The sequence below is a fragment of the Lynx canadensis genome, chromosome X (assembly GCF_007474595.2).
Source record: "Lynx canadensis isolate LIC74 chromosome X, mLynCan4.pri.v2, whole genome shotgun sequence".
Classification (NCBI taxonomy): domain Eukaryota; kingdom Metazoa; phylum Chordata; class Mammalia; order Carnivora; family Felidae; genus Lynx; species Lynx canadensis.
Window position 1 is genome coordinate 19,614,223 of NC_044321.2, and position 72,089 is coordinate 19,686,311.

The 72,089-nt window shown below is 41.4% G+C and overlaps 2 protein-coding genes across 3 annotated transcripts in view; one reads left to right on the top strand and one right to left on the bottom strand.

Annotated features, from left to right (window-relative positions):
• Positions 1-1,603: 1,603 nt before the first annotated feature.
• Positions 1,604-59,276, bottom strand: APOO (apolipoprotein O). 2 transcript variants are annotated; one of them, XM_030305455.1, is made up of 9 exons: positions 59,046-59,274; positions 37,017-37,124; positions 35,268-35,387; positions 31,977-32,031; positions 28,671-28,766; positions 21,581-21,672; positions 17,409-17,489; positions 6,298-6,364; positions 1,604-1,862 (listed from the first exon to the last, which is right to left on the bottom strand). In XM_030305455.1, exons 1-8 carry the CDS (start codon positions 59,052-59,054, stop codon positions 6,329-6,331), a joined length of 597 nt encoding a protein of 198 aa, XP_030161315.1. In that variant the 5' UTR covers positions 59,055-59,274; the 3' UTR covers positions 1,604-1,862; positions 6,298-6,328. The 2 variants fall into 2 exon arrangements, with proteins under 2 accessions (XP_030161315.1, XP_030161316.1); XM_030305456.1 differs by lacking the exons at positions 1,604-1,862; positions 6,298-6,364 and adding an exon at positions 16,325-16,809 and having other exon boundaries at positions 59,046-59,276.
• A 3,193-nt stretch (positions 59,277-62,469) lies between these two features.
• The window catches only part of CXHXorf58 (chromosome X CXorf58 homolog), a 21,104-nt gene continuing 11,484 nt past the window's right edge, over positions 62,470-72,089 (top strand). Inside the window, exons 1-4 of the mRNA XM_032592168.1 lie at positions 62,470-62,607; positions 63,879-63,978; positions 66,019-66,113; positions 66,474-66,585. Of these exons, the coding sequence (XP_032448059.1) occupies positions 62,483-62,607; positions 63,879-63,978; positions 66,019-66,113; positions 66,474-66,585 (432 nt within the window). The 5' untranslated portion in view covers positions 62,470-62,482. The remainder of the gene's footprint in view (positions 62,608-63,878; positions 63,979-66,018; positions 66,114-66,473; positions 66,586-72,089) is intronic.

Genomic DNA, 72,089 nt, shown 5'->3' on the forward strand with positions numbered 1-72,089 from the left:
GATCATAGCATAAAGGGCAACTGAGTTACCCTGGTTGGAAAGTCATGAGCTTGCTGTCGTAAATGCAGGCTACAAACTACTCGGAGCCGGCGCTGTGACCCCCCACGTCCATCTCCCATCTTGCAAGAGTTAAGAGGTTTCAAAGCAGTGTTTCAATATCAACTAAAGTGTTCAAAATCGGAAGTAATACCTTACAGTTAGGAGGCACTCAAATACCTTTTGATTAATGATCTGTAGAGCATGCTGTGTTGTGAGCCATTTCTTCATCTTCTCTAGATCAAGCAATCCTAAGAATGAGGAAACTTGTGGAGTCTCTGCTTTCTGGGGGTGATATAAGAAGCCAAGCCAATGGGAAAAGCCTGAAATAATAATGGTATATTTATGAGTTATTAAATTTAGGCACAGCTTTAATATATTTGGATGGCTGGCACAGTAACACAAAAGTATTTCGGCAAAAAAAGGAAATAAAGATTTCTGGGTCACTACAGGGATTATTCTAGGGACAAATATGCTTCAGCTCATTAGTCCGGTAACAATGCTGGCAACATTCCTGCCATTTTGGCTCCATCAAATGTATTTAATATTAACATGAGCACGTTTTGTTTCTGTAGTGCTATCTTACCAAATGCTGTCAAATTTGGACGGTCACCAATTAGGAATTAAATTGACACTACAAGAATACAAAGACAACTTTTCATTTCCAATCTGACTGAAATTTGGAAATTGTCAATTCTCTTTCACATGCTCTTCCCCTGCTGTCCCATCAGCACTGAAAATAGAGTTCAGTGAGCTGCGCAGGCAGGGGCTCCAAAAGTGAGTACAAGGCCTATATACACAGAACCCACACACGCAACCACATACCATTCCTCCACCGACAGAGGACAGAGCCCACTTCATCACGCCTCTTGCGCTGACATTCAAGAAGTGGAAGATCTGGATAAGCTGGGAGGCAAAGGAACACAACAAGGGGTCACGGTTACTGTTTCCTTTGTATGTGTTCTAATTACTGTCATGCCAACTATTACTTACAGGTTTTGTTCTCATACTGGCCATCGGAGCATCGTCTCTCAGCTCTAGAGCCACCCTGCTCGACTCGACAGTTGCGGGGCTTGGACCGTGAAGATTGCCAGCTGGTACTGCTCTGAGAGGAATTAATGGTTTCCTTTTTTTTTTTTAATTAAAAAAAAATTTTTTAATGTTTATTTATTTTTGAGAGAGAGAGAGAGAGAGAGAGAAAGAGAGAGAGAGAGAGTGAGTGTATGAGTTGGGGAGGGGCTGAGAGACAGGGAGACACAGAATCTGAAGCAGGCTCCAGCCTCTGAACTGTCAGGACAGGGCCCGATGCAGGGCTTGAACTCGGGAACAGTGAGATCATGACCTAGGCCAAAGTCAGACCCTTAACTGACTGAGCCACCCAGGCACCCAAGTTAATGGTTTTCTTAAACACACACACACACAGACCCCCATGTGCACACACACATGTATACTCAGAGAGACACGACACAACATGCATATACACCAATATACACCACGCATACCACACACATGGGCACCAGATAGGCTTGAACTGTCAATCAATAATATAAAAAAAACCACAGAACAATTTTTTTAACTTGGAATTTTAATTATGTATATAAATAGCAACATGAGAGTGACGAGCTCTAAGGCTGGACATTATCTCTAGGTGAAAAGATTTCCAATTAGTCCACTTGGAGTATGGTATCACCCAAGATAACAAAGAAGTCTCGTTTAGTTTTTCCTGAAGAAGAAAGCCAATTTACTACATTCAGTACTGACTTCTCTGCCATTTTTTCTGTAGAAATACTGGTTTACCGCATGGAGTTTCCAATGTTTACCTATAACTAAAAGAAAAAGAATACCATAAGTAAACTGCTAAAAAAAAGAGAGAAACTCTAAAACTTTGCTTTTTGAAAATTCATTAGGTTTAAATTGAGAAGCCATATCAAATATTTACATTACTCATTACCATCATATGACCGCGAGGATCATAATGAGCCAGAGAAAACTATAATTATTTCCATTTTACAGATGCATAAGCTACAAATCAGAAAGGTTTTGTGTTTCTTCCAAACTACATTCAGATTCTCCACTGGCTGTGTACCTGAGCACAATGAAACAGATGGATGGATAAATGAATAAAGATTAAATGCCTAAGTGGTACAGCACACACATCTCTCCCCTTCTGAAAAACCAAACGATTACATTTCCACCCACGTGATGAAGGAGAGCATGATTCTATCACTGCTGGTCTGACGTATACCTTTCTTTACATCACCCCATTGTTCTCTTCTGGAGTGGAAGATACATCCTCCAAAGACACACCAAAGACCAAGCCAATTCTTCTCCAGATTGCTTCTTTTCCTAATATGTAATGAATCTACTTAGCAATTTTGGGTTTATAAATATTTTAGAGATATAAATATATCTTTTAGATATAAATATATCTTTTAATATAAAACCAAAAATTCTTAAGTTAAACATGTAACCCTCTAGCTTACCTTTTCTATCTCAGTTTATTGATGTGTTTTGGACTTGTCTAAGAATTCAATACATTTACTGCACTGTCAGAACTACAAACTGAGGTGCCTGGATGGCTCAGTCGGTTAAGCATCCGACTTCGACTCAGGTCATGATCTCAGTTTGTGAGTTTGAGAGCCCTGCGTCAGGCTTGGACTCTGGAGTAGGCTTTGGATTCTGTGTCTCCCTCTCTCTCAGGCCCTCCCCTGCTCGTGCTCTGTCTCTGTCTCTCTCTCTCTCTCAAAATTAGATAAACATTTTAAAAAATTAAAAAAAAAAGAACTACAAACTGGAAACAACCTATATTGATAAGGATTCAATAGGCCATGGTAGTCCATACTAGGAAATTAGTAAGCAGCTAAGAGGAGGAATGAGAAAGAAAGATCTCTAAGTACTAAGAAAAATATGTACATAATATATTAAGCGAAACAAGGCAAGTTATCTCATTTGTTCAACACAGCTAAACACAGCACTGTCTATGAAGTATTCTTACCAAAAGTCAATGTAAATCTGATTAAGCCTTCAGATCTATCGTTTTATGGGAAATGCAGAGAAGAGCAGAACCAACAGATAAACAGAACGACACTAAATGGATGCACTCAGCCACAGCCAGGATGTGGGATTCTCTAAAGGATAAATAGGTCTGTTTCTCAAAAAATTAATGGCAAGGGGAAAATGAAGGAGAAGGAACTATTATAGTTTAAAGGGGACTTCAGGGACCTATCAGTCAAATGTAATGGGGAAATGTTGTTTGGATCCTGATTCAAACCAAACAAATGCAAAAAGATAATCGGAGAGATCTGCATACTACCTGAATATGAGATGATATTAACAAATTAGTGTTAATTTCTTTAGGTGTGATGATAAAATTGTGATGTGTTCCCTCATGGAGGTTTCAGTGTACTCGCAAAACAGTACAAGGAATATAAGCGCATTGTGTCAAAAAACCAAAAGCAGGTATGGATGTGCACACATCTACACACAGAGAAAAAAGTCTGGAATGGTATGCCAAACTATTAACAGAAATTATCTCTGGGAAAGGAACAGAGGTCAAGACAAAGTTTAAAAATATTTATCTAATTTCTTTACAACAAATATGCACCACTTTTATAATTGAAAACACCATCTCCAATAGAGATGTAAAAAAATAAAGAATGAAATCAAGGTTGTATGTGCAGTAAGCTGAACTATGGCCCAGAATATTTGGGAAAGATGAAATAGATATTTAGGTAGTTTCCCGGTATTTCAAGTCTCATTGTCCCTGCAGAGAAACATAATTGTATTCAATGTAAAGTCTCTGGAGGGCATAGGTGGCTTCCTGGCCATTCACACTCCAGTCTCTCTTCCAACGGCAGGTCCATCCGATGCACCTTCAGGGCCGCTCCCCAGAGAGGCTGATTCTAGGGTGGGGTGGGGCCTAGGCCTCTGCCTTTTAACAAGCTCCTGCAGTCATTTGTTCGTATAACAAAATTTGAGAAGTACGGCTTGGGGTTACTATATGAAGGACTGAGATGTGAAAGAGGATCTGGGTTTGTTCTTTGTGACCCCTAAGGCAGAATCAGGACCATTGCATAAGAGTTACAAAAGGACATATTTTTGCTTAGTATAACAAACAGCTTCCTAAAAATCAGAACTGTCCAAAGATGGCTGCCCTGAGGGATGAGCTGCCTATCAGTGGAGATGAAAAGTTAGAACACGCAGGGCTACAGGGTATTTATGCTTGAGGCTGGCTGGGGGGCCAGATGACTTCTCTCAAATTCTAAGATCTTATGACTCTCTGTGTCTCCAAAACTATGCAGACAGCTTGAGAAACAAAAACCTCAGGCTGAGGGCTTTTGTGGATTGTAAATAGCAGCCATGATTTATAATCAATGTAGCAGTGATTTTTTAAAAAAGATATAAAAGAAAATTCATATTCACTGCAGCCAGTTTTAAAATACAGAAAGTCAGGGGCACCTGGATGGCTCAGTTGGTTAAGTGCCGACTTTGGCTCAGGTCATAATCTCACGGTTTGTGGGTACTAGCCCAGCGTTGGGCTCTGTGCTGACAGCTCAGCAGATTCTGCGTCTCCCTCTCTGCTCCTCCCCAGCTTGTGCTCTGTCTCTCCCTCTCAAAAATAAATAAAAACATTAAAAAAATTTTTAAATATAGCAAGTTATATAGAAGAAAATCTACAGGGGCGCCTGGGTGGCTCAGTCAGTTGAGAGTCCAATTCTTTTTTTTTTTTAACGTTTATTTATTTTTGAGACAGAGAGAGACAGAGCATGAACGGGGGAGGGTCAGAGAGAGGGAGACACAGAATCCGAAACAGGCTCCAGGCTCTGAGCTGTCAGCACAGAGCCCGACACGGGGCTCGAACTCACGGACCGCGAGATCATGACCTGAGCCGAAGTCGGCTGCTTAACCGACTGAGCCACCCAGGTGCCCCAAGAGTCCAATTCTTGATACTGGCTCAGGTTGTGATCACTGATCTAGCAGTTGTGAGATGAGGCCCTGCCTTGGGCACCTTACTGAGCGTGGAGCCTGCTTGGGATTCTCTATTTCCCTCTCTCTCTCTCTGCCCCTTCCCTGCTCACACACTCTGTCTCAAAATAAATAAACTTAAAAAAAAAAAGAAGAAAAGGTATAAAAAACATCCACAATTCTACTATCCCAAGATATATACTTAATTTTTTTGTTGTATTTCCTGGTCTTTATCCTTTCTAAAAGTGTATTATGCTATTTTTTTTCCATTTAACAAGTTTCCATGCAATTAAATATTACTGAAACATAACATTCCTCTTTATGGATATACCAGAATGAAGTCCCTTTTGTTTTTTAAAAAAATTTTTTTAACGTTTATTTATTTTTGAGAGAGAGAGAGACAGAGTGTGAGCAGGGGAGGGGCAGAGAGAGAGGGAGACACAGAATCCAAAGCAGGCTCCAGGCTCTGAGCTGTCAGCACAGAGCCCAACACGGGGCTTGAACTCACAAACTGCGAGATCATGACCTGAGCCGAAGTCGGATGCTTAACTGACTGAGCCACCCAGGCATCCCTGAAGTCACTTTTTATAGCTGAGTATTTAGACTATCTGCAAACTCAGTATGATCTTATCAGGAGATTGCAAGTGCTATCATATAATTTTTAATACATAAAAAAGTAATATTAATATAACTAATGTTCTGTACTTAGCTGGTACTCATGAGTAAATGCTGACCAAATGAATGAAAATAAACAGCGAATTGAGTATAAGACCAGAAGAAATCACACTGATTTTTCTGGCTTCATTTGGCATCCTAATTTTCTCCAGCTTCAGGTTACTCAATCTTTAAAGAAAAAATAATTATACCTATGATTTCCCAATGGCACTTATAATATCTCTATATAATCTTGAGTTTCTCTACAACCGTCATGCATTCAACAAATGTTTATTTAATGACTATTATATGAATACAAGGGTGCCTACCATAGTAAAGTGTTATTTGAGAAAACATAAAGCTAAGAAATAATGGCACTTTTCAACTGTTTGAAATAGTTTTGTAGCTAAATACCAACTGTCAAGTTCTAGCTTGCCCAAAAACCCAGATACTTCTCAGGAATGAACACATAAGTGAAGGCACCAAAACCCACAATTAAAGACAGAAGAAAACAACACGCTGACCTTTATGTACCTATATGAAGTTGAAACCGCTATAATTGATTACATTAAATTATGGACAAGTCATTTCAGCTGGTGCTAACAATGCTGAAAAGAACTACAGAGTTCCCTTGTTCTTTACCTGATTAAAATGGGCAGAGCCATGGAGCAGTCTACTTATTCCCAGGTGAATTCTTCACATTTCCTGGCTTATGAAACAAAAAATAAGAATATTAATACAGTTTAAAAAGAAACAATGAAACATTTAAAACAAGAGTGGAATGTCTCAAAGTGCTCATCTTCAGTATCTGGCTGAATACAACATGAAATATTATTATAAGGCAACATGACCCATTTCTGAGTTAACTGAAGGAATTGCTAGGGCTCCCTGAGGGCCCTGCTGTAATAAATCGCTATTAATCCTCAGCACAGAGAGTCAGCCAAACGCCTGATTCTATAAAATATCAAATCAAGAGTGAAACGAGTTCTTTACTACTTCATGCCACCATCATTGTTAAAGAATAAAATAAAATAAAATAAAATAAAATAAAATAAAATAAAATAAAATAAAGAATAAAGCTATTCTTCTCTGTGTATCATCCACCATAGGGGTCAAATCACACAACATGTTTACTGAGAAAGAGGTTATAATTGGACCACACCCATTCTGCCTGGCCACCATCTGGGAACGTATAATTAGGTCACGTCAACCACCAGAAGTGATGGAGGAAAGTTTCTAGTAGGAAATGTTCATGTGCTAAATGTTTAAGGCTTTCCTTTCTTTCCTATATGTTTTCAACACTCTAACTGTGAAAACATGTTAATAAGAACTGATGTCCATCAAGGAGCAGAGCTCTCTTGAGATGGCAACCTGAAGACAGCAGGCTACAGGTGAGGAGGCGATGGGGCTGGGGTTCTGTGGTCTAGACTTGGTGCAGATTCTGATGGTAGCCTTCTTGTAGTTAGCCAGGAGAAAGGAGGAACACAGACCTAACCCCGTCATTTCAGAGCATGGATTCTAGGCAACTCCAGGCTTACTGGAGTGGTTGAAAACTGGTGTCTAAGCACGGTGATCATACATCCTGGCTTGCCCAAGTCATACTAGTTTATACCCACTGTCCCAGCATAATTAACGGTACCCCCTTTCACTCTCAAGTGTATGATCCTGACTTGGATGATAAATTACACAGTTACCCTATATACAAATCACATCCACTTGACAATGGAGTTGTGGGAAACAAGGCCCTATGTATTGCTTGGTGGATCATCATACAAAAACCATGTCTACTTGTTGCTCCAAACAGAGCTCTATAGGACTCAGTACTGTGTACCTTACTCTATTCCTCAAGAGGCACGCTAACACACACACACACACACACACACACACACACACAGACCCAGAGGCCTTCTTGCTGTTGCTCTTCCAATCTGCAAAGCTCTCTCCCAGGATGAGAACTTCATAAATGTATCCCTTGACCTAGACTGGTCTATCCCAATTTCTGCCTGGCTAAATGCTATTCATCCTTCAGATCAAGGCTTTCCCTTGTCACCTACCCTTCCATTTAGATGAGAACCTTTTATTCACATTCATAGCACCCATGTGCTTCCTAATTTGTATAATTCTTTCATTCATGTTTGAATCATTCACTAATATATAAGCTTCGTGGGGTCACAACATCCCTAGGACCTCCTAGCACACAGTATTCAAACATCTGTTGAATAAACAAATGAAATGCAGTAGAACCTAGCGATCTGATGAGGGTAAAAAAAAAAAAAGTTTGGGTATGTAATTAATGAAGAACAAAAAGAGACTTAAAAAAAAGAGGCTTATGAAGCTAAGTACGATAACCATGTCCAGCAATTGGGTCTGTCATAAAAACCAAAGAGTTCTCTACCTAGTTAAATATATTTTAGGTCTGAATTACCTTAACCTAATGCTCGCCAAGTACTTGTAGTGATAGTTTTATACATTCTACTATCTATATTCACCAACATCTCAATCTCAAAAATCTAAGATGCTAAATACATAAGCTTTTTTATCTTTTGGACATTAAGAAAAGGAGCACATAAAATATTCTTCTAGTTGAGGAAAACAACTCTGTTGCTAGGAAATTTTTCTTGTTTGGTTACGTATCACTTACAGTGTAACAAAACATGACTAAAGAAATATTGAGGCCTTCCACCCTATCACAAATCAGACCTCTCTTGGCAGTAACTGCCATGATCTCAGAAAAAAACAACATGCTGACTTCAAAAGACAGATTGTGATTTAGCACAAGCCAGAAATTAAATTTGTTTTTGCATTTTCAGACAGCTGTATTTGAAATATTTTATAACTCATTCTCCTTATGAGTTAATTTTAATACCTATCAGGTTTCAATATTTTTTAAAGTAATTAATACATTTTATTTAACACAACATATCTAAAATACTATCATTTCATCATATAATCAACACAAAAATGAGATAGTTTACGATCTTTTTATTTGTACCATGTCTTCTAAATTTGCTGTGAATTTCTATTCACAGCACACGCCTCAATTCAGACCAGCTATATTTCAAGTACTCAATAGCTAGTGGCTGCCATATTGGACAATATAGGGCTAGAGGAATAAACTAAATAGCACTGTGATGGTTAGTTTTATGTGTCAACTTGGCTAGGCTACAGAAGAAAATTTTCTTACCACATCCATGAACATGGATGTTAATTTCTATTAGCAAAATCAAAACATTTATTTTAATCAAAACATGCATTGCTAATTAGTATGCACTGCCATGTGAAAAGAGATTTCCAGATAAACCTCGAGGGTACAGCAGCCCACTGAAATGTCTGAGCCCCTTGTCAGTTGATTATTCTGATCAATTACTTAACTTCCCCAAATGCAGTTTCCTCATTTGTAAAATGGGGATAGTAACAGAACCTGCCTCACAGACTCTTTGTGCACAAAGAGTTTAGTACCCAGGGCCAAGCTCACAGCAAGTGCTCAATAATCATTACCTATCCTATGTAAAAGGTCACTTAGAGGAAATAAAAGGTAAGGATAAATGACGTGTTAAAGACTCCAGTGACATTCCAGTTCACTGGATGTGGTACAGGCAAAATCATGCCTCCCCCAAACATGTCTGCATCCTAATCCTAGAAACTATGACTGCTACTTTCCACAGCAAAGGAGAATTAACATGGCATTGGGATTCAGGCTGCTAATCAGCTGACCTTTCAACGGGGAGATTATTTTGGATTATCACATGGGTTCCTATAGTCAAAGAAGGAGGCAGGAGACAGGGTCAGAGAAATGGAACGTGAAAAGGACTCAACTTGCAGTTGGTTGGCTTTGAAAATGGAGGAGGAGGGCTGTGAGCCACAGAAAGCTGCAGCCTCTAGAAGCTAGGAACAGCCCTCAGTTGGCAGCCAGCAAAACAGATCTTGATCCTACAACCCCAAGGAACTGAAGTGAATTCTGTCAACAATCTGAATGAAGGAGGAGATGGATTCTCCCCTGGAGCCGCCAGACTTCTGACCTATGGAGTCTAAGACAATGTAAATTTGTATTACTTTGAGAGCCAATTTGTGGTCATTGGTTGTGGCAGGAATAGGAAACCAAAACACTGGTGGGGGGGGGGGGTCCTCTTGGCTAATGCACATAAGCCCAATGGTTCCATTTTCCATCAAGAGATACTATCTTCTCAAGCAGAAGCAAAAATGTGCAGTGTCACATGACATCTATCATGGCTAGCATGTGCTAGAGTTATTTGATGGGTTTCTGACATGGATAAATTCATTTAGTCCTCAAAATGGCACCATGAAATACTACTCCCATTTCCCAGAGTGCCGCAGCTATTTCCCAAGGTTCCAAGGGAACCTTGTAAGAGGCAGGGCGGGGCGGGGTGGGGCGGAGCCTGGAGCGCCTACTCCAGAGTCCACTCTCTTGGCCATCAGGCTATGCTGCATTCTGCCTTGTCCACCTTTCTGATACCAAAGTGTTACGCCTTTCAATAAAAGGAGATGCTCCCCACCACCCAGTATTTCCATCTTTTTATTTTGCTAAGTAATGAAGCTTAAAAAAAAAAAAAGAAAAATCAGTGCCTGGTACTTTTGTTTCTTAGAATTTTTAATAGCAAAAGCTAAAGAAGGCACAAAATCAGAACAAATTTAGCTTTATGGAAAACCCACCATATTGCCCTTATTTTTATTTGTATTTTATTGTGTTGAGGACACTTAACATGAGATTTACTCTCCTGACAAATTTTTAAGTGTCTGATACAGTACTGTTGACTATAAGCACTATGTTGTAGAGCAGATCCCTAGAACATATTCATCGTGGGTGACTGAGACGTTATAGCCGTTGAAGAGTAACCCCCCCATTTCCCTTCCCCCCCGGCCCCTGGCAACCACCATTCTGCTCTCTGGTCCTACGAGTCTATTTTAGATATTTCATATAAGTTGAATCATGCAGTATTTCTCCGTTAGTGATAGAAATATCCAAGAGGATCATTTTGAAACCACGTAACTTACTCAGAGCAAGACTTGAGTGTGCTTAGCAAGCTGAGGAATTTGGAATGGAGGAAGAGAAAGCAGGGCATATTTACTCAGGGTGGTGGCTGCTGCTTCCCTTTCATTTTCCTGCTGAGCCAGCAGGGGACTGAACACAACTATTAAAAGCCCAGCTTCAGAAGTTCTGCTCAGTTTTCACATTAGTAACAGGTTTATATTTCTTCATGTATTTTCCTGCCCTTTAACGAATTATGAAGATTTTACTTTTTAGTTATTGTTGGCCTTTAACAGTGATTCTACAATTCCTTCATAGTAACTTGTTACATCTTTTTAGAAACCTAGTGAAAACTAAACATGCCATTTGCCGAGACACACTGCTGTGTTTGACTAATTAGAGAAGAACTCCAAAAGGGCCATCTGTGGGCCTGGGGCCTTGCACCCACGACTGGCTTCCATCTCGGACACTCAGATGTTGGGTTGATACCAATCTGAAAGGGTTTCATATTAGCAATGGACAATCAGTAAATAGTTGCAGGCTTTTATTAAGCTCCTAGATTCAAAGAGTGAAAACCACAATGGAAAAAAAGTCAATAAAACCAACTATATTAAGAACTTCTGATGCTCAAAAGACACCTGAACTGAAAAGACAAGCCTCAAACTAGGAGAAGACATCTGCAAACATGTGACCAAAAACATTAGCATCTAGGAAAAAAATAAAGAACCCTTATAAATCATTAAGAAAGGAACAAATCAGTCATACAATAAATGGCCAAAAGACATGAGTAGGTGTTTCAAGAAGAAGAAACCAATAAACGTGAAAAGATGCTCAACCTCATTAGTGATCAAGGAAATGTACATTAAAACTACAATCAGAAATTCTGAGGAGTGCCTGGGTGGCTCAGTCAGCTAAGCGTCTGACTCCTGATTTCAGGTCAAGTCATGATCTCACGGTTCGGTTCATGAGTTCTAGCCTTGCGCCAGGCGCTGTGCTGACAGTGCAGCCTGTTTGGGATTCTCGGTCTCACGGTCTCTGTGCCCCTCCTGCACTCACTCTCTCTCAAAAATAAACAAACAATGGGCTAAATGGGAGATGGGTATCAAGAAGGGCACTTGTTGGGATGAGCACTGGGTGTTATATGTAAGTGATGAATCACTAAATTCTATCCCTGAAATCATTATTATGCTATACGTTAACGAACTTGGATTTAAATTTAAAAAAGGAAAAAAGAAATAAAATAAACAAACATTAAAAAAAAAGAAATTCTGAGATGATTTTGACATGCCAGATATCAAGGAAACCATCACAGACTACTTGGGGCTCATGTCAAAAACGCTCAAAGCCAACTTCTACTAGCCAGAGGGACGATTTGAATTTTAATAAGGAATAAGAATTACAAAACATTCAAATCAAAAATGTATAAAGCAATAAATTTATGATGATATTAAAAAAATTAACTGGTCACTGTATGTTAGCCAACTTGACAATAAATTATATTTAAAAAAAAACCAACTAAGGGGCGCCTGGGTGGCGCAGTCGGTTAAGCGTCCGACTTCAGCCAGGTCACGATCTCGCGGTCCGTGAGTTCGAGCCCCGCGTCGGGCTCTGGGCTGATGGCTCGGAGCCTGGAGTCTGTTTCCGATTCTGTGTCTCCCTCTCTCTCTGCCCCTCCCCTGTTCATGCTCTGTCTCTCTCTGTCCCAAAAATAAATAAACGTTGAAAAAAAAAATTAAAAAAAAATAAAAAATAAAAAAAAATAAAAAAATAAAAAAAACCAACTAACTGGTGACCTTCTGAGGATGAGTGGGAACCAATTCATTATTTTGAAAATTGGAAACATAACAAAAAATGTTATGGAAGACAGGAAGCATTTGTCCTGTCTTTCCTATAACTGGGTAACTAAATGGCAGATGAGGGAAGTGGTTCTTTATTTAAATATTCCAGCTAATAAGTGAAAAATGACATGGCAGAGGTAGAATATAGCCATTTTCTAACCCCTGGTGAATCAAAGGGTCTCGGCATTGCTAACACCAAAATAGCAAAGCAAAAACTAGACTTATGTGCCTACGTAGACCTACAGCCTTGCCAACAGGTTCAAACACGAACCTCATCAAGCAATCATCTGGATCCAGCTGCCAATCTGCAGGAAATGCAGAGAAGACAGGTACATGGTCAACTGCACCTTATGTGTGACATCAGCAAAGCTTAAACCAATGGAAACTCTCTAGGTCCAATATGCCAAGTTCTTTTAAGTTTACTTATTTTAGACAGAGAGAGAGAGAGAGAGAGAGAGAGAGCGAGCAAGTGGGGGAGGGACACAGAGAGAGAGGGAGAGAGAATCCCAAGCAGGCTCTCAACTGTTAACATCAGGCAGAGCCTGATGTGGGGCTCAAACCCATGAACCGTGAGATCAGGACCTAAGCCAAAGTCATATGCTTAACCAACTAAGCCACTCAGGCACCTCCTGCCAGGTTCTTTTAATAGATACGTTGTAAGGAAAATAAAAAGGTGGAAGGGGAACTTGTAGATTTAAAGTGATTTAAAAAGAAAGAGGGGGGGAAAAGACTTAAAAGGGTTTATATAAAGTCAGAAACACTAACAGGCAAAACTAAAGTGACAAGGTGATAAAACCACAAAGGAAGATAAGGAAGTTATTACTCTAAAAGGGTACTAGGTAATTTTGGATGGAGGGAGAGGACTGTAACTGGAGTGGGCTACATGGAGGGGGTTCTGGGGTGGTTGGTAAAGTTCTTTTTTTTTGTTTGTTTGTTTTTACATGATGGTCACAAGGGTGTTTGCCTTATACTAACTCACTAAGCTGTAAGAAATGAATTGAGCACCTTGAATCTGGCGCCTTAGACCACTTGGCCATCCTGACATCCTATAAGAAATGAACTGAAAAGTTGTTGCAAGAACACACATTATTGGGGCAACCAGGGAAACCTGAATATGGACTGCATAACTAGGTAGTATTTATGTAAATATTTATGTACCTTTCCTCAGTGTGATAATGATATTGTGATTATATTAGTGAATGCTCATGTTATTTGGAAATACATGCTGAATTAGGCATGAGTGGCAAGTGCAATGATACCTACAGCCAACTCTCAAATAGTTCAGAAAAAGAAAATACAGGCATGTGTGAGTGCCTACACACATGCAAAGTAAGAGGCAAAGCAAATGTAGCAAAATGCTAATTGCTAAATCTAAACCAAGGGTAGAGTCATTGTATACTATTTCTGCAAGTGTTCTGTAGTTTTCAAATTTTTTTAAATAAAATTGGAGAATAAAGCAACACACACACACACACACACACACACACACACACACACACACACCCCAGAGTGAAGAACTATTTTAAAGCTACCACAGTGGCAACCGCTTTGTAAGACTACTTGGTATCATCTAGTAAAATGGATGTGCAGACCCTATGAACCAAGAAAGCTCTGAATAAACCGTGACACATGTACAAAAATGTTCAGAGCTGTGTGTGCAACAATATACTGAAAATCACCAAACTAGTCATCAACATAGGTATTTTCCCCCAGAGGAATATTCTACAGCAGTGAAAATGAATAAACTATAGCTATATATGGCCTGTATTAAGGGGACAAAACAAGTTACAAAAGAGTACATACAGTTAAGACTCCATCTAGATATACTCTTTATATTTATTTGTATGTATATTTAATATCTTTATATTTTAAAGGCAAAAAACAGACAAGTTCAACTACAGTGTCTTATGAAAAACAGGGAATGAAAAACAAAATTCTGGAGAGTAGTTCCCTCTGGGGAGGCAGGGCAGGACATGGAGGGCATGGAGAACTTGGAAGACATGGGCAATTTCCTATCTTTTAAAAGGTAGATGGATGGTTGGTATATATGTGGTCATTATACTGTTGGATTTTAAACTCTGTGTGCATGTCTGTAAACAGAGTTTATTTATTTTTCCAAAGATTTTTTTTAAGGTAATCTCTATACCCAATGTGGTGCTTGAACTCACCACCCCAAGATCAAGAGTTGCATGCTCAAATGAGCCAGCCAGGTGTCCCTGTAAAGAGAGTTTAAAATCCAACAGATACTGTCTATCTCAAAAAAAAAAAAAAAAAAAAGCCCAAAAACAAAAAACAACACCCTAGACCACACTAGGATGATAATATTATTTCTGGACACACCCGTCGTTTCTGCACAGTTCTGACAAAGAGTTTATTTTAGCTGAAGCAGATAAATTTCTCTTAACTGACCAAAGACAATGACAAAACTGAAAGACCACCTGATCTAAACTTTACTGGTCGAAGACCCAGTGCAAACACTTAGTATTAATTCCTAAAAGGCAAAAGGGATGTAAGAGAACAGAAAAATACCACAGACTTATTTAGGGTCTTTGAAGGTAAGACAGCTCCATGGCAAATAATATAATGGAGAACTGGGCCATCCATCATTAATACCACTGAAGATTGCAGGGCCCTGTTTGAAACACAATGTCCACAAATTTCTTTGACTAGTTGAGTATCACAAGCACATCAGATTCTGTCTCTATCTCTCTCTGCCCCTCCCCTGCTCTCACTGTGTCTCTCTCTCTCAAAAATAAAATAAAAACATTAAAAAAAAACCCAAAAAGAATCACAAGCACGTACATTTGTGAGATCACCACAGGGATAACTAAGCACAACCATGCATAAGACTACATCTAATTGAGACTGCTAATTTCAAGCCTGACTTGAAAACCAACTTCCAAATAAGCTAAGGAATAAACAAACAAAAAACTCAATCATAAAGTGTGCCCCAGGTCCCTTCAAAGAGACAGTCCCTGAGCCCCAAAGGATTCCTCTTCCAGAGTAGCTTAAATCTTTGCTCTCAGCAATAAAACAAAAACGACCAAAAGCCACAAATCCAAGAAGGAGGGTGAAGAGCAATCAATGAAAAACAATGGCATTTCACTATCAAACAGTTCCCGAAGTCCAAGTATATCAAATTTTGATTAGAGCCTTCTGTTCTTCATCTATAATTGGTGTTAAATGTTGAGTCAACATCAATTTTATTACCTTCTACTGAGAACAGACAACCATCAGGAAAATTAGGCTTTCAGAGTAAACAAATGCAAGAACATTACATTCTCAAGGACTCTGGAGAGGGCAAGGGCACAGAAGACCAGAGGTAAAAAGGCAGACCAGCCATGAGCTAATTACACATCTTTACTATCTCACTCCCCAAAGACTCGCATATAAATGTGAGTAGTGTTAACATCTAACGTTTTCAAATTACCATAAAATGCTGGCCTGTTTAACTTGCATTCTAGCCACAGTCCCGTTGTTTCTGCCCTGGGCTGGATTCTAGAGCAGAAAAAGCTCTTTCCAAGCTAGCGGCTCTGTGGGGATCCCCTCCTCGGCTTTCATATGCAGTGAGTCTGGGCTGCCAACGGGCACCTCAAGTGAGCACTCGGAGGCTCCCAGGAGACACGCCCCCCCCCACCCCCGCAAATGGCTTCAGTTCACGTGTATCTGCGCTAACACCACAGTGACCACTTGGAACGGAGGATGAGTTTCATTTTCCACCTTTCTTTCTAGGGCTGTGTATAGCTTACCTGACATTCTATTTCCTTTCCCACATAAAACTCAGTGTGGACTTAAGGAATTCTTTAAACAGGAAAGCAAGCTTCCAAAAAAAATATCAGAGGAATGAAAACAAAACTAAGAGTGTTTATTCTTTAAAGGGAATTGCCAAACGGCACTTGATATTAATACAGAACTTCCTCGCCAAAGCTAGCTTGAACAGGCTCAATAGAGACTAATTCCTTTAGATACCACTAATACAAAAATAAGTCTTAAGATTTCATTGGAAGATGATTTATGTAAACAACGAGGAGGGCTTATAATTTATTCTATAATGTTACATCCAAGTTCCAGTTCAAAATTCTGGATTTCAATTTGGAGATAGTTCTTCATATTTTCAAAGAGTTTTTTTATTTGAGATGAGAGAAGTCAAAAAGAACATTCTTCAATCTATAATGTAGAAGGTATATTAACGTAAGAACCCTAGTTCTTCCTGCTTGCGCAATGCCTCAAAGTGCTTGGAGGAAACACCATGCTTTGTTCTATACCCGTTCTTCATTATCAGAGTAGAGTGTTCCAGCAAACATGGGCAACATTCAGTCAGCTATGTAGCTGCAAGAAGAGACAAAAGACGACACCTTACAATTACACAACCTCCTTCCTCTTCCGCTTATCCACCCATGAGTCAGCACAGAGAATTTGGTCTGTAGCTGGAGGCTGATCCCCACTACGCCACAGCTCATGCCCTGAACTGGGCCAAGAAGGCTAGGGGATGAAGGGATACAGTCCTGCTCAGGGAAAGGAGGGGGCCTATAACAAGTGAAATAGCAAGAGGAGGAGCCTTGTTTGGTTAGTTGTTTTTGCCTGGGAGCACAGCATGTTCCCTTTGAATGCAGTTTTGATAAAACTTTCAGATAATACGCTACACTTTGAGCACATTATAAATATGATAGAGTGGAAATTATGATCTAAGACTGCAGTGGAATGCATTTTATGGTCACCACTTATTCAGCCCTGCTGATAATAGCCGGATGCACGGAGATTTTTATTGCTCTCCGACAGAGGCCACCAAAAGAGAATCTGAGCTAGAAGCAAAAGGAAAACAAACAGTAGAAGCAAGAGCAGGCACCAAGGTTATCAAGAATTTTACAAAACCCTAGAAAACCATATATTTACACCAAAAGGAAGATAATGAAAAAGATCTTTCTCACCTTTTGAAAGTTCTCCTTCCACAAATCTTCTACGACTATGTATCCTCGTAAACCCCAGTCATATAATTTCTCCCCACTGACCTTGAAACAAAATATAAAAGATCCATTGCTATTCCATACATGACTGGTTAGAACCAGAATCTTCCATTTTCCTTTTTACTCTTTTCAAAACAGCTGTATTTAAGCATATGATGACCCCAGAAGTCTTTGGACATACACATTAAAACTGTGCAACATAAGCAAATAAAACGAGTAAGAATTGTAGCATAAGAAGAAAACATAGTTTGGTTGTGCAGTTATTGTTTAAAATAATTTGCCATAAATTACAGGTGTATAAGGACAAAAATGTAGGAGGTCAGCTGCTGGTATATGAAATTCCTGAAAGTGAGACACAGAAAGAAGGCTTCTGCCTATCTCATCTAGTGCATCATGGCCAACCAAGTCACAATGGCCCAGCTGAAAATCACTCATTCATTGTAGGGGCTGAGGTAAAAAATAGGTGAGCCCAATGAAGATGTTTGTAGTTCTTCCAGGTCGCCTAAAACAAAAGGCTTCAAGTTTCTATAGGGATTTTGCCTCTTGATCCAAGATCCCTTCTACAACATCCTGAGAGGTAGGTCCCAGGGTCAGAAAATACTTTGGGGCCAAGGAACTCACTACTTAATATGATATTGTAATAGCATGGCACCACACTATCAGCGTGGAGTTCGACGTGGGGTTTGAACTCATGAACTGTGAGATCATGACCTGGGCCGAAACCGAGAGTCAGACACTCAAATGACTGAGACACTCAGATGCCCCTAGTATTGAGTTTTCTTTTTTGTTTTTAAATGTTTTTATTTATTTTTGAGAGACAGAGAGAGAGCATGAGCAGGGGAGGGGCAGAGAGAGAGAGAGGGAGACACAGAATCCGAAGCAGGCTCCAGGCTCTGAGCTGTCAGCACAGAGCCCGATGCGGGGCTCAAACCCACAAACCGTGAGATTATGACCTGAGCCTAAGTCAGAGGCTTAACCAACTGAGCCACCCAGGCGCCCCTAGTATTGAGTTTTCTTTAAAAAATGCTTCTAGTGGGGCACCTGGCTGGCTCAGTCAGTAGAAGGTATGACTCTTGACCTCAGGGTTGTGAGTTCGAGCCCTATGTGGGGTGTGGAGCCTACTTAAAAAATATGCTTCTAGGAATTTGCATTCATTGGTCCTATATTTGACATATGATGTTGATTACTCTTCCACGTGAAATTTCTTCTTCAAATTTCTGAAAGCAGTTATTATTCTTTCTAATTGTTATAATCATTGATCTACGTATAGCATTTTAGTTTACAAGGTACTTTCACGTGAATTATCTCTATTCTAAATAATAACCCTGTGCAGTAAATAGGCAAAGATTTTAAGGAAATATTCAGAGGTCAAGTGACTTGTCTAACTAAGGTCACAGTGTTAGTAAATCCAGTGGTTTTACTAGCTAGTTTCTTATAACTTAGAGTCTTCTAGTTCTTCTAACTGTTCTTAAAATATATGATACTCTCAGACCCATCGAGCATTTACCATGTATATAAGACAATTCTTGGTGTTTTAAATTTCTGAGAGGAAAACAAGATTTGCCATTTAAAAAGGGTTTTATTACAGTACTTCTACCCAAATGCTACTGAACAAAAAACGTGAGCAATTAAGTGGCTGGTCCAAGGTCAGGGTATTCATACACAAACTTTAAACTGTGAAAGCGGAATTAAATGACATTAAAACAGTTACAGAAGATCTCTTTCAATCACTGGTGTCTCTTTTTGTTTTATTATAGCCAAATATAAGTACAATTTACCATTTTAACCATTAAAAACCATCACTATTATCCATTTCCAGAACTTTCTCATCACCTCAAACAGATCATTAATGTTTTATATCTAGTGAAAATAAAGTCAATGGTTTTGTTCTGGCTTACTCTAAGCACAAAATAAAAGACAAAACTCCTTCCCACTGACTTTAAAAATAAATTAGAATACAACTCATATTTTCATTCCACTCTCTTGGCTGTGAATACAAAAGATCTTTTGCAACACATGCTGTGGCACCTAAGATAAAACAGGCCTCTACTCAGGGGGAAGCCACATATGCTTCTCAACCAGCAGCCAAGCCTACTGTCCAGACCCTATCCATTTACTGTAGAAACCACAAGAGACTGAGATGATGTATGATTGTTTTTGTGACACAGGGCAGGCAGACATAATTCACTGTTCCTGAGCTGGAGCTGAAGCAGGCAGAGGGATGTTAACTGTCTGCCTCCGGGACTGCTATAAACAATGTCAAGCCCATGCTGTAACGATCTTACCGGGGGCACTTGGGTGGTGCAGGTCATGATCTCACAGTTCATGAGTTCAAGCCCTACATCGAGCTTGTTGCTGTCAGCACAGAGCCTGCTTTGGATCCTCTGTACCCCTCTCTCTGCCCCTCCCCGACGTGCACTCTCTCAAAAATAAAAACATTTAAAAAAAGAGAGATCTTATTGGCATCTGCTCCTAAAGCCACCAGTTTCTCATAGCCGGAGGCACTGGCCTCCCACCTACAACTGCAGCACAATCCAGGAATCCAGACTCAGTCCTGTCACGAAGACTACTCCAGGACCTCAACGTCAGATCAGTCTGGCTCAGAGCCCCGAGAGCCCAAATGTAATGACCGTACTGCTGCTCCTCCTGGGACTAAGTCTCCACGTGATAGGGCACCTCTAGCAACTGGGTTCCCGTCTCCATATGCTGTCGAGGAGTTGAAAACCTACAGCCTGTCTTGTTCTTTCCAGTTTTCCAAGAGACTCTATGTCTACAGTTCCACTAAGTCCAGACACTACCACCCTGAGGAAGTCCAGTCTACATCGGTGGTTCTCAAACATCTCGGACATTCAAATCCCCTGGAGGGCTTGCTAAGACACAGGTGGCTGGCCCTAACACTCAGAGTGTCTGAGTCAGTCTGTCAGGGTTGGGGCCAAGAATGTACATTTTTTTTTTTACGTTTATTTTGGAGAGAGAGAGAGAGCAAGTGTGGAAGGTGCAGAGAGAGAGGGAGACCGAGGATCCGAAGCAGGCACCATGCTGATAGCACAGAGCCCGATGCAGGGCCTGAACTCACAAACCATGAGATCATGACCTGACCCAAAGATGGACGTTTAACCAACTGGGCCACCCAGGTGCCCTGGGAATGTGTATTTCTAACGAGCCAGGTGATCCTGATGCTGATGGTCTAGGAATCACACTTTGCGAGTGGCTAGTCTAGCTGTTATAGACTGAATTGTGTCCCTGAAAATTCATGCTGAAGTCCTAACCCACAATGTGACTGTATGTGGAGACAGGGCCTGTAATTAAGGTTAAATGAGGTAATAAGAGTAGGGCTCTAATCCAATATGAATGGTGTTATTATAAGACACATTATAAGACACACTGTGAAATGGTGGCCATCTGCAAGCCAAGGAGAGAGGATCTAGGAGAAGCCAATCCTACCAACACCTTGATCTTGGACTTCCAGCCTCCAGAACAGTGAGAAAATAAATTTCTGTTGTTCATGCCCCTCAGTCTATGGTATGTTGTTACGGGACCTTGAGAAGACTAAAACGTAGCTTTACCCATCTCGCCTGCCACTCTGTTCTCCTACTTGACAGGATGCCACCAAGCTGAGGCCTGAAGGGAAAGAAAGAAGCAGCCAACTGAGGGCCCCGGGAAGGGCACTCCCAGCAGAAGGGACTGCCTTGCTTGAAGCCTCCAGCAAGGCAAGGGAGGCTGGCACCAGGACCAGGAAGAGGGTGCGGGGGGCCAGAGCACAGGCTTATGCCTGTAGCTCCAAGGAGGATAGGCTGTGACCAGACACATCCAAATGGAGAATGACCCCCATAACTATCAGCTTTGGAGTCTGAGTCTTTAGACTTCCATGTAACTATGCCAAGAAAAGTTATCCTCATTTTCTTTGACTAATATTCAAATGAGTGTGCATTCTCTGAACACTGACGTGATTGGAAGGAGGGCCAGAACTGAGGCATGTAGTGGAGAAAAACATTTAAATTGGTGGTAGTTCATCTATGTGTGCAAAGAAATTTTAGCCTACTGCTATAAAAGCTGCAAAATAAGAAAATTAAGCAATAAACCCAAACAGACATAAGCAAGAATAAAGCACACCCCAGCCTACCGGGCCTACTTACCTGGACAAACACGATGGCTTGTTGTGGATAATAAAGAGAGGCAGCTAATCCCATGAACCCAGGGGGATACACCAACTTCTTTATTTTTGAACCTATTAAATAAAAAGTTGTAGATACCATCAGACGAGTCATTATCCTTACCATCACAATTTGCCCTGGATATCTAACACTGAATATGACTTCTTTTCTTTGGTCCTACATTAACAGAGAATGTGCCCCAAAATGTCATATGCACTGGAGAGAACCACACATTTTCATAGCTCTACTGAGATAATAATTCACACAACTCACCCATTTAAAGTGTATATTCAATGGCTTCTGATGTATTCACAGAGGTGTGCAGCCCATCACTACAATCAATTCTAGAATATTTTCATCACCCCCAAAATAAACCCCATATCCATTAGCAGTCACTCTCCATATTCCCCCATTACCCCCATCCCTAGGGAAGCACTAATGTACTTTCTGTCTCTACATGTTTGCTTACTCTGGACATTTCACATAAATGCAGCTATAATATGTGGTCCTCTGTGAATGGCTTCCTTCATCTGCACAATGTTTTCAAGAAAACCACCGCTTCTAAGGAAGCAGAAACAAAGACTGATCTGAAAAGCAGCACACAGCACTTTGGTTTCTAAGGTTTATGTTCTTTTACAGTAAACTGGCTTCCTATTAAGTACCGAACACAAGTACTGCCTTCCTCTTCTTTCTAATGCTCCATGAAAGTAACAGTAAAAGAATAAAATACAGATAATAAATCCACAACAAAAAGGAAATGTGTGGAGGGGCCACTGGGAGATAAGAAGTGTCATCTAATTTTCCAGAAATGGTGGGTGAACAGAAGCAAGAGGACACAAGGCTGTGAAGTCCTGAGGAAGCGCTGCAGTGAAGGGAGCAGAGTGTCCCCTGCAGCCCAGACATGGCAGGTCCTGTGAAGGATGGAGAAGGCAGCCAAGCATCAAGATGCGGGGGTGGGGGGTCGGGAGAGATGGGGCAGGGAGATGGGGGGATTTCGGACGGACACAAAGGCGAGTCCTGTGCACAGCCTAGGTGACTCTCTCCTTCCTCTGTGCCATCTTAGTGCAAAAGTGCCTGTGGCCAGTCTAACCAGGCAGACTTTCACAAAGGTGGAGAAGTATCTCTAAAGGAATGCCATGAGTTTCCTGCTGAGAACAAAGATAGCTCGTGTGCGTGCACATGACAGTTTGTGCCCAAGAGTAGAGCCCTCCTCATGTGGGCCCTGGGTGGAGGCACCCTCCATAGAGAGGCAATTCCCTTCCAGCTCACCCTGAGGTAGAACTTGCTGGCCAGCAAGCCTCATCTATACACTAAAAGTTCTTGTTTTTATTTTTTACATTTTTAAAAATTTATTTTTGGAAGAGAGAGCGAGCGAGCACAAGTTGGGGAGGGGCAGAGAGAGAGGAAGACACAGAATCCAAAGCAGGCTCCAGGCTCCGAGCTGTCAGCACAGAGCCCGATGTGGGGCTTGAACTCACAAACCGCGAGATCATGACCTGAGCTGAAGTTGGACACTTAACCAACTGAGCCACCCAGGTACCCCTACACTAAAAGTTCTTAATAGCATTTCAATCACCTTGCTCTTAAACATGACTGTACAACCAAGGACCACCAGTCATTTGAGGAAAGCCTGCAACATAAAAGAGGAGATCAAGACAAGCAAGAAGGGGGAAAAAATGACCTGGTAGGAAACAAAAGAACTTAAAAACCAAGCTAAACGTGTTATTAAGTATCACTGAATGAATTTGATAAATTCAACAAGCTACTCCATTAAAAGAAAAAAGACTTCTATGAAAAAGGAACATTCAGAGAACAAGAAAGAGGTACTTGGAAATGACAAAAGTAAAAAAAAAAATCAAAAGGAGTAAAATAAAACAATAAGATAATAAAAGAGATATTTAGGGTTGTTTAAACAGCCCCACTGCTAATTAATGAGTTCAGGGAGGAAAAAGAATAAGAGTAAAGAGAAACTAATTTTCAGACTTGCAAGGATTTGGAAAGTTTCCCTCCAACAAGGGCTTTTTTGAAAGTGACTTGACCACGTAGTTCAACAACATGGCAAAGAAAACCAAGGAGAAGATGACATGGAACCCAAAAAAAGGGGGTCAAATCCAAGAAAGCAGGAAGCCACGTCCCAAGACCACAGCTGTGTTGAGCTTCAGTCCAGACTGCAAGAGGATGTATGAGAGAGGTCTTCAACTACCTCCATTTTGACCTTAGTCTGCACTTGCCTTTTTTTTTAAGATTTTGCTTTAAAGTTATCTCTACACCCAACTTGGGGCTTGAACTACAACCCTGAGATTAAGAGTCACATGCTCTACCAATGGAGCCAGCCAGGTGACCCTCAGCCTGCACTTTCTAATTGATTAAATTCCTCTTTCCAGCTTATCTCTTAATTCAGGCAAAAGACTCTGAGCAAAGCATCCTCTGATGGGAATATGGAAGCTACCCCCTTAAGCAATATGGACCCCCCTGAGCCAGCAAGACCCCATGTGACTGACCGCAAGACACCACCTTGACCCTTACTGACTACCTGCACTTATCCACCGACCTTTGCTCCACATTTCCCTTACGTAAACCTGGAAGCATTTTCAGCACTTTGGAGACAGTGTCTGAGACACTAGTCTGCTATCTTTCCGGTGTCAGCCTCACTTAAATAAATTCCTTTGTTTCACCACCGCTCATCTCTCTGCCTATGGATTTTGTCAGTGGAGAGTAACTGAACCTGGTGTGTTTATGACCCCTGAAGACAGGCACTCTTGCACCCTTGCGTCCCAGCTACGCGTAGAGCCCTGGGAAAAGGGGAACGGGCAGAATAGAAGCAGCATGCAGAACCGGGAGAAACCTGAGAATGAGGTTAAGAAAACTAGTGGAGAGTGAAACAGGAGAATTCTCTAGAAATGAACTTGGACCTAGAAAGTCTCTGCTGAGAGGCACAGGGTTTTTGACATGGGCCACGGATAGATGCAAGCACAATGTATGTTACTGACACTTATGCAGTAAGAATAATCTAAGTGTTGCTTATTGGTTTGAAACTTTAATTTTTTTTTACGTTTATTTATTACTGAGAGAGAGACACAGAGCATGAGCAGGGGAGGGACAGAGAGAGGGGGGGAGACACAGAATCCAAAGCAGGCTCCGGGCTCTGAGCTGTCAGCACAGAGCCCCCAACGTGGGGCTCGAACTCACAAACTGCCAGATCGTAACCTGAGCTGAAGTTGGTTGCCCAACCAACTAAGCCACCCAGGCGCCCCTATTGGTTTGAAACTTTAAAAAGACATGTCTCCAAAGATGGAACTAGGGTCACAGGAGACAAATGTTATTAATATAGACTCTTCTTGGATTGAAAGGACATAATAACTCTAGAAGAGAAAATGCTGTTATATCCCTGGTGTCCCACCTGTAAGCTCGAAGCTTTAAGTTCCTGAGCAGCTCACACAAATGGGGACCAGGTGAAGGGCAGCAAACCTGACATCCAGCCATTTTTCGGTCATCTAGGGAAAACTGGCACGTGGCAGCTCTTGAACCTCTAGCTCCTGATGGGAACCCACAATGAGCTGAGGGCCCCAGAAGTTCATGAAGGAAGCACGATCCCCTGCCTCTGCCCTCGTCTCCGTGCCCAGAGCTCCCAGGAGGCCAGTGGTGTGAGCTGTAACTATCAGCACTGCCAGGGGAAAAGCAATGGCTGCCAAAGCCGAGGGTGCAGGGAGGAGCCACAGAAGGCAATGACAGTGGGCAATGACTGCCTGCCACCCGTGAGTGACCAGGCCAAGCCCACTTCCTCTGAATGATCAACCACTCACCTCTCTTCCGAGAGAGGTGCCTCTTGTCGCCGCCAGCCACGGCCATCCTCATCAGCTGAGGAGGACTACCTTAGCAGTTATGCTCAAGAAACCCTATGATATGACCCAGCAGTGCCTCTTCTGGGTATACACCTGAAGGAAATGAAATCAGGAGCCCAAAGAGGTATCTGGGCTCCCATGTTCACTGCAGCATTAGTCACAACAGCCAAGATGTGGAAACAATGTGTCAACGGAGGAGTAGGTAAAGAAACTGTGGTAACCATACGAATGGAATATTATTCAGCTTTAAAAAAAGAGACCCTGTCATTTGCAACAACATGGATGAACCTGGATGACATTATACTATGTGAAATAAACCAAAAAGAGAAAGAACAAAAACTGCATGATCTCACTGATATATGGAATCTTAAAATGTCAAATGCAGGGGCACCTGGGTGGCTCAGTTGGTTGAGCGTCCGACATCAGCTCAGGTCATGATCTCACAGTTTGTGAGCTTGAGCCCCACATGGGGCTTGCCGCTGTCAGCAAAAAGCCTGCTTCAGATCCTACGTTCCCCTCTCTCCTTGTCCCTCCCCGGTTCACACCCTCACTCTCAAAAATACATAAAACATTAAAAAAATTTTTTTTAAGTCAAATGCATCGAAGCAGACAGCAGAAGGGCGGCTACTAGGAGCAAAAAGGTGGAGGAAATGGGGAGATGTTGGTCACAGGGTACAAAGTTGCAGTTACGTAGAAAGAATAAGTCTAAAGAGTAATGTACAGCATAATGACTATAGTTAATAATATTGAACCTTGGAAATTAACTAACAGAGATTACAGGTGCTTTCATCTCAAGAAAAGGTAATTATGACAGAAGATATATTAATTAGCGTGAATGGAGTAATCATTTCACCATGTAAATTTATCAAAATGTCATGTTGTACACCTTGAACGTATATAATTTTTATTAAAAAATAAAATTTTTAAAGAGACAAAAAAAGAAAAGAAAAGAAAAGAAAAGAAAAGAAAAGAAAAGAAATCCCACCAGGAGGGCTCTTCTGGGCCCACCCTGCTGCTGCCAGAATAGGGGACCATCTACCCGAGGGGCCCCAAACCACCGACCATCCACTAAACATACCTACCATCCCGCTCATCTTACTGAGTGACCACCTGATGCTGCTCACGTCAGGCCCTTCTACCCCAGCACCCTGAGGAAAAGGCCCATTGTTGAGTACATGTGTGGGAATGTGTACGTGCACATGTACTTTTCTGAAAAAGAATTAGGGTGTTACATTATGTTAAACCTAAACCTACTGAGCCCTCCCAGGAGAAGGAAAAGGAGAGAAGAACAAATAAACCAGCAAGCAAAAACAAAGGAATAGAACCCGCAGCAGTGGGTGCCCTTATGCTGCTGTTGTGCCCAGGAGAGTGTAGTCCGCAGTTCTCCTCGGGATGGTCATCCCAGTGGATGTGCAGGGGGATAAACGCTAGGGAGCACAGCAACACGCCCGGCGGAGGAGGCTTTATTTAGGGCCATGCTCTAACCATGTGGGGGGCGGGGGACTAATCTCACTTGATTCCACATTCCTGACTCCCTAACAGTAGCCAAGATTCCAGAACCCTGGCCTTGGGATCTTCATAATTTCCAAACACTGTCTAAATAAGACAGGAATGCTTTTTTGGACAGCTTTACAAAAAGGAGGGGAAAGAAGTTTGGGGGAAAAAAATTGGTTCAACTCTTTTTCAAGTCGATTAGTAAAAATGAACTCTAACTTTAGTTCTTACATATTCTGCACAAGATGGGAGGAAGGCATGGAAACTACAACAGGACTTCATTCCACAGGTTGTCTCTAGATTCTAAAATAACAGTCAAGGCATGTACAGAAAAACTTTTTAAATGGTTCTTTTTTTAATTTTTTTTTCAACGTTTATTTATTTTTGGGACAGAGAGAGACAGAGCATGAACGGGGAAGGGGCAGAGAGAGAGGGAGACACAGAATCGGAAACAGGTTCCAGGCTCTGAGCCATCAGCCTGACGCGGGGCTCGAACTCACGGACCGCGAGATCGTGACCTGGCTGAAGTCGGACGCCTAACCGACTGCGCCACCCAGGCGCCCCAATGGTTCTTTTTTCTTTAAGTGAGCTCCATGTCCAGCGCAGACCCAACATGGGGCTTGAACTCAGGACTGTGAGATCAAGACCTGAGCTGAGATCAAGATTTGGACACTTAACCGACTGAGCCGCCCAGATACCCCCAGAAAAGCTTTTTAAAATAGGAGGAATGGGTACCAAAGTAGTCACTGTAGTTAATCTTTTATGAGGGTCTGATCATAGGGTTCATAAACTCTCTATTTTGGAAATTCTGTAAAGTCTGAATTTTATAGTCAGTGAAACTTCAGTAGTTTATAACACATTCATCTCATTATAGTGAAGTACCTTATCATCCTTTATTTCCTATAAATGTTTTGCAATCCAGCAGTATGGTGTAGCGATATATTTCAGTTGACATTCGTTAGCTTTTAAATGTTTTTAAAGTTTTAAAACTTTTAATAGCATCACTGATAACCAAAACTATGATACATCAAGAAATTAACAAAATCACTGTTATATTTATACTGTGATTAATACCCATACCCAATAGTGAAATAAACAGAAACAGTTTCTCAGGTGTGACAGACTTCAGTTAACAAAAATTCACTCTTTGTGTAGCAAAGAAAGACAGTAATCTGATCAAGAAAATGTGCCTATAAGGGTGCCTGGGCGGCTCAGTCAGTTGAGCAGCTGACTTTGGCTCAGGTCATAATCTCACAGTTCGTGGGTTCCAGCCCCGGGTTGGGCTCTGTGCTGATAGCTCAGAACCTGGATCCTGCTTCCAATTCTGTGTCTCCCTCTCTCTCTGCCCCTCTCCTGCTCACATTCTCTCTCTCTCTCTCTCTCTCAAAATTAAACATTAAAAAAATAAAAAGAAAAAGAAAATGTGCCTATAAAGGATAATGATATTCTTTTTTTAACCAAGAGTATATAATTTCTTCCATTTCATATTTTTATAATTTCCATATATGCTTAAAATCAAATATACTGGAGAAAATAACCATATCAATTATATATATATATATTCAGGAACCAACTGAATTTTAAATTTACATATATATATATATATATATATATATTTTTTTTTTCAGGAACCAACTCATTATTCTGACAACTGGCAAATGAAAAGAAAGAACCAAATGCCTCTTATCTATCCCTTATGAGCTGTTTAACAAACACACACACAAAATTGCACCTACCTCTAGCCAAAAGAAGTCCAAGAATGCCAGCAAAACCAATAACACCAAGTCTTGGAAAAAATCCAGGAGGTGCATTTTGGAGATATTCATAGCTGTCTACAATAGAATCAGACCAGGAAACAGTTCCAAAAATTGCCCATTAAAAAACAAAAAAATCTTACATATAACTAGTATATATAGTATCAAATGCTTCTCAAATAATGTGTTCTTTGCTTTATTTTAATATGCTTTTTTTTCAACACATTCTTTTTATGTGATATATAAACGTGATTTACTATTCACATGGCAAGTATTCAATTTTCAAACACTTCTGGTCTGATGACCTACTGACAATAAAGAAATGTCCAATTACCTTCATATCCCTGGATGTAACAGATTTGAATCAACTATTCACAAGGGAAGAAATACTAATACAGGGATTCCTTGTTGTCCAAACACAGAAACAGAATAGACTTGGACAGATCTGTCGCTATCTTGAAGCTTTGCTTCAAGTTCTCTAAAAGTCAGGAACCAAACACATGAGACTCTCAGGGACTAATGTCTCCTTTGCTATGTGAATTCATTATCTGAACTCAAGTATAGAATACATTTGGACAATGAAGGAAACTTGTAGTGCAAGTATACGTGGGAAATAGTCAATGGTGATAGAAGAAACGAACACAAATAAATGCAATATGTGAGCCTGTGTGTCAGGCCTCAACACGCCTTATGGCTTCATTTGAAATGATGCTTCCTCTCCTGTCCACTGAGCCAGTCTCACCAAATAAGAGCCATCTGTATTCCTAACCTCCTCAGAAAAGCCTTTCCTATTATACTTATCAGACCACGCCTCTCTCTCTCCTCTGATATCCCATCATAGTTTTTCTCTGTACCATCATCATTTGGTACGTAATCCTACGGCACCTTGTGTTTAATTATTCAGGGGTGTGTTTTAGGTCTCCTCAAGGAGAACGTATGCTACTGAATGGTGGATCGCTTAGACTTCTATGTTATATTCCCTTAGTGCTAATAGTGGATGTTCATCCCAGAGATATTTACTAAAAGCACTGCTATGTGTTGATGGATACTGAATTAGCAAATGGGTTTCAGAGAGGCTGTAACTTAAAAAGCCTTCATGTCTCTCTCTCAACCCCATCTAGAGCATTCCCTATCTGCTTCCAGTTTCCAGGACATGGAACACTGAGTCACTCCTCCAAGCCTTGATCATGCTGTGCCCTCTGTGCAGAATGCTACCCAAGTTCCACCCGCACATCTTGGTGTGGCTAACTCTATTCCAAGATTCATCTCAGAAATTCTTCCCTGACTCTTCCCATCCCTCCAATCTCTACCAAACTAGTCTCCTTCCTCTGCCCCTTCAACAGTGCTCTGTGACTGTCTCTGTATTTGTGCCAGTGGTGAGTAATTGATGATATGTGCCTCAGTGGCTGTGACCACTGTCTTTTTTTTTTTTTTTTTTAAATTTTTTTTCAACGTTTATTTATTTTATTTTTTTGGGGGGACAGAGAGAGACAGAGCATGAACGGGGGAGGGGCAGAGAGAGAGGGAGACACAGAATCAGAAACAGGCTCCAGGTTCTGAGCCATCAGCCCAGAGCCCGACGCGGGGCTCGAACTCACGGACCGCGAGATCGTGACCTGGCTGAAGTCGGATGCGTAACCGACTGCGCCACCCAGGCGCCCCGCTGTGACCACTGTCTTAATTGGCCGTGATCTTCAATGCCTGCTGTGATGGTGACTTAGTAAATGTACACGGAACTGAACTAACCAGAATACTTGGTAATTTTCTCCCCCGAAAAAGAGCAGATACATGCCAGTTTTCCATTTCCTAGGTTATTTGGGAAATGCAGTGATCATTTTAAATACTACTCTACGGCTTGTGCTATTTGCATGGATTCCTGTCTGGCCTTTTATTTATTTTGCCTTTAACCTAGTTTTCACTTTCCATCTTTTTGTCTGGGTCATCTGAAGCAATGTTCTACTCCCCCTCCCTTTTTTTTTTTTTTTTTTTTTTTTTGCCTACCAGCACGGAGTTTTCAATTTGAGATGTGCACACGGAGCAGTTGATAGAAGGGCACCCAGATGGCCTTGGTGAGCTGAGGTGAAGTGGGTAAATCACAAAGAAACGGAAAAGGAGATAAGCTAAGAGACTGCAGTGAAGCCACAGCCCAGCTTCTGGTAACATGTCTTGGCTGCGACTGCCGGGAAATGGACAGATCGCCTTGGCAGACGACAACACAACTCATAATGGAATGTTTCTTCTGAAGAGCTTTTGTAGTAACCAGTCCAAAAGAAGGAAAACAAGACTTACACTGCCAATAATGCCTACTGCTATGAGTCACTGGGAAGTGACAGGTAACAATGGAAAGATCTCCTCAATCACAGGAGTTCTTTAGTTTCTTCAGATTAAAAATGAAGATAAGAAAAGCACACAACTGTTAGGGTTATGAGGATTATACATTAATATTTTAAAGCACTTAGACTAGTTCCTGGCATGTAATAAAAACTAAATAAGTGTTTATAAAATTAATAAAATTAAGATGTCACTCATACATGATATTATTCACGGATGTTAGTAATCACATATCAGCACATCAACACTCTACAATGATCCTCTCAAGGAAATAAACCATATTCGTGCTTGTTTTATTCAGTCATAGAAACAAACACTTGTAAAAACATGAGTTTTTCTTTGCTGAGATGCCCAGTAAGGAGAATGAAATAAGATCAATGTCTATTAATTCACTGGTTTCTGATGGACACTAGTCAGAATATAGACTATGAACCTAGTTTATAAGTGTATGGCATAAGCTGATGTGAAAAACAATCAAGGACCATAAAAACCCAATGAAAAAATATAAGAACACTACTTATGCAATAAGGCCTTCCCTAGGCACACCAGTCTAGTTCCTTCTTGCCTCTAAAGTTCTGTAACATGTATTAACAGCCATACACATGAGCTAACCTGATTCTGAAAACCTACTGATGAGTCAGTGTGGGTTAGTGTGAGTTAGGGCATTGCACTTGGAAACAGATGTAAAGAAAAAGTAAAATCCAGTGTATCTGAACTTGTTAGCCCAACGATCCTTGAAGAGATCCTGAAGAGACTTCCCAAATGTTTACGGGACACTAGTTCTCCGAAATCTGATGAAAACAATAGATCTTCTTTCCAGAAAAATCCACATAGCTCTAACATTCTGCATACAACTTTAAGGAATTCCAGATCTCTTGGAGCCCATCCATTGGATCCCAGTTAAAAAGTCCAATGTTAATGAAGAAACTGATTATGCCTAATTAAAAATCTACTTACCTAACCCCCACTGAACCAAGCTCTGCATCTTGGGTTTAGTTTGTGAGTACATTTCCTAAAGAGGTGAAAAGAAAATGAGTGAGAAGGATATGCTGATTACAGAGAAGCAACAAATATAATCGTCTTTACTGAATAAATTCTCATGTTAATAACACTTTTTTTTTTAAAGAGAAGCTTTCGGGGCGCCTGGGTGGCGCAGTCGGTTAAGCGTCCGACTTCAGCCAGGTCACGATCTCGCGGTCCGTGAGTTCGAGCCCCGCGTCAGGCTCCGGGCTGATGGCTCGGAGCCTGGAGCCTGTTTCCGATTCTGTGTCTCCCTCTCACTCTGCCCCTCCCCCGTTCATGCTCTGTCTCTCTCTGTCCCAAAAATAAATAAACATTGAAAAAAAAAAAAAAAATTTAAAAAAAAAAAATAAAGAGAAGCTTTCTTTTTAAAAAAAAAGGTTATTTATTTATTTTGAGAGAGAAAGAGAGAGAGCGAGCACAAGTAGGGGAGGAACAGAGAAAGAGGGTGAGAAAGAGAATCCCAAGCAGACTCTGCACTGTCAACATAGAGCCTGATGTGGGGCTTGAACCTACAAACTGCAAGATCATGACCTGAGCTGAAATCAAGAGTCAGACACTTATCTGACTGAGCCACCCTGCTGCCTCAATAACACTTTTTGAACAAAGGGATATAGTGTCCATCTGGGTATTTTAATGTTCTTTTTTTCTTTTGTAATTTCCCCTTCACCACAAATTGTTCAGAACAGTTTATTATTACCACAGGAAGGAGATTTCACGTAGAGTGATTTCAACAAACCCAGCCTTTTTATTCTTCTATTACATTCTGACAGAACAGGCAAAAATCAATCCCCTTGATAATTAAAGTGGCAATTTTTTCCTGTGAGATTAAATTTGTCTTTCATATTAAGTCCATTTCCTGATATGCTATGATTTTAGAGTCTGTATGTGAAAACTGCCCATCTGGAGCAGGAATGACCAGTTTGAACAGGACAAGGGAGTCTGTATCCATGTTTTGAGAGACACCCCAATCCTGGAGTAAATGAAGTATTAACATTCTCTTAATAACAATGACAACAACAACAACAACAACAACAACAAGGCTTTGTACATGAACATCATATATCCTAAAGAAAACAAGGGACGAGCTAGAAGGTACCCCACCTTTAAGAAGTCTACAATAAAGACAGGAAAAGAGACACAGGGGTATCAGAAGGTATCAGAACCAGCTGCCACCTGGAAAAGGATTTGCTTTATTTAATTTGGTCCAAGTCAGAACAAGTTAACTTAAATACTATTAAATGCCCTTAAACAGTAAGTAATGAACCACTGAATTCTACTCCTGAAATCAATATTGCACTGTATGTTAACTAGCTGGAATTTAAATAAAAATTTGAAGAAAAATAAATAAAATATACTTACAGATTAGTAGGAAAATTAACAAAAAACACTAAATACTGAATTCAGAGGAGGACATAAAGAACATGAAAAAGTTGAATACTGCTTCATTAAAATCAATTCTTGGTATTTTATGCCCATAAAAAGAAAGAACAGCTATAGATACATATCCAGAGTAATGACCTATTTCTTTTGTTCACATAATCTTTTCACCATTAAGGAAAATTAAATTCGTTCTTAAATAAAGGGACTAGAAATTGTTGGGCTGAAAAAGGAGCCAGGAATTAGAAATATATTTATTGAATAAGGCTTCATTCTGTATAAAAATAAAGCTACTGTAATCACAAAACAGTCTTTTTATATAGAAGTCATGCAAACAAACATGTTGATAACTATTCTATCATCTAGAGAGGTATTTTGCTGCACTGAGCATCATGCACAGGTGAAAAAGTAAAAAACAAAAGGCAATCTTAAGTTGAAAGGTTAAGAGACAAAGTACTTTTATAACCAAAAAAAAAAAAAAAAAAAAAAAAAAAAAAAAAAAAAGAGCATGAAATAAGAGTAGTCGTGTGGGGCGCCTGGGTGGCTCAGTCGGTTGAGCGTCCAACCTCGGCTCAGGTCATGATCTCACAGTGTGAGTTCGAGCCCCGCATCGGGCTCTGTGCTGACAGCTCAGAGCCTGGAGCCTGCTTTGGATTCTGTGTCTCCCTCTCTCCCTGCCTCTCCCCTGTTCACGTTCTGTCTCTGCCTCTCTCTCTCTCTCTCTCTCTCTGTCAAAAATAAACATTAAAAAAAAAAGCTTAAAAAAAGAGTAGTCATGTCTACATGATACAAAAATATTTGCACAAATTTGCTGACCTTATCTTAACCAGATGGTTTAAAAATCTTCTAGAACAAGAGAATAAAGTCTAAGCTTTTTACAACATGTTATGTAAAAGTCTTCAGATATTCATAACTCAATAATATGGTTATGATACTTAAGTATACTGGCTTAATTTATATTGGTGATAGAGTCTATGCTTACTATTTTCTTCTAAATTGGTGAAAAGAATTCAGCACTGGCACAGACAGTGGAATTACAAATTTTAAAACACGTTCTAGATGAAACTTCAGTTTGTAAATCTCAAGCAAAGTAAACCTAGACCATGTCACACACAACTAACACACTTTTTACTAATCCATTATCATTTTGAAATCCAGATCACGTATGACAAACACTTTAAGTATCAAAGCCCACAAAAGTGTTCTGTAGAGTGTAAACTTCCATTTCAGATGTTAAAAACTGCAAAAGTGCTTCCACGAACATAATAACAAGGGCCTGATCTAAAACCTGAGCAGTGACGGAAGCCAATCTGCATATGTAGCTCTTCGGTGGCTGGGGCAAACAGTTCAGTACTCAAATATGTAATCCCACACATTTTTGGTTACCTACCCTCTGATTATAGCATTGAAGATGCTGTGTAACCATTCCTGTTAAAATGGTACTCATTTGTAGAATCTCGAGGGGGAGAAAAACTTTCTAATTCTGATATAAATGTTGACACTCTATCCTTTTCCTTCTACTCGAGTTCCAGCCCCAAATCTCCCTCTGGGAGACAATGATGTTTTCATAGCTGCGACCAAGAAGATAGTTACCAGCCCACTCTCTAGCCAAGGTGCTACACCCTGCCCGGTAGGAGGGAAATCCTCTCTGCAGCTATGGCAACAGCTGCCACCAGGAAGCTAGGGCTCTCTGTCCCCCTCAGAGATGGCACTGGTGAACGCTGTCAGTGAGGCATCCTAAGTTAGAGTCCTCTATTGTGCCTTTTTCCGAAAACACGCAGACAATATAGAGATTTCACTACTGACTCTAAACAATAAAGCGTCACTCCACTTTCAGAACAGCTGTACCTGACACCAACTTGTGTATGGCTCGCAATAATGTCGGATATGTGAGATGCTTTCTTCAAGCTGGGTCCTTGGCTCATCCACATATTTAGATGGACTCTCGGGAACGGAGTAGAGTGAAAGCTGCATATATTAAAAAACAAAACAAATAGAAACAAAAAGGTATATACAGCCATGAGAGAATGTAATCAGTTGGCAAATCGGTAACCATCATATTCCTTTTTTTCTTTTTAAAAAATTTTTTTCTTAAGTTTATTTATTTATTTTGAGAGAGAGAGAGAGAGAGAGAGAGAGAGAGAGAGAGAGAGAGAGAATGAGCACAAGCGGAGTAGAAGCAGAGGAGAGACAGAGAATCTCAAGCAGACTCTTCACTGTCAGCACAGAACCCAACGTGGGGCTTGAACCCACAAACCTTGAGATCATGACCTGAGCTGAAATCAAGAGTCAGACACTTAACCAAATGAGCCACCCAGGTGCCCTGGTAAACATCATGTTTCTAATAATTCACAGACTGCAGTGGCTCTAAGGGTTACATGCGCCCTGAAACTTCCTTCAGAGGATCTTCGCACTTATGAGTAAGGACAAGGCCAAGAAGACAGGACTATGAGGTATCCCTACCTTCCTCCCATTCTAGCGGTGGCAGACAAAGCAACCCCCTTCATCCATTTTACATACTGGCATTTGGGATTTCACCTTAGGTTCAGTTTGGAAAAACAATTCTATTACTCTAACGTGGGGGGGGGCGCTTAAAAATTGAGTTCAAGGGGCGCCTGGGTGGCGCAGTCGGTTAAGCGTCCGACTTCAGCCAGGTCACGATCTCCCAGTCCGTGAGTTCGAGACCCGCGTCGGGCTCTGGGCTGATGGCTCAGAGCCTGGAGCCTGTTTCCCATTCTGTGTCTCCCTCTCTCTCTGCCCCTCGCCCGTTCATGCTCTGTCTCTCTCTGTCCCAAAAATGAATAAACGTTGAAAAAAAAAAAATTGAGTTCAAGTGATCAGTCTGGTGCTAATCTAAGCAGGACAGTAAGTTTCTTCCCCACCCAGAAAAGAAACTGTACACAGTCACTAATGGTTGCCTTCTTCACCCTCAAAAAATGCCAATGTTGCCAATGTCCCAAGGTCTGAGAAGAAGAGTGTAAAGGGCAAAAGATAAACTAATCAGCTTTAGGTAAATACCATTCAAGTAACCTGGCCCATGATTAGAGGTATATCTTTATGTGACTACACACTAAGTCAACAGAAACCAAATACCCAAAATAATCAGTGGGAAGTAAAGACAAAAAAGAATATAAACAATGGAGAGAAGATTTGTTTTATTTATCCAATATTTATTAAGCATTTATTTATGAGCCACTAATCTGGCCAAGAAGAAGAATGAACCCAGGTCTTTAATTTGTTAGAAAGGGAAAAATGCAAATGTTTTCTTGGCTTGCAAAGCAGTCTAGGATGAGGCAGATCACTTAGAGCCGAGTTGTGCTTACAATCTACTGGGACATAGCAGATTCCCCACAAAAAAAAAAAAAAAAATAGGCAATATTCTTTAATTATGCCCTTAGCTAAGTACCATGAATTAAAGTTTATTTTTTGAAAAAGCTATACTTTAGTAGCTTCCCATGAAGAAAAGCTGTAAGGAAATATATTTCCTCCTTTTACATGTCCTCTGAACTGTCATATCTCCTGACAGGCCATTTGCATACTTCCTATGGTAACTAAAGCAGATGTTCAAAATATATCACAACACGAATGGCATGTTACCTCATTAACCTTCACGGAAGTTTTGTGAGGTGAATCCTTTTTAGGTGATGCATAGACTTTGAAGGTGAGCAGACTCAGGCTGGCTGGCCCCACAGACCTCTGAATTACCTGAAACACAGAAGCAGTCTTAAGCCTTCTATCAATGCAACAAACTGAATGTGCATAACATGAGCATTTTTGTAAACTCAGCAACTTCTGCCCCTGGAAGGCTTATTGAGCTTTATGAGAAATAGACGTATTCCTGAAGTTTGATGGAAGTCAGAAACTAAAAATGTGCACTCATGGACTTCAAATTTTAGCTCACCTTTACCTTAATTTCCAAGACAGTAGTTCCTAAGTTTTTCTACTTAGCCTGTCAAGTAAAATAAAAGACACACACACACACACACACACACACACACACACGTGCACTTTAAAAAATAACAGAGAGGGGCGCCTGGGTAGCTTAGCCAATTAAGTGTCCGACTTCAGCTCAGGTCATGGCTCACGGTTTGTGGGTTCAAGCCCCACATCGGGCTCTGTGCTGACAGCTTGGAGCCTGGAGCCTGCTTTGGATTCTGTGTCCCCCTCTCTCTCTGCCCCTCCCCCCCCTCAAAAAAAAAAAGAAACATAAAACATAAAAAAAATAACAGAGAAATGCTATGGAATGAATTTAAAATTATAAAATAGTCTCTCTCTCTATTTCTTTCACATACACGTACCCTCCACCAACAACAATGGAAGAGGTTTCTAGATTTCTTTATTTGAGAGACAGAGAGAGAGAGAGAGAGAGAGAGAGAGTGAGCTGGGGGAGGGGGCAGAGGGAGAGAGACAGAATCCCAAGCAGGTTCCATGCTCTGCATACAGCCAGACGTGGGGCTCCATCCCATGACCCTAGGGTCATGGCCTGAACTGAAATCAAGAGTTGGACACTCAACTGAGACACCCAGGCGTCCGAACAATGGAAGAGGTTTCTAATGATCTTACCTAGTGATTCATTGAGCACAGCAAAGATTATTTCTGTAATTCTAATAAGTAAACTTTGACAAGCTTTCCCTTTCCATTCCCATTCAGATTCTCCCCTGATCTCAGTTCCCCAACTCAGTATCTTTTTGCACCTTGCTCTCCCTCACTGGGTCACTCACACCCGGGGCTTCAACGTGAAGCCAGTGACTCCCAGATTTGCAGTCCCAGCCCAGAGCTCCTTCCTGAGCTCCCAACCAGTTTATCCGATTATTCCTGGACATTTCTACTTTTTCACAAGCAAGTCCAAAATGGACTCGTCAGGATCTTGTCTGTGTCTCCAACTCCACACTTGGCCTGACGGGTGTCTGCTGTGGAATGAAGTCAGAAGAAGGCTTTTTTCCCCCAGTAATAAACCCCTACATTTACACAGCACTTGACTATCTAGCATCTTTACCCCAGACTTGCCCCCTTCTTCTCCTACTTCCTCTCAGGCATGGTGTCACCACCAAACCCGACCACCCGATTGGAAACTATGAGGTCATCTTCACTACCACCAGCCCATCCAATTGGTGATTAAGTCCTGTTCATTCTGACTATTAAACGATCTCAATTCACTCTCTCCACTTTATCCCCTCCGGTACAATCTTCCCTTGGGACCTCATTTTTTTTCTTGGATGGTTTTAGCTGCATTCTAACTACTCACCTAGCCCTCTGACGACTCAAACCACTACAATACACAAGGATGATCTTTGTAAACTACAAACTGATCATCTTCTACTCTTATTTGAGATCCTTTGTTATTTATTATCTAGGACTTCTATGGGGCCAAACCAGGCCCATTATGATCCGATCCTAACAACCTTCTGTCACTTCATCTCTCTGCCACTCTGCCTTCTCCCGCAGCATACAAACTCCCTAGATTTCTCCCATGCTGTTGCCCAGCTTCCTGGGTTTAAACACACTGGTTGCTCTACCTGGAATGTCTTATATTTGCTTTGTCTTTCTGCACAACTGCCTAACAGCAGGGAGATACATAGCTTTTTTTCTTTCTTTTCCCCTTATTTATCCATTTATTTATGTCTACCAAGTTCTCCCTACTAGATTAGAAGCCCTTTCACTGTGGTGCTGTGTCTTACTCTGTCTCCCTAGTGCCCGTGACTGTGCCTAGGACATAAGAAATGCTCAGTAACTGTTTACTGCCTGCATGAAAAGATGGAAGAGAGGTGGGAAAAAAAAGAGTGATTGACTTGTTCTCACTACATAGGCATGATTTAGCCACATGGAAATCATATTACTGAGATTTGCAGTGCCTGCAATGTGAAAGACTAGGCTATTCCATAATATTCACAAAACATATGATGCTAAAAAAATAACAAAAATGTCTGTTGAAATGTATGCCTGGAGTTATACACAAAAAGGGAAATTCTCATATTTCAAAAGCAAATAAAGAGCTAAGCGCTATTGAAAAGAGTGATTATGGGGCGACTGAGTGGCTCAGTTGGTCGAGCACCCTACTCTTGATTTCGGCTGAGGTCATGATCCCAGGGTGGTGGGATCAAGCCCTGTGTCCGTGCTGTGTGTGGGGCCTGCTTGAGATTCATTCTCTGTCTCTCTCCCCCTCTGCCCCCTCCCCTGCTCGCACTCTCACTCTCTCCAAAATGAAATTTTAAAAAAATAATAAAAAAAGAACGGTTATGACTTTAACTGGTTTAAAAATAGTTAACATACCCTGAAGTAGTTAAGTATTCACCTTGAAAGGGCTTGATTTCAAGGCAATATTGCCACAAATTTCTTTTGCTTCCAGGGTAAAAGTCAGTGTGGTTGCTCCTGGCACCCCAGGAGAGTGCCTATTAGGCTGCTGATATCTGGAGGTGCCAACTCAGTGCTCTCTGCCCCCTGGGTCTGACAATGCTACTTTGAACTGGGGACTTTCCACTGAGCCAGCCAGCCCCACCCCGGACTTTGATTCCCTTCCTATCGGCAAGAGCTGGTGCCTCGCCCTTTCCCACTGCCCATCCAGCACTGGGGCCTCCAAGCATTTGGGGTTCATACTGTCCTCTACCTTCATCTTTGTTTGATGTAATGCCTCACGTTGACCTTTTTAATTCTAAATTCCAGCTTTCAGTCCTTAATCCTATCTACCTCTCACATATTTCATTTTTCACCCCATGGCCTTCTGTTGTTTTAATTCAGGTCTCTACCTTTACGTTCTTAGTGATTATTATCACTCCCTTTCATCTTTTCAATCTCATCTTGTTTACTTTTTAACGTTTTATTGGACTCTTGATTACTCTGACTTTATTTTTCTCTCTCATCCACTTTTCTAGTTTTAATATTAAGCAAAGACTGGCTCTTTATTGCTCAAGTTGCTTTCTTCCCCTTCTCCCATCAGTCTTCCGCCCCCTCCATAACCACCTTCACTCCCACCCATCCCACAGCAAGAACTGTGGACACAAGGGTGGAGCAACCAAGCAAGGCCCCTCCAGCAGCTGCTCTTTCAGTTTCCCCGAGGGTCTCAACAAATCAAACAAAGAAAAAACAAACCTCACCCCAGGAGACTTGGGAGATCTACAGATTAACACTCCCTAGGGCCACAATTCTCTTAGCAGAGAGCACATAATTTACTTCAGGGTTTCTCAATCTCAGCATTATTAACACTGGGGGCTAGATCATTCTTTGATGTGAGGGCTGTCCTGTGCACTATGGGCTTCTCAACATCCCTGGCCTTTACCTACCGGATGCCAATAGCACCCCTCCCAGTCATGACTCAAAAATGTCTCCAGACACTGCGAGAGACACCTGGGGGGCATCCCACCTCGCACCCCCCCCCACCACATTGAGAAGCACTGATGTGCTGGAACAAATATTATTTTCTGACATCTCTCACCATCCAGACTTCAAGAAAATCCGTGTGTTAAAAATCCAGGGCCTTGGGGGCACCTGGGTGGCTCAGTCAGTTAAGCGTCTGACTTGGGCTCAGGTCATGATCTCACGGTTTGTGGGTTCAAGCCTCCGTCGGGCTCTGTGCTCTCAGCTCAGAGCCTGGAGCCTGCTTCGGATTTCTGTGTCTCCCTCTCTCTGCCCCTCCCCCACTCACACTCTCTCAAAAATAAATAAACATTAAAAAAACATTTTTTTTTTAAGCCAAGGCCTCAGATATAATACACAGTGATAGGTATCAGAATAGTCTTGCCTGGGAGGCGAAGCATGGGGAGGGGATGGACTTACTGAGAAGGGGTACAAAGGAACATTCTGGGATGACAGAAATGATCCATACCTTGACTGGGGTTTGGGTCACAAAAGGTATATATACATTTGTTAAAACTCAAATTACTGTAAGATCCGTACAACTTAACATCTGTGCATCTCACTATATGTAAACTGTATCTCAAAAAACACACGTGCACCCAAACCGCACCACGTTTGTGCCAAAATGAGGGGGAACTGTGGGCCAAGAGCGATTCCTAAGGAAATCTGACCATGTTAAGGAACCAGGTGCTAGTGACCTTTGTGATACAAACCCACCTAGGGAGCCTTGATAACAGGTGCACAGGCAGATGAGCCTGATGCTCCTGTTAGTGAGAGAGAGACTACCCCATCTTGCCTTGTCCAGACCAGATGTTATCACAAATGGGGATTCTGGAGGGGGGGCTGCCAGGTGGCTATCATAACTTGTTAGAGCTCATATTGAGTATTCAGGCCAACCCATTTGATGTAAGAATTTGAGAAGGGAAAGGCTGTTTCAGTGGGCAGAGATCACTCCAGGAAAGCATAAGAGCGAAAGAGGAGTCAAAGAAGAATCTTCTGTTCCCCAAGGGAGAAAAAGAACACTAATCTGGAAGTTAGGTGTCTTGAAGAAAGGTGTAATCAACTTCCAAGGTCTGGGTCATAATCACTAAAGCTCTGACTTTATCACCTTTTCTCCCACAGACACTACTGTTGGGTTGCCTCGTGTCAGACAGGAACACAAACGTATTCTCTCTCCATGACGGGTCTGGACCCATTATGGTACAACCAGACTGAAAATACCTCCTGAGAAGTGAGATCTTCCGTGGATCTTTTCTGACGAGGAGCTGCAACCTCTAGGCTGTGCCTACACCTGGCCTAAGCACCACTGTCCCAAGTGAGAGTCCTCGAGAATTTTGTTTGCAAGGTTCACTCTCTACTCAGGGCAGATAGCTTAGCTCAGAAAATGAGTACATATGCCCCTTCCAAGAGATCAGACATGCTCTAATTCAGATTAGATGACTTTGGCTTGGTAGACTGAAGTCAAGCCCACTCTGTTAAGAGCTGCTTCTTCAATGAGTACTAAGCTAGAGCTACAGACTCACTAGATGCAATAGCTTCACTGCTTTAGATCCAACCTATCCTGTTAGATGGGGGTCTCAAAGTAAGGACTGCAATGTGTTGGCTTGTCTGAGGTTCTGAATACAGCTGTAAGAGACCCTCAGTCTTAGAGAAAACTAAAATTTGACTCAGATAAAGGTGAGCTAGTGACCCCTAGCTTTGCAAACCTCAGGGGGGTTTGGAGTTCCCTGGCTCGTGTGGCTAAACCTTCTTTCTTTCTGATTCTATTCCCCAGCAAGATATCTTTTTTAATTTTATGTATTTATGTATTTATTTATTTATTTATTTATTTATAAAGTTTATTTATTTATTTTGAGAGAGGGAGAGCACATGAGGTAGGGAAAGGGAGAGGGGGTAGGGAGAGAATCCCAAGCAGGCTCCGCACTGTCAGCACAAAGCCCCGATGGAGGACTCAAACCCACAAACTGCCGACTGTCAAGAGTCGGACACTGAGCCACCCAGGTGCCCCTCCCCAGCAAGAGACCTTAAACTCTCCCTCATTAAGGTATATTCTCCAACTTAGACATTTGCGTTGTCTTTCAACATTTGGTTTTCCATAGCCCAGAGAGGGTTACTCATCAATGTAAACTGACCACTAGGATTGGCAGTTGGTTGGATGGGGCCCTAACAAAGAAGTGTTGTAAATGGGGTAGGGCCACCATTGCCTTACAGCCTTTCTGCTTCTTACTCTTTCCACTGAAGGTCATCAAAAACAGAGAGCAAAACAAACCTGGTTGTGGAAGCAGGGGTACATGAGCTCTAACGATTAGAGGAGCTCAACGACGATCTTATTTCAAAAACAAGTATTTATTGCATACCTACTTCATGTAGGCACGGTGCTAAATATGCCACAACACTTAAGCAGTCACGGTCCTTGCCTTACGGAGTTTCCGGGAAGGTAATGAGTTTACTCAAAAAGACTAGGGTCACAATTTTAAAAATAAATTACAAAACAAAAAAAAAACCCTCAGGCCTAAGATTGAGTTTATCCTTCAGCTACAGCAGCAAAGGAGATTCTTGGACACAGTCAACCAAAATATGAAACCGGTGAGGTCATAAACACTCAGCTCATAATGGATACCCAGAAAGCTAAACTGTCCTTGTTTTGCAAATAAAAGTGGACTACCCTGGACTCTGTAGCTCCAGGACCACTTTCTGATTGTGTCCCAGTAAAACTACCTTAAATTATTTTTTAACATTTTTAAATTTATTACTTTTGAGAAACAGAGAGAGACAGAGTGTGAGTGGGGAAGGGCAGAGAGAGAGGGAGACACAGAACCTGAAGTAGGCTCCAGGCTCTGAGCTGTCAGCACAGAGCCTGACGCGGGACTTGAACCCACAAACTGTGAGATCATGACCTGAGCCGAAGTCAGACACTTAACCGACCGAGCCACCCAGACGCCCCTAAAACTGCTTTAAAGACAAATAAAAACCTCAAGCTAAATAAGCCACTTTGAGAATTACTCAAGCGTGCTCATGAATGGTAGGGCTCACACCCTGACAACTTACTTTCTTTTTAAACTTTATGGAGAATCCAGTATATAGTCTCTCCCATTTTTGAGAAGTGTGATCCTTTGTTCTTCCCAAGTTACAGATCTATTATTTTATTAGGCTCTTCATTTAAAATACATACCAGTTTCCTTTTTTGATAAAATGTAAGCCTCGCTTTGCAGGCCTGTGTACACAAGAGACTTCAGAATCACTTGGGGAGTCTTTTTTAGGAGTATAGATTCCAACACATTCCCTCCCTGCCCTGCCCCCCACCCAGTGTCTGATTCAGTAAACCTCTGGGGGGCTGAAGAATCTATTCCCACAATCAGCCAAGTTTAGGAAATCAGTATTTCACAAGCAGATGCTTGGGGAACAGTTATTAAACTTAAGTTTGTATAAACACTCAAACATACTTACCTTTAAAAACATTTGAAAGAATTAAATGAAAACTGTCCTAAACATAAAAAGAAACAGTGACTGGCCACCTACTGGAGAAGTTATGGAATTTATTTACATTGAAGAAAATGTTTCCCATCTTAAACACCACACAACCAATACCCTCCACCCCTAATTCTCATTCTACCACCCATCCTTCTCTTTCTTCATTGACAAATTTACTTTAAAAACAGTCTATGGTTAGGAGGCAAAATAGTGGATACCACTGGGGTGCCTGGCTGGCCCAGTCAGAAGGGCATGCGACTCGATCTCAGGGTCATGAGTTCGAGCCCCAGTTGGATATAGAGATTACTTAAATAAGTAACTATTTTCAAAAAAAGAACAGTGGATACCCATAGCAAGATGGGGAGTGACCAGAAGGGCCATGAGGGCTTCTAGAGTACTAGGTATGCTAGTATGGTCAATTTGTAGAAATTCACTTGTGATCTGTGCACTTTTCTGTATGTAAGATTTCAATACAAAGTTAGAAAAATAGACTCTTACTTGCTTCCTCTACTCCATTCCCTCCTCCCTTTACTACTCAAGGTACCTGAAATTGTCCTTCCCAAGCCCACCAGTGGCCTCCCAGTTACGAAACTCCAATGGACATCTGGCATCCTGGATGCACCCCGAAACTGGTGACCACTCCATCATCTTCATACTCTGTTCCTTCAGTTGCCAGGATTCTAATGTAGCTCCATTGTACATGCTTTGTAGGACACCCCTTCCCTCTCCTTTTGGACCTTCTCTTCCTCTGCCCATTTCAAGGTTGGTCAGTCAGAGTAAAACCTTAACCCTCTCTCCTTCTCGCTCTAGAACAATTTCATTTAAATCTAAGTATTTAACTTCCACCCTACAGCTACTGATGCCCAAATCTGTATTCCCAATCCCAGCCCCTCACTAAGCCTCAGGCGTGTGTGGGACTCCCCAAGAACATCTTCAGCAAGTGTTCCATTGCTACCTCATAATGAACTTCCTTTCTCCAAAATCCTGTTTTTCTCCGAGTTTCCCCACCTCATTTAATGGTCCTACAAGCCACACGAAGGATAACATCAAAGCAACTCTTTAATGAAACAATGAAAACAGACTTCAAAGACAGTAAGATGTGGTTGCTGCCTCCACAATCTAAAACAGTGGACAAATAATTATACCACTTGTGATGAGCATACTAACCGACAAAGGACAGGAGGAACACAGAGAAAAGAATAATGTACCACAACTGGAAATTCTGGAAAACCACTGCAGAGAGAAGGCAGCCTAAATAATCAGAAAATTTACACATTTCTTTCCTTCAGCAGCCACCCAACAGACTTAAGACTTACTGTGATTAGGACCAGCCTCTGTAAAAAGTAGTAACAAAAGAAATCAAAAGTTTGGAACCTGCGGATGATTTGACACACCACTATCTTTCCAGCTATACACATGAGTAGATATGATCTCTAAACAGAGCAAATACAGAACCATAAACCATGGCTGCTGCTTTAATAATATAAAAAATGTTCTATATCAAGAAGTTCCCCTTTAATATCAAAGTCAGATGTGGTTTTGATAACATACTCAAAATAATTTGGCATCAAAAACTGCATAAATAGGGGTGACTGGAGTTCAGTCAGGTAAGCATCTGACTCTTGGTTTCGGCTCAGGTCATGATCTCATGGTTTGGGAGTTGGAGCCCCATGTCGGGCTCTGCGCTGGTGGCACAGAGCCTGCTTGGGATTCTCTCTCCTTCCCTCTCTGCCCCTCCCCTGCTCATGCTCTTTCTCTCTCTCAAAAATAAGTAAACTTTTAAAAACTGCATAAATAAACCCAGTGTTTTAATTATTACATTTTAGCTATTATATAACTCAGGGGTCATATAACCTGTACACCAAAATGTGCAGCTGCTTTCAAAGTTATTACACAAGACCATTTTTATACCAGTCACTGTGGAAAATAAGTGCACGTGGGGACATTTTTACAGTAAATGTCATTTAAAATTAGATATTCTCCTATTTATAGGAAATGAGGCATAATTATGTATTTTTCCTCCAAATGTTACACCAGCTCTTTGATCTTCGATCAACCTTTTCTGCAAGAATTTCCATCTGAAAACATTTTTCATTAAAAACAAAATGCTTTTAATCTGATTCTTTTCAGTTGTTTCAGAGATAAAAATCTGAAGTGGATTTTTTAAAAAAGGCCTATGAAAACTAACAATACTTTTGAGGAAATTCTTGTTTCAAAAAAAAAAGAACATAAAATGAAAAATAAATTATGTGAAAGAATTTAGGGTAAAACAAAATGATGAAAACAATCAACAATTTTGCCCAAATCAGGCTACATTGCTGCCCTTAGTAATGTGTTGTAAACTGAATTACAAATAAAGAGAAATTAAATGAGTCTTTATTCGTGAAATCAAAAAAAAAATGCCTTCTTGCCGTAATGAGCATTCTATATAGTACCTGCTTTTATATAGCAATCCTTTCTCATCTGAAAGGTCACACAAACTGATAATAGAGGCTTTCTTTCTCTGAGAAGGGGGTTAGAAGAATACAGACAATGGGATCCTGAAATTTATCTTTACTGTTTTGACTTGAAAAGGAACAGTTGGGGCACCTGGATGGCTCAGTCGAGTGTCCAACTCTCAATTTCAGCTCAGGTCATGATCTCACGGGTTTGTGGTATCGATCCCTGTTTGCGCTCTGTACTGACAGCACGGAGCCTGCTTGGGATTCTCACTATTCCTCTCTTTCTGCCCCTCCTCTGCTCATGCTCTCTCTCTCTCAAAAATAAATAAATAAACTTTAGAAAACTGCATAAATAAACCTGATGTTTTAATTATTACACTTTTAGCTATTATAAGTTAGCGGTCATATAACCTATCCATTAAAATGTGCAACTGCTTCCAAAGTTATTACACAAGACCATTTTTATACCTGTCACCGTGCAAAATAAATGCATGTGGGGACATTTCCCATGCTGTCTCTCAAAATAAGTAAACATCTTATTTAAAAAAATTTTTAAAGTTTATTTTGAGAAACAGAGCGCGCACACACAGGGTAGGCACAGAGAGAGAGAGATACAGAGAGAGAGAGAGACAGAGAGAGACAGAGACAGAGAGAGACTTCCAAGCAGGCTCCTCACTGACACAGTGCAGAGCCAGATGTGGTGCTCGAACTCACGAACAGTGAGATCATGACCTGAGCCAAAATCAAGCGTCAGATGCTTAAACAACTGAGGCACCCAGGCACTCCTAAATAAACATTTAAAAAAATAAATAAAAGGAACAGTTATTCAGTATTAACTTATACACTATTTTTAAAAAATAGGTATTTTCTCACCCCCTATCCCTTAGGATGGCCACTATCAAAAAACAAGAAAGCAGCAAATGTTGGCAAGGATATAGAGTCAATGGATCCCTTGTGCACTCTGGGCGTGACTGTAAAATGGTACAACCACTCAGGAAAACAGTGTGGAGGTTCCTCACAAAAATTAAAAATAGAGTTACCATATGATCCAGCAATTCCATGTCTGGATATTTAACCCAAAAAAGTGAAAGCAGGGTCTCGAGGGTATATTTGCACACTCGGCGTTCACAGCAGCATTATTCACAATAGCCAAAAAGTAGAAGCAACCCAACTGTCAAGGACATTATGCTAGATAAAATAAACCTGTCACCAAAGACAAATGTTGTATGATTCATTTATACGAGGTATCTAAAGTAGTCAAATTCACAGAAACAAAAAATGATGGTTACCAGGGGCTCGGGGAAGAGGAAATGGGGAATGGTTTAATGGATATAGACTTTCAGTTTCCTAAGATAAAAAAGTTCCGGAGATTATTATGTATCCATGTGAATATATTTAGCACTGCTGAACTGTACAGTTAAAAATGGTTAGGATGGTAGGGTTTTTGTTATGTGTGGGGTTTCTTTTTTACCACAATACCAAAAAATGACAATAAAAAACTGGTTAAGATGATAAAAAATCAATCAATCAATCAATCAATCAATCAGGAGCGCCTGGGTGGCTCAGTTTGGTTAAGGGTCCAACTTTGGCTCAGGTCATGACCTCACAGTTTGTAAGTTTGAGCCCTGCGTCAGGCTCTGTGCTGACAGTTCAGAGCCTGGAGCCTGCTTCAGATTCTGTGCCTCCCTCTCTCACTACCCCTCCCCCACTCTCTCTCTCTCTCTCAAAAATAAATACACATTAATTTTTTTTTTAATTACAGAAAATCAACGCAGCCAGAAAGAAAAATAAACAGTATGCCTCCTCAAAAAATGTTTTCTCTTCAAAGGAGTAACTCTGACAGGTCAAATAGTGAGTGAGAATTTAGTGCAACTATTTATATAAGAAATTAATAAAGGGAATTTACTTTTGATATATGATCATACGGCTTACACTTCTAAATGCTTTCAGATCAAATTTTGAGCCTGAAGGAAAAGCAGCCTCTGTATATGTGAAATAAAAGCGAGAGAAGGAGATTAGAAAATGGCACTGTTTAAAGGGGAAGAGGGATTTGTCAGTTTTTTGAAAATGTGAAACTGAGGGAATGTGTAAGTATGCCCAGAAACAGATCTGAAAAGATGTGAACAGTGGTTAGCTGTACAAGTGGTGGGATTAAGGGTGATTCTTCAGTATTTTCTATATTTCCTATAGTTTTCACAACATACATTGATTTATTTGGTATTATGCAAAGAACAAAAGTGGCTGTTCCTCAGTATATTCTAAAGAATTTGCCACAAAGGATGAAGGTAACTCCAAATGAAGAGGGACAAAAATATTTTGATCCATGAAGACATTTTTTTAATAAATCTATCGATCAGTGATGCCACGTTTTGGAAGAAATATATTGACAGGATAAATGAATCTGTCCTTCCAAAACAGCCACGTGGATGGGCATTTATTTGCATGTATAAATTTGGGAGCGTTTACACTTTCCCAACAACAGAAACCGCAATCATTTCAGTCTGTTTCATAGTAAACGGGTTAGGAAGCTAGTATTTTAAGAGTTCAGACTTGAACCTACAAAGAGAAAAACGGTTTTCCAACCATGACAAACACAGAACTATTTTATGAGAACCTCATTTCTGTAATTCTGTAGTAGAGTAACTGGTATCTCCCAGTTCTTCCTCATCCACTATAAACAAACTGTGATCTGAGGAGATAAGGCTGTCGTCTTCAAGATTAACATTATCTTGGCCTAACATAAAACCAACTTCTATTTTATCTCTGGAGGATAGAATTCACCACAAAATTAGGTCAGCAAAGCAACTATGTTTCATTGGCAACTGTTTCATATTCTCTTTAAAAATAGTTATCGGTTTTTGTTAAATTCATGCAAAAATAATAAACTTGTCTGATAAATAGGAAGGAAACCTCAAGGCCAATGAGTGAGATCACTGTTCCTTCAGGCAGGTTTTGAGTCATCTGGTTGGGCTGTACTGGTTTCACAGACTTAGAACACACATGACATGTAATCTACCACGTTTCAAATTTATCTTGAACTTCCTCATTCAGACAGAAATTTACCACTGCTTACCTAAACCCCCATAGATATTTTCTCCCTCCCTCTCTCTCTCTCTCTCTCTCTCTCTCTCTCTCTCTCTCTCTCGGAAGGCACCCCAAGATGAATCTTTTCAATCCCAAGTTAAAGGGATACAGGTAAGAAAAAAATCAGAGGGAACAATTTATTTCAAGAATTGTCTTTCAAACGCTTCTATGTTTTAAAGTAACTAAAAAAAAATCTACACTTTCTAAGAGGAAGGGCTATTCTGTCAAAGCAAAGTCTATCTAAACCCAGGTTTCATTTCCTCAGAAACCACTGTGCGCACGGGGGACACCGGAACCCACTGACGACAACTGCCTTCAACCTCATCTCATTTATTCACGGCATTTTCATCCTTAAGGGAAAAACTGCAAAACTGTTTTATGGGGGGAAAAAAAAAGCTGCTGTGTTAGGCTCTATTCAGCTGATGATAATCCGGATTCATAATGAAAATCTCTGCAAAAACACGGAACAAAAACAAGAAAAGTCAATATTTGGACTATACACAGCAACTTCTAACAGTGCTTCCCAACGAGGCAAGTCCACAAACAGACTCAGGGTCAATATTTGCCAAGTGAGGTAAGCCATCAACAGAGGATTCAGGAAGCTTGTTGGAGTCCTCGTATCATTTGGTGCTTACTTACTTGCCAGTTTAACCTGTGTCATAATACGACACGTGAATCAGCACCTCTAAGGGGAGAGAAGATTCATCTCAGCAAGCACAAAGAAAAACATTCTGTTATTTCACAAGGACTGACGTCTGTGGGATGGGAGAGAAAAGAAAAAGAAACCTTTACTATTTTCATTTATCCTATTTAAAAAGACCGCTAAATGAATGAACAGACATATCTGAAAAAAGAAACCGATGGATATCCCTTCCCAACCAGAGCTATTAATACACACTTGTGAATCTATCTCTGGCTCCTCATTGTCACCCAACCAAACAAAGACATCCTTAAGTCGGAGCCAGTGTGGGCTTTGAATAAAACACACGGAGTTGCTTCAAAGAGTCAGAAAGAAGTAGGAAGACAAAGGGTGACTATTTAAAGTGCCTGTAAAACAATATTCAAAATACAACTGTATTATAATGCTATTATCATAAAAACTCAGCTTAATATTCAAAGTTAGAGTCTCTTAGCATGTCAAAAACTCTCCAACCCTTGCTCTAAATTCTTGCTTCTACAACTATTTTAGTATACAACGAACACAAGTTTTAAAACCCGCTACGTTAAGAAGTTGGCACTGTTTTCTAATAGAACTGGCATGAATCCACGCACAAATTAGGAAAAACTCAAAGTAAAAAAACAAGTAACTTCCAAATTCTAAGACTGAACTTCAGACTGAAACGTCTTTCCCCCGAAAATATCTACATAAACCTTCATGTTGCATGCACGAACCATAAAATTCCACTTAAGCATTATTGGGGAAAATCAACTCTTTAATTCTTTCATTTCAAAAATCTTTTGGCACTTTCCTGTCATATTATAAATAAGTCAAGTGCCAAGTTTTGGAAACAGATACGTTTCTTTGCTATAGAGATGTCTTACGCATCTAATTACTTGCAGTAATTTTAAACGTACCATATAAACAAATATCAAAGTTCATTTCTTAGCTTCTAAAAAGTTCCAGTGTAGCCTAGAAAAGACATAGGTCTTGAGCAGGTATACATAGAGATCCTCGAATCATAAATGTCTACAAATATGCATAGGCCTCACGGGGTAATAAATTCATTTACCATAAATGTCTAGTCCATTATCTACTGTTCTCTCTCTGCTCCCCATTCTTTTAAGGTACAATTCATCTACTTCTTCCTTCTCCTCTTCCAGTGTTAGCTGCACACAGGGGGCCATTAGCATTTTAGAAGGAAGAGTGTTATAGTGTCCTGAGCAGAATTCAGTTCTAAATGAGAAGTGAATTTATCCAAGTTTCATCTACTTGTGACAGTCCTAAGTTCAGGATGCTAATCTGAAACTCTAGATCACTTCAGTAGACAGATGTGATACAGGAGGGGCTGAAAACAGCTTACGTTCATACAGCGCTTCATTTACCATTCTTGTCACATGTGATCTTATCTGAACCCCCAACAATCATGTGCAAAATGGAGGGGCATATTACTGTCCCTACAGTACCATGATAAGGGGACTCAGAAACTAAGAAACCTCATTCAAGTTGATTAGCCAGAAACCAGAAACAACGATAAATTAGAACCTGGGCCCGTGCTTTCTGACTGCATCAAGGGCTGGGTAGTTTTTCTTCTTTGTGATCTACCATGCGACATCTTTGAAGGGTAACAAACGGGAAAGAATCCAATTAATCTTGCACATAAATATGTATTTACGTGAGTAAATATGTATGCATTATATATATATATATATGTACACAGTAAATATATATGTGTGTATGTATAAATATATGTATTCACTATAATTTCTCAAGAAGACCTTTGGAGATGCTTAAATTGTAGGAGGGAATCTTTATTATCTTTCAAAATATGTGCCATTTAAAATAATATTCAACTAAAATAAAGTTGCAGCATTTCTTTTATAATCTACAGGTGATTTTCCTTTTCCATTTAGTAGTAGTATTCTCCCCTCAGTTTTTTTTTAATTTATTTATTTTTGAGAGAGTGGGGAGAGGGGCAGTGAGAGAAAGAGGGAAAGAATCCCAAGCAGACTCCGCACTGTGAGTGCAAAGCCCACTGTGTGGGCTGGGGGCTCGATCTCACAAAACATGAGATCCTGACCTGAGTGGAAATCAAGTCAGACGCTTAACCGAATGAACCACCCAGGTGCCCACTCCCCTCATTTTGTACTACTGATATACTATTCATGATAAGAAAACTAATTTCAGAAAATAAGATGGGCAATAGAGGCATTACATCAAGACCAAACAGCCACGAAGAGTATGTGAGGTAATAATAATGCCCTACAACTAAGGACACAGTCACCTCAGGCTGTTCTAAGCAGGGAGCTCTGAGGGCAGGTCACATTTTTGCCCTTCGGGAAGAAACTGCCACAGTTTTCAGGAGGCCAAATTCTCTCCCTCAAGGCGTCTGATGATTCCATCTTCAACCCTCGTCTCTCAACCAATGTCCATACCCTTGGATTCCATGTCAACTGGTCACTGCATAATAATGTCCACAGACACTTCAACGAGTCCAATCTCTTCAAAATCAAATGATCACCTCTCTCCCCCAAATCCACATCAGCCTTCTTCTACGTTCCCATCTCCCTGAATAGTTCTAACAGCCACTCAATTTTCCAAGCTAAAAGCCTGGGCAGCACCCTCAGATTCTCCTTTTCACTCCTGTGCCACATCTAATCAACAACCAAAATTTGAAATTAAAAAATACTTTTGGAAAGCCCCAAGACTGTGCACCACCATAACACTACTGCAGCAGCCTCCTACAAGAAGCCAACTAAAAGTAACAGCTCACATTTATCAAGCCCTTACTTTATGCCAAGCACTGTGCTTGGGTCTGAGTTAACTTAATCCGCACAAAAATGTGAGGCTGGTGCTAGTCTTAGCCTTGTTTTTTACAGATGAGGAGACAGCTACAGAGAACTTGAGTATCTTTCTTGCCCATAGTTAACACGGGGAAACCTGTCTTAACACAATGCGGAACTTTTACTTCTGTGTCCTTGGTTTTCTGCTCTGCTGGGAAGGCCCTTCCAGTTGCGTCCCTCTGCCCAGCTCCAGAGGTCAGAACAAGCATGTACTCCTCTACAAAGTGTCCTGATGCCCCCTGCTGGTGCTCATTCCTCTAAGTTAGTAGCTGTCAAGGTTGGCTACTCACCCTACAAAGTAGGTGACGACATCCCAGTCCTAGAGATCCTGATGGCATTGGTCTGGCTGCAGCCTAGGCAGCAGGACTTGCCCTCTAGATGATTCTAGTGTGTAGCCAAAGTTGTGATCTACTGCTCTATATCTCCCCCAACCCTTTTACATCAGAGCACTTACTACACGACATCAGAATGGGCAGTTTCTGAGCCACTAACCTTAGTTTCACTCACCTGGTGGGGTTGGGGTGGGGATGGAGCTTTTTCAATCAGAGGTTCCAGGACCTCACTTAAAAAGTAAATCAGGGGCGCCTGGGTGGCGCAGTCGGTTAAGCGTCCGACTTCAGCCAGGTCACGATCTCGCGGTCCGGGAGTTCGAGCCCCGCGTCGGGCTCTGGGCTGATGGCTCAGAGCCTGGAGCCTGTTTCCGATTCTGTGTCTCCCTCTCTCTCTGCCCCTCCCCCATTCATGCTCTGTCTCTCTCTGTCCCAAAAATAAATAAACGTTGAAAAAAAAAAAAATTAAAAAAAAAAAAAAAGTAAATCAGACCCTTGGCGCGCCTGGGTGGCTCAGTCAGTTAAGTGTCCGACTTCGGCTCAGGTCATGATCTCCCAGTTCTTGGGTTCAAGCGCTGCATCAGGGTCTGTGCTGACAGCTCAGAGCCTGGAGCCTGCTTCTGATTCTGTGTCTCCCCTTTTCTCTGCCCCTCTCCCGCTCGCATGCTCTCTCTCAAAAATAAATAAACATTAAAATTTTTTTTTTAAAAAAGGTAAATCAGACCCATGGACGCAGGGCCCTGTAAAATGTCTCTCAAATAATTCTTGTGTGCAGCCAAATCTGCAAATTGTCTCCTAGGTAAGAACTGGGAGTTTTCATTTGTACCCACCAGGGTGTAGCACGGTGCTCACCATAGCTGGACTATGATATACATTTGGGTAATGAATGAAATCTAGTAACACAAATCTGGGGATGGGGTGTATATATTCAATTCCAGCAGCAGCACCCAGAAAAACTGCTTCCTCGAATAGAACTGGGCAGCTTTTCAAACGTGTTTTTTAATCCACCAGTGCCCCCTACTGACCTGAAGATGGATAACTAAATCAAAACAATGGTTACAGTTCAAATATTTTAATTGTATGTGCGCATAACTAGTCTCTCACAAACGCGCGCGCGCGCACACACACACACACACACACACACACACACACACACAGAGTACTTTTTCCACCAACACCTATACTATCAATCCCTATTCCCTTCAGTCCTGGCTGACCCAAGCTGATAACTCTCAAACCCAGATCAATCCTGCCAGTTGCTAGTCTCCACTTCCAGGAAGCAATCATGATAGAGCTCACGAAAGCAGCTCTCAGCAGAGCAATCAAAGCCTCTTACTGATCTTTTTTGTTCCTTGGTCACTGCCTCTTCCAAATCCCACCATATTCATAAAACCACTCACCTTTGGAAAACACAAGAAACCATTCATCTACCAATCTGCCTCACTTTATGCTATTCAAAGTATGATGGGGGAGCAGCAGCATCTATACCATCCAGAAGTGTGTTAAAAAAGGGAGACTCTGAGGCCCCACCCCAGATCTACCAAATCAGAGTTGCACGTACAAATTTTGAGAGGCACTGGTTCTCACCTTCCTCAACTACTAAACCTGACATCGCCATTTTATGACAACTATTTTTCTAAGTGACTGCTTTGCTATCTTGAAACAAAATTCATCACCCACTACACGCATAAGTCGAAAAAAAGAGAGGCCAGTATCCTGATTTGATGGTAACATAATGGAGAACAAAAGGAAAAGATTTATAATAGGAATTATATTTCAGTATATAAATGCTCAACACAACTAAATTAAACATGTGCGGCACAATCCGAGTTCCCAAAATGTATCCCAATTGGGTGGTACTGTCCAGCTGAGAACCACTGGTCCACCATCACTCCCACCCTTTTCCTTCTACCTCATAGGAGGAAGGCAACATCTTTCCTCCTTTTTGAAGCTGAGGGATTCTGTCTTAGAAAAGCCTCCTCCCTGGGGTGCCTGGGTGGCTCAGTTAAGCGGTTAAGCGTCCAACTTCGGCTCAGGTCATGATCTTGCAGTTCGTGAATTCAAGCCCCCGTGTCAGACTCTGTGCTGACAGCTCAGAGTCTGGAGCCCACTTCAGATTCTGTGTCTCCCTCTCTCTCTGTCCTTCCCCCGCTCATGCTCTCTCTCTCTCTCTCTCTCAAAAATAAACACTAAAAATTTTTTTTTAGTTTATATATATATATATATATAAAAAAGAAAAGGCTCCTCCCTACATTCCTCCCTAAGGCCATAAACACTGTCAAATCTTGAATAGTGGAACAACCACAAAAACAACTCTATAATCTTGACCTAACAGGCCTCTCCAGTTACCTACCATATTCCTCTCTCCTTCCCTTAAAGGAGAAAATCAAACTTATCAACCCCACCACCAACGTGTCCATTTACTCATGTCTCAGTAACCAGCACACGTTAATATAGCTTTCACTTCTATCAGTAAACCCACATGTATAAAGGTCACGGAAGCTTTCCAAATTGCCCAAATTAATGAGCACTTCTCCAAATTCATCTAACTTATCTCTCTGTAACGGACATTGTTGACTGCACATCTGAATTCCATTCCCCACTGTGTTGACAAATTCATTTTTCTCCCCGGTGATTGAGATAAATTGACCCCATCCCCAGTTGATTTTGTTAGTCTCGGCCAATCAGAGCATGGCATTGCCCTGGCAATGGTTATCAGCTGAGGGGCAGACATGTGACCGAAGTTGGTCCAATCAGACTGAAGGAAGAGGGTAATCCAAGCGTGGGAGTTCTGTCCTCTCCCTTGCTCTAGTGAATGAGAAAACGTGTTACTACTGCCTGTTACGCTGCAACCATAAGGGAAATCAATCTTACTATGAAAAGCCAAGAAAAGGACCAGGTCCTTGATGACATTGTTGACCCACTGGAGTCCACCCATCCTCTAGACTTTGTGAGAGAATTCTCCTTACTATTTAAGCAAGTGGGTTTTCCCAACTGAAAGCATCCTAACATAGTCTGTCCATGAAACTTTTTTCCCTTGATTTTCTAAACGTCACCCTTTTGTACACCTACTTACCAGATTTCTAGCCTCCCCTCTTCCTCTGCCTATTCCTTACACTTAGGTGTCTGCCAAGGTTTGTTGTGACCTTTTCTACTCAAACTACATGTTTGACTAATTTAACCTGAGATATACTAGTACTTCCTACTTGGCTTTCAAACCTAAATGTAAATGTCTCTTCTGTGAAGCCTCCCCTGAAGTCCCCAGGGGTTCTATGCCCTTTTGTTGTGCCATACATCTCCTTGGCAGTCTGGTGAGCCCTATGGACCCCTACTCAAAATAATGCTTCTAACTGTATAAAATGCCAACTATACTTCAATAGTTAGAAAAACATTTTTAAAACTCAAAATCAGATATAGGAATATAGGCTTATTAGCTCATTAAATAAAAAGACTTAGCACTGAGTCTTATAACTACTGTAATATTGAAGTCATGATGATCACAAATGATACCTTGAGATCTGCAATAACTGTGCTATGAAAATGTCTATGATATGTATTGGTCCTGTGACTTCCACTGATGATGAGTATTGCTAATACTAGTGTGCTTTATTGCTGTACTAGCTTATTAAATTAATCGCTCCCAATGAACCACATCTCCTCATAGCCAGACTCTTGAGTAATGTCCCCATATTGACTCTGGGCTTGGCCATGTGACTTGTTTTGACATCAGCACATGTGGTGCAAGCAGGTAAGTGTTTGCACAATCAGACTTGCCCTCTTAGGACCTAGTGACCATGTGAGGAAGCCCAAGGTAGGCACAATGGAGCCACCAAGCCCTCACACATGACAATAAGGCCACCTTACAGTCTAGCCACCAGCCGAATTCAGCCAATGGGGGATGCCAGCAGAACTGCCCAGGCAGACCCACTGACCGTGAGACATAACAAATCATTATACTTTTAAGGCACTGGTTTACATTGGCTTGTTACCTAACAAAAGCTAACTGATACAGTTACGTACACTTGTAAATGAAGGAAATGCTACATTTCAGTTGGCAATTGGTGAAAATGAAGTTTTTTCACATCAGGGTTTAAGGACTTCCCTGAATTCTATCTACAGACCCTCGGAGGGGCTGAAGACCACAGGTTAAGAACACCTGGTGCAGAGGGGAACCCCCGAGGCAAAGGAGATCCTGCTCTCCTTTCTACTACCACAGTACATTGTTGATACCCATATAAACGGATCACAGCACATCTTTTGTTGTTGCAACACTAAAACTGAGCTGAACTCCTTGCACACAATAGGTGTTCAACACAAATTTATCAAATGAATGTAAACTGCTTATGGGATCTGTCCCGTAACTAAACTGTGAGCTGCCTGAAAACAAACTAAAAGCAAACACTTAGATGGCACTTCTATAGGCCAAAGGCTCTTCCAAGTGCTTTAAACATACTTATTTACTCCTTATAACAACCCTATGAAGTATATGCTATTCCCCCAACTTTACAGACAGGAAAACAGGCACAGAAAGGTTAAGGGATGTGCCCAAGGTCACCCGGCTGGAAAGTGGCAATGCCAAGACTGGAAGGCTGAATCCATGTTCTGATTTTATAGCGTGTCCTAATGTGCCCTAAGCACATTGCAGGAGCACAATAAAACTTCTAAATGAGTAGTACAATTTTGAGATTTCATTAGCACTATTTTACAGGTGCTGTGCTTCTTGAAGACTCAATGTTGTACACTAACTTCTGGGAGCTTATGATTTGTTTTCACGATAGAAAACATCATTTATTTTTTTTTAAATAGAATGATGGCTTCAAGTTTAAAATGCAGATTTTTGAAACAAAGTCTTCACTCTGAAAGGCGATCTCTTTCAAAGGAAATGAACTCGTAAAATGTAAAACAATGGGGTCGACTTGTCTGTACCAAATAATGTTCACTTGAGAGGGGAACAAAGTTGCAGCTTACCACCCTTCCAGCCATTCCCACATTGCCATACCAGCTTCCCCAAATCCTGCAGCAGCTTCTCCGAAGGTGACCCTCCCCCATTCACACTTCAGGTTCTGAAACCTGATCCCGCCAGGCAACCAAAGCCGAACCCTGCAGTGCCCTGAGCTGGCCTCTCCTTACACACGAACCCGAGGGCACCATCGGGGGTGTGTGTGATTATTTTGGGGGGGGACTTTAACTTTTCAAAGTGTTTTATTCACGAGAGCAAGACCCACAGGGCCCACCCACCCATCCCGGGATCTCACGCCTCCGCCCAGCAACCTTTCGCTCCTAGGTGACCGGTGAAAGAACAGCTGGGTCGGGACGCAGCTGGCCCAGAGGCGAGAAAAGCCTCAGGGCGAGCCGGGCCTGGCCCCCGGAGAGGCCCACGAGAGCGCGGGCAGGGCTCCACAAGGCCGGGAGGGGGCGGTGACAGTTGTGACCCGGCTCCACGCTCTCACCTTGAACATGTTGCTGGCAGAGGTGGCTCCCGCGGGGTCACCCCGGCCTCGGCCCCGCCCACTACAGAGAGGTCGCTACGGCGGCCGGGTAGGGCCCTGATTCCTCTGACCGCAAGCGGGCCGCGGTTCGGGTGACTGCCGTACAGCCAATTCGATCCCGCGAAGGCTTAGTTCGGAAGCCTGGTCTGGTAGCGGCGTCGCCGAGCTGCAGCGCGTCGCTCCTCAGACTGCCTGGGAACGCAAGCCCCGCCTCCAGGAGGCTCCGCCCCTGCGCCAGCCGTTGCTAGGCGGCAGGAAAGCGCCAGCTCCGTGTGGGCGACACGCGGGGGCGCGAGGAGGGAGGTGCCGGGCACCGCGCCGCGCTGGGAATTGGCCTTCGCTGCCGGTATTGGGCGCCCAGCGACTTGGGCTGGGAATCCTCTGCTCCGAGGACGCCGGGCGGGGGCGCTCGACGGGTATCGAGCTGCTTCGAAAGTCTCATGGCCGGAAGTCGCCGACCTCTGGGGCCTGGATTTATCTCACAAAAGGTTTTCAGATTTTTTTTTTTTTTTTTTACCGTGGGGTGGAAGTTCCTAAGGTTTTAAATTTAATATAATTTGCCATGTCCTTTACTCTCGAAAGGCCCTGACTTTTTTCCCTTTAAAATACTTAAGCGTATACCCGTCCCTGGGAATCACATGTCCCTTCATACTACTAGAAATAGGTAATAATGAGAATACTTATCTTATTAACAAGAATAGCAGAAACTAACGTAGTGTTTACTATGTGCTCAGCTCTAATCTAAGCTCCTTACACATATTCATCTAATCTTTCCAACAACCCAGGTAGATGAGTATGATTATTAGTCCCAGTTTAGTAGATTAGGAAACCGAGGCACAGAGAAGTAATTTGTACAAGGCCACACCGAAAAAGTGGGAACCCGGGATCCAAACCTAGGTAGTCTGCCTTTAAAACCTGTGATCTCGCCTAAGTAATTGTTATAGTGTCTCATAATGAGGGTTTCATATTTCAATCTGTATTATGCTTCCTCACCCCATAGAAAGTGTAAATTCATCCAGGCAGGCATCTGGAAGATTTTTGTGGTTTGTGTGGTGGCATGTCGCTGCCTTCCAGCCCAAGACCAAAGACAAGTGTTCAACCACTTGTAGTTGTACAAATTGAGTATATCTCTGATTGCTTCGAGGAAAACTCACAACTTGGCACAACGGGGCATGTCACTAAGGGGGTGCTAGAAAGATGTATAATAAGATTTGGGCTTTGGTTGGGTCATGTGGGAGCGAATTCAAGGAAGCCCGGCTTTGCTCTGGTTTGAGTGTTGTTAGGAAGCCAGGGTAACACCAAAGCCCAGCTGTGAGTGTCAGGACAACTCCCAGATGTTATGGGCTGATTTTCTCTTGATCCAGACATTTGTATATTCCAAGCCATCCCCATCCATATCCCCAAGGACAAACATTGAAAAGACTCTGAAGGCTCTGTATCAGTAATGGAATGTCACGTGTATATAAAAGTGTGAAGTATAGTGATAAATTAGGGTAAGAGTTCTTAATTCAGGGGGTGTATGAACTTAGATGGGGAAAAAATTACAACTTTATTTTCACTCATCTGTAGCTGAACTTTAGCGTTTCTTTCAATTATAGTGTAGGCAGTAAAGCACAGTAGTATCAGCAGTACTGGCGACTTTCTCCCCAGTAGAAAGCACAGATATTTTCATATAATGGTACAGTCGTAGCAGACATCTTGACATAGCATTTCTGCTCATTACCTCTTGACGAGTACAGTAGTTTTGAGAACTCTCATTTAATGCATAAAGAGGACAAATTCCTATAGTTTTGATTTTGAAAATGTTTTCACAGTGATTTCAATATAATTGTGGAGTCCTTTGTGATCGTACGTGTTTTATGTTATGAATTTATAAAACATAATTCTTAGGGGTGCCTGGGTGGCTTAGTCAGTTAAGCAACTGACTCTTGATTTCACCTCAGGTCATAATTTCATGGCTCGTGAGTTCGAGCCCCATGCACGGAGACTGCTAGGGATTCTCTCTCTCTCTCTCTCTCTCTCTCTCTCTCTCTCTCTTTCTGCTCCTCCTCCACGTGTGCACACACACACTCTCTCTCTCTCAAAACAAATAAACTTAAAAAAAATAACATAATTCTTAGAAGGAGTCTGTCCAGGGGCGACTGGTTGGCACAGTCAGTTAAGCATCTGACTCTTGATTTTGACTCAGGTCATGATGTCAGAGTCATGGGATGGAGCCTGCTTGAAATTCTCTCTCTCTCCCTCTGCCCCTCTCCCCAACTCATGCTCTGTCTCTCTCTCTACAAAAAAAAAAAAAAAAAAGAGTCTGTCCATACGGGTCCATGGCACCAGAGGAAAGGATAAAGAGTCCCTGCTTTAGTAGAAGAGTCTAAGCAGTGACTTTGAATTTCGGAACTGCATTCAAATTGGAGTAATGTGTCAAAGGATGGAAAACCAAAGGTGGAATCATTTAGTATACACCCTCTCACTTTACCATGGAGGGAGCTCAGCTACGGAGAGGTTAAGGAACTTGCCCAAAGTCTCACTGCTATTTCATGATAAAACCAGGACAGAAAGTTCTCAGGCAAGCATGTAAAAACCCTGCACTCTCGGTAGGCACAGAAGATTCCATAGTTAGCAAGATGCCTCCGGCCCTCAACAAGCTTATTGGGGTGACCGCCAAGAAAACAAATTATGATGCAATATGAGAAGTACTGTAAAAGAAAAACGTGTATGGTATTATGGGACCTTGGAGACAGGGTGAGCAGTTGTATGAAAAAGAGAGGGTGGAAAACTTCAGAGAAGAGGCATCAATTAGCTGGCGTCTTGGAGCCTGAGTTGATGTTTGCTGGTGGTGGAGACGTCACTGCAGGGAGAGGAAATGGCATGATCAGTGGTACAGCTGTATAAAACATTGACTAATTTTGGGGACAAGTTCTTGTTCTCACAGTCTAGAGAGGAATGCTGATGAAAGTTGGTATTTTGATGTTTGAGAGATTGGACACTAGATAGAAAAGTCTGGAACACCATTCTAAGGAGTGTGGACTTCAGTGTGGAGGAAATGAAGTGTCCCTGAAAGATTTTAAGTTAGGGAGTGAGAAGGCTAGATTATTGCTCTACGGGATTAACTCAGCTGCAGTGTGGAGGAACCCAGAAGGACACACAGACTGGAGACTGAAGGCCAGTTAGAAGGCTATGGATAGATCCACTTGTCTTTTCCATATACCTCAGAATATTTTTAGTACATAAAGCATGCAAACTGTAAGCAACATTAAGATCCATGTTGCCTTCCTTTGTAAAGGGTTCTGTTATTAGCCCAACAACCATATGGCAGTTCAGTTTTGTCCAAACAGTGCAGTAATATAGATTATGACCTCAAATGCCGAATCTGTGTACTTTCAGAGTACTTCGTCAGGAAGATGAAGCACTGGAAGTGCTTCTCAAAGGCATCAGTTACTGATGTTCTGAAACCAGATAAGCCATGCTCAGGAAAAGACCACAAAGTGCATTTGTCAAATACTGTAAAGGGAACGGCAGTACAACAGTAAGTAGCTGTCTTTCGCCCTTTATCATTTTCCACCACGGGTCAGTTTCCATACGGTATTTACCCAGCTAACATCAAACACTTCTTGTTTTATAAATTAGAGGGGTTTTTTTGTCTGTTTTAAAATTACTTTTGAATTGAATAGTAATTATAATAATTATGGTATTTCATAATTTGCAAAGCATGCTAACACACATTTCTTTGATCCTGACAACTGTGAAGCAGTCTTATTATTACATTTTATAAGTGAGGAAGCAGCCACTGGGAGAAGGTAAGTGATTTGCATAAGGTTAACTAGCTAATGAATGGCATCAGCTAGGATTTAAAGCTTTGTTTCCATACTCCAGGCCTTTTCAACTCTGCGTCTTGTAGTCTGCATTCGCCAGCTAATGGTGACTTTATATAAGAGTACTTACTTGGGGCACCTGGGTGGCTCAGTTGGTTACCCGGCTGACTTCGGCTCGGGTCATGATCTCGCGGTTCGTGAGTTCAAGCCCCGCGTCGGGCTCTGTGCTGACAGCTCAGAGCCTGGAGCCTGTTTCAGATTCTGTGTCTCCCTCTCTCTGACCCTCCCCCGTTCATGCTCTGTCTCTCTCTGTCTCAAAAATAAATAAACGTTAAAAAAAAAAAAAGAGTACTTACTTCTCTTTACATGAAGCCTTGTGAGGGGTAATGATGGGATGGGGGGGGTGGAGGTTGGGAAAGGGTGGTCCCTACAATTCGCTAGTGCTGACACATGATCAAAAGTAAAATAATTCTTTTACCTGACCTGACGGGGTGAGCCTGGTTCAAGCAAAGATCAAAGAAGGGAGTTTCTCTTTTTGGGGCATGGTTGTCTGTTCCCAGAAGAAAATTGGACCTACTGTAACTTTGAGTATTCTGCATGCTATTTTCATTGACTTGGACTAGTCGGACAGTGTTTTAAAGAACTAACTGTAATGGAATCATTTTAGGCCACGGATGTTTCAAGAAAGCAGATTTGTCCCTTCATACGTTTTTATTTATAATATATATACTTTTGCTGATACAGTTTTAGCTGGGACTTTTTTTTGATCTCAAGGGAAATATTCTCAAATATTTTATATCCTCATTCTGACTGGATTCTGCAAATGACCAGTTCCAATTACCACATCGAAATGTTCCTCATAGGTCAGTCTTAGGGTGGGGGATGGGATGGTACAGGGGGAAGAAGCAGAAATTGAGAGTTCCCCAAGATTTTAGGAAAATGGAAACTACTTCACTCATCTTAACCTCTTTTTGTTCCCTCTCAGAACTAATAAAGATATTTCAGCCCAAAGGATACAGAGAGCTTGGTTATCTCATATGGACAAAACAATATTTCAACTCCTAAAGCACACGATTCGTGCAGCAGTATGTATTTTGCTTTTTGTTTTCTCTGGAAGATTTAATTACTTACAAGCTAAAAGGTGTGTGAAGTAAAGATAGAACATGTAACCTTTTTTTGATGTCCTATTTGAACCTAATAATAACGCATGCGGTTCTAGGATTGCCCTAAATGAGTATTTCTGGATTTATTTGTAAATGACGTGCCTATTATTTCCTTTTCTGAAACCAAAATAAGATCTTTTAAAAATTTCGATTTCTTATTTGAAGATGTGGGCCAGTGATCATCAACAAGAAAAATCTCTGAATTAAAAGTGCCCTTACCGGGGCGCCTGGGTGGCGCAGTCGGTTAAGCGTCCGACTTCAGCCAGGTCACGATCTCGCGGTCCGTGAGTTCGAGCCCCGCGTCGGGCTCTGGGCTGATGGCTCAGAGCCTGGAGCCTGTTTCCGATTCTGTGTCTCCCTCTCTCTCTGCCCCTCCCCCGTTCATGCTCTGTCTCTCTCTGTCCCAAAAATAAATAAACGTTGAAAAAAAAAATTTTTAAAGTGCCCTTACCTTCCAGCCAGCAATCTCACTTCTAGGAATGCATTCTACAACACATGTACAGTTTCATCGCAGTATTGTTTGTAACAGCAAAGAAAGTAAACCATAGAGTGTTCACCTATGGGATGCTAGTTAAATAAGCCTTGGTGCTTTCGTAGTGTTAAACCTCGCAGCCTCGCATGTGATTCTGCAATACAAACAAAGGCAGCTAAGATAGCTCATTAGTGAAAAAAGGCAAGTGCAGGGCAGTGTGAGTAATATGGTCCTATTTAAGTACAAAACAGAAACGAAAGCAAAAACAAAAACACCCCAAAGGTGGGCATGCCCCACCTCCACTCTCCAAAAGAACAACTCTGGCAACGCCAGCGGAGTATTAAGCTTTCCTTCATACAGTACCAAGTATTCTAAGCATATCACCCCTGATTACAGTAGTCTGTAATTAGTGATAGTCACATTAAGGGAGTTTTAGCAGCTCTGAGCAGCTTGTACACTTCTTCACCATCTGAGCCACAGACCCATTTCTGATGCCAGTAAGCAGAATACCTCAGGGAAAACCCACTCAGGTAAGTGGGTGCCGGTTCAGGTCCATTACCCGTTCATTGTCTTCATGTATGGCACTGGCATTTAATTATCATAATACTGGTTTTGGTATAACTTTAGATGCTTAGGGTAACAGAAAAAAGGAAATTAATTAATTCTTTTTTTAAAAAATCTGTTGTCCTGACACTTCAAGATCCTACCTTACATTAATAATGATTTGTCATTATAAAAGGCCTTTGGTGTACTTTTTTATGTGATTGTCATAGGCATAAAGGTTGGCCGGGTCATATGGGGGCAGGGGGTGGGGGCTTTAGAGTCAAAGAGATCTATGTCTGCTTCCTGGCTTGTCCATTTATTACCCGCGTGCCTTTGAATAAATTACAGACACCCCCAGAGTTTCAGCCTGCTCATTGGAAAGCTGAGAACAATAATGTTTGAATAATATTGCTGAGGTGTAAAGATTAAATGAGGTTATGTATATAAGGCGTTAACAGAGCATGTGGTATATAAAAGGTGCTTAAAAGCTAGTGACGTTACAGTTATTTTCCTCATTTTACAGTGATTCATTCAATATCAAATATTTGTTAACCACCTGCTGTATTCCAAGGACTGTATTAAATGCTAAGAACACATGATAGAGTAAAAAGACAGTATCCCATACCTTCACGCCCCTTACAGTCTAGTGGAAGACACAGATTAGTTTATAGTTAATTAGAGTACATTGTGAAAAGTGTTGTCAGAGGGAAAGAACAGTGCCTGGGATCTCAAGGAGGGACACCTACTCCAACTTGGAGGCTAAAAGGATGAAGTAACTGACTCAAGGCTACACAGGTAATAAACGGAGGAGCCAAGACTAGAACCTGGGTCTTTAGAACATCAAGTCTGATGTACTGTTCACTTCACCATGCCACCTCTGTTATTTTCAGTAAATTACGTCTGGGCAGGGTACCATTTTCCATTGATAGCATCATCATCTATTTCAGGAACTTCGTGTGACACATCAAATACTGAAGGAAGTGAGCCCCTTAGAGGCTGAGCTTGTGAAAGATCCTAGCATGAAGTGTAAAGTTAGATTCAGGTAATATTTCTATACTGATTTATTTCAAGAAGCACTTAGTTAAAATGAAGAAAACTTAGAAATTTATTTTCTTAAGTCCTCATAAGTTCTCAGGGTATAATTACAGAGTAAATGTGTTCTTCTTATTTTCATTTATTATGTGGAGAAACAGAGACATGACTCTTGGGCCACAAGTTGCCTTGAGAGTGGCTCCTTTTCCATGATGTGTCCAATCTGACACACGAATGAGAATAGTTGTGAGCCCACACACCAAAGTGTGACTCTTTCACCTCTGTAATCCATTTTGTTACCTGTTATGGAGGAGAAGTAACTCAGCCCCAAGCCTGATGCCAGATGACTAATTTTGGGTCTTTATTTCAGATTTAGTGGTGAAACATTTCCACCTGTCATCGTATTTAAAATTTTTCTTCATACCGAAGGACATGGTTACAACTATTTCAGTGGAAAAAAATTCTTAAAGCCATCGAGTGAGGTGATGTTTCTTTCACAATGTACATTTTATGTTGCTTTAGCTTCTTAACATCTATGTAGTATCTAAATTGCACTTGAAATATACAGACTAAGTTATTTCACCATTAAACAGCCCAGCAGGCGGGTAATATTTTTTTAAGCATTATGTTTCAAGAGTGTCTCTGTTTATCAGCTAAAAATATTTGGAATGAATTCCTTATATAAGGCTCTAAAAATACTCATCACTTTTCTTTGTATTAAAATTTTGGGGGCGCCTACGTGGCTCAGTCACTTAAGCGTCTGACTTCAGCTCAGGTCATGATCTCACGGTTCATGGGTTCGAGCCCTGCAATGCCCTGAGTTCTGGGTATATATACCAGTATATACACAGTAATTCTATCTACAGCATAGGAATCATCTGAGAATCTTGTTAAAATGTAGTTTCTGAGGTGCCTGGGTGGCTCAGTTGGTTAAGCGTCTGACTTCAGCTCAGGTCATGATTTCGCAGTTTGTGAGTTTGAGCCCCGCATCAGGCTCTCTGCTGTCAGCACAGAGCCTGCTTTGAGTCCCCTGTCCCCCTCATTCTCCACCTCTCCCCCACTTCTTCTCTCCCCCCCCCCAAATAAATAAATAAACTTAAAAAATGTAATTTCTGATTCATTAGCTCTGGGACAGGATGTGTGATTCTGCATTTCTAACCAGTTCCTAGGTGCTGCCACTACTGCTGGCCCACGGACCCTACTTTTAATAACAAGGATCTGCAGTGTAGGTTTTGCTCCTTTGGCCTTTATACACGACAATGATTGAGGAAAACATGTGCATTCTTATACTTAGCCTTTTATAAACCGTACATCAAAGGTTATTTTCCTGTAGCCTTCTGGAAATAGTTTACATGAAAAGTAAGGTCCATCTGAAATCATCAGTAATGGAATGTGTTCAGGATAGAAGACCATACAGCCTGGGAGTTTTCTTTTTTTTTTTTTAAATATATTTATGCATTTATTTTGAGGAAGGGGGGGGCAGAGAGGGAGAGAGAGAATCCCAAGCAGGCTCTGCACTGTCAACATAGAGCCGTATGCGGGCCTCAAACCCACAAACTGTGAGATCATGACCTGAGCCGAAATCAAGAGTCAAACGCTCAACCAACTGAGCCACCCAGGTGCCCCTGGGAGTTTTTGATCAGATTCAGGATGTACGGCATTTATTCTCTGAAGAATATTAGAAAATAAAAAGAGACTGCTTTTCTCTGTGTTCTCAGGCAATATCAGAGAAAATTTAATTCAGTTTCAGAATGTATCAAATGGACTGTGTGCTTTCATATGGAATATGGTGTTCCGGAAACAATATTTGTTCATTTATATAGAATAACTTCAAATGCAAAAGTTGATATTTATCCTACATCTTGAGGAATAAAGTCGTGTTACGTTTATGTACAGAATGAGCTTGTCGTTGTTCCTATAAAATATCATCAATTCTTGGTTTTTAGAGGTTACATAATGAGACTTTTCCAGGAACTGAAATTCTCTTGGATCTGCCCTTGGTGGCTCCTACTGTCCACAAGCTGGAGCAAATGAAAAACGTAGAGGTCGTGACTGGAAAGCACTGTGTGTATATTAAAACTCATTAAAATGCTGTATAATAAATTCAATTTTATTTAAATTACAAAGTAACTGTTGGGAAAAAAAGGAAATAGCACAGAGTTTTTTAAAAAGAAAACCACCTCATGCCTTTTCTCTCTGTGCTGTGACTTTCACTTTCCTGGGGTGATCACTGTTAATAGTTTACTGTGTCTCCTTCTTTTGTTCCATAAAAAATACTCACACAAATATATTTTAAAAAATTTTTGATCTTATTATAAAAATGTGATAGCACTATTTAGTTTGAGTTTTTCACTAAATATTCTAAGGGGATTTAAATGATCAGAACACAAGAGAACAGTTTAGAATTCCTTTTTCCCTTTAGTTCAACTTTGTAACAAACTCTGCTAACACTTGGATACATGGTTGATAGAAAACCTGTAGAAGTAGAATTTTTCTCACTATAAGTCTACTCAGGTCCTTTGAATGTAGAAATTGTGTGTTTAGCAAACTGATCCAACTTTTCTAAGTTCACTTTCTCTTGTTTTAAAGATTTTATTTTATTATTATTTTTTAAATGTTTATTTATTTTTGAGAGAGAGGGAGAGAGCGGGGGAGGGGCAGAGAGAGAGGGAGACACAGAATCCAAAGCAGGCTCTGGGCTCTGAGCTCTCAGCACAGAGCCTGATGCAGGGCTCGAACTCACTCACCGTGAGATCATGACCTGAGCCCAAGTCAGATACTCAAATGACTGAGCCACCCAGGTGCCCCTTAAGATTTTATTTTGGAGTAATCTCTATACTCAACATGGGGTTCGAACCCATGACCCCAAGATCAAGAGTCACATGCTCTACCAACTCAGCCAGCCAGGTGCCCCCACTTACTTCTTAATATGAAATAAACAAGTCAGTTTTAGTTCAGACGTGTAACCTAAGTTCACTTATGAAGAAGGGGAGTTTCACAGAGTTTTGTTATTGTTCTGTCTTTTCCTTAGTTGTTATTTCCATTTCTAGTTTCATTTCCTTACCATTTCCCGATGGTATTTCTCATGTATTCACACACACACACACACACACACACACACACACGTAAAAACAAGTGAAAGGATGTAGAATAGCCTAAACCACTTTAGAGGACAAAGATTTACATTAGCTGATTTCAAGATTTAAAAAGCTAAAATGATCCTGACAGTGTCGTGATGGCCTAAAGAGACACATAGATCAATGAGATAGGATAGAGAATTCAGAAATACACCCGCTCATAGATGATCAATTGATTTTCATCAAAGGTGCCAAGTCAGTTCAAATGGTGCTAGAACAATCAGATAGCCACGTGTACCAAAAAGAGATCTCATTTCAGTTACCTACTTCGATGATCTATTTTCAGAGCAATGCTTATTTTCAGAGGGTTGTCACTATAGTTCATCCTCCCAACTATATTTAGAATATTCTAAAGCCTTGTTACTCAGAGTGTGATCTACAGACCCGCAGCACTGGCATCCCCTGGAACTTATTAGCAATGCAGAATGTCAGCCCCCACCCCAGACCCACTGAATCAACACCTGGATTTTAACAAGACCCCCCCCCAGATGACCCTACGTACAATGGAGTTTGACAAGCACTAAAGTTGCCCGCTGCACACACCATGGCCTGGAATGCCTCTGAGTAATTGCCTGTTCTCACACATTAATATCCAGCAACCATTAGTTTCAACTGAAGATCCCTGTTCTTTTTGGGGATTGGGCATTTAGGTAAAAAGGAAAAACATTATTATTAACATTAGCTGCCCTTATTGAGCACTATCAAGTACTATGTTAAACATTTCGTGTGCATTATCATTGCATTCTCATAAACTCTAGAATGTACAGCCTGTTGTCATCCTCAGTTTTAAAAGACTAAGTAACTTGCCAAAGGTCCCACATCTAGAAAGCGAAGGAACCGTTATCAAGACCCAGTAATCCTGACTCCAGAGCCTGCGTTCTTAACCAATCTTGAGTCAGGAGGCCTGCTAAATGTGTTCTCTTCCACGGCCCCCTGATAACTCTGGTGAGGTGCATGTTACTCCCATTCTGACTGCAAGGAAGCTGGAACTTGGAGGGGCTTGTCAGGGGCAGAGCTGAGGCTTGCATGCTCTCAGTCTGTCTGCTGCCCTGTGCGCACTGTGAGGTTGAAACAACACCAGCGGTTGTGGTGGTTTTATTAATTCTGAGCCTGTATATCACTGTACTGCTCCAAACCAGAAACACGGTTCCTGTGCAGGGATGCCAGCTTTTGCTAGTTTCGAGAGTGTCAATTTCCAGGCGGGCGGGGAAGTGACTTCAGATAGCAGAGTAACTTGACAAGCGCAGGTGTGGATCTGGGCCAGCGGCAGGGCTGTGGGGGCTTCTGAGCCATAGTGATGCCAGGTATCAGGGGAGGTGTCACATTTAGAGATGCCCCTCTTGGGCCTTTTGAGTCACCCACTAAGAATGGAACCTGCCTCTTGAATTCTAGTCTGATTGGCTGCTGTCCTGGGCTTCTTGCCCAGTTTCCGCCCTTCCCCTTCACCTGGGTCTGGGCTCTTCTCTCCCATCCCTTCCTACCCAGAAGTACTTTCCCGAATCTGGCCTTACGCGGCAGATGCCTGAGAAAGAACATCCTGGCCGTCGGAGGGCAAACTTTTTTCAAACCCCTGTCGCAAGTGGGCAGCGAGCCTGCCCTGCGCTGCCAGGCATAGGGTGTTTTTGGCTGGATACTGGGCTGGGCCCGCCACAGCTGAGCCACACAGCTGAGGCGCTGTGCAAATAAGGAAACCAGGGCTGGGAGGGATTGTGGGTGGTGGCTGAGTGGAGTAGAGTGGGGAAGAACTGACAAGAAATACCCTTACCAAGTAACTTGAGCTAAAGTAAAATATAGTTATATCTAAAGAAATCCTCAGAGCAGAAATTATATGGCTTTCAGACTTGTTCACTGTACAATATTTGCTTTTACCTCTAGTATCGTTGTGAGGATGGTTAATGAGAACCCACAGGAAATTAATTGCAAGAAAGCATAATGGAGATACGTGCCAATACTGCCTTCTCTTTAGAGGCATAGTGTATAAAGAAACTAATGAAATGGAAAACATAGATGATCTGCCTAAAGGAAGGTTCCATCACATAAGCTGTTTCTGTCCCTTGCAGGTAGCGCATTAGGAATAAAACTACAACCATTTGAATATTCTTTCCTTTTCCATACGTGTCTGTGTTTTAAGCTTTGGAATTAGAAAAACTTAAAAAAGCAATATTCTTAATAACAAAAGTGAAAATTGAAATGGGAAATACATTCAGGCTCATTGTTACATTGTATGTTAAGTAAAAAAGAACAGAGATTCCAAATTTCGATCTCGTCTCAGCCAGCCTCCTATCAGCCTTATAACACGGAGTTCCCATGCTTTCACAAATACACATTCTGAGATACAAGGGAAAAGAGAGACTAATCTGGAATCTAAAGATGTTTGGATTTTCATCTACACCAGTCTCCCTTCTCATAAGCATATGCTTTGTGGCCAGAAGCACAGATATGTAATATAAATATGTGTTAGAATAGTCAGCACATACTTATGGGGGGTGGGAACAAGGGTGGGGAGTACTTAAGTCTCTACTCACAGTCTATGTATAGCGCTTAGCAAAGGATGGGTGTATGTGGAAGGGTACGGTGCAAATAGGGCCGGATGGGATCTGGTCCTCCGCACTTACTGTCACTCCTGTACCTCTGCCCTCTCAGGTGCTTTCCTTGAGTATAAAATGCTGACACTTCGGACCGAAAAAAAACTGCTTTGCTACTCTCTGGCCCCTGAGAATGAAGTGTGAAACAGAGGGAAGTCTAAGCAATCTGAAACGTCCCTGTTTCCATTTGGGGGTGAGGGATTAGCTAACACATGAAAGAGAGGCACCCGGTGACACCTTTCAGAGCAGTTCCCAGGGCGACCT

Excerpts from the sequence above, each read along its gene's own strand:
- APOO (XM_030305455.1), bottom strand. Across the intron at positions 28,767-31,976 it reads CTTGGTTCAGTGGGGGTTAG|ACAGCTATGAATATCTCCAA; the intron begins GTAAGTAGATTT and ends ATTCTATTGTAG. Across the intron at positions 6,365-17,408 it reads GGAAGGAGAACTTTCAAAAG|CCAGGAAATGTGAAGAATTC; the intron begins GTGAGAAAGATC and ends TTGTTTCATAAG.